General features: G+C 41.2%; 2 protein-coding genes and 2 long non-coding RNA genes across 5 annotated transcripts; 2 read left to right on the forward strand and 2 right to left on the reverse strand.

The window, feature by feature from the left end:
• Positions 1-2,008: 2,008 nt before the first annotated feature.
• On the reverse strand, positions 2,009-5,349 carry LOC120038212. Its single transcript, XR_005474989.1, has 3 exons — positions 5,309-5,349; positions 3,912-3,985; positions 2,009-2,456 (listed from the first exon to the last, which is right to left on the reverse strand). It is a non-coding gene; the product is annotated as an uncharacterized LOC120038212 (long non-coding RNA).
• Positions 5,350-26,955: 21,606 nt separating this feature from the next.
• Positions 26,956-31,122, reverse strand: LOC120038209. 2 transcript variants are annotated; one of them, XR_005474987.1, is made up of 3 exons: positions 31,014-31,122; positions 29,933-30,006; positions 26,956-27,793 (listed from the first exon to the last, which is right to left on the reverse strand). It is a non-coding gene; the product is annotated as an uncharacterized LOC120038209 (long non-coding RNA). The 2 variants fall into 2 exon arrangements; XR_005474988.1 differs by lacking the exon at positions 31,014-31,122 and adding an exon at positions 30,548-30,707.
• A 5,368-nt stretch (positions 31,123-36,490) lies between these two features.
• LOC120038206 (ankyrin repeat and protein kinase domain-containing protein 1-like) lies at positions 36,491-47,431 on the forward strand. Its single transcript, XM_038984065.1, has 7 exons — positions 36,491-36,638; positions 38,207-38,370; positions 42,908-43,238; positions 43,429-43,577; positions 46,191-46,252; positions 46,863-47,018; positions 47,229-47,431. Exons 1-7 carry the CDS (start codon positions 36,633-36,635, stop codon positions 47,330-47,332), a joined length of 972 nt encoding a protein of 323 aa, XP_038839993.1. The 5' UTR covers positions 36,491-36,632; the 3' UTR covers positions 47,333-47,431.
• A 102-nt stretch (positions 47,432-47,533) lies between these two features.
• LOC120038210 (GTPase IMAP family member 7-like) lies at positions 47,534-49,708 on the forward strand. Its single transcript, XM_038984068.1, has 2 exons — positions 47,534-47,642; positions 47,772-49,708. Exons 1-2 carry the CDS (start codon positions 47,534-47,536, stop codon positions 48,758-48,760), a joined length of 1,098 nt encoding a protein of 365 aa, XP_038839996.1. The 3' UTR covers positions 48,761-49,708.
• The last annotated feature ends 5,298 nt before the right edge of the window (positions 49,709-55,006 follow it).

Genomic DNA, 55,006 nt, shown 5'->3' on the forward strand with positions numbered 1-55,006 from the left:
AGTAAAACGGGTCCGGATAGGTGGTTGTAGCCCGGGAGTGGCTGATGGAACTCTTCAGCTGGCTAGCTCCGGGATAATTGGTGTTTGCTCCGGAAATGATGTTAGCCAATAGTCACTCGGATAGCAGCTAGTTAGCTGCAAGATCCCGGTGTAAATGTCCAGAGCTTGCGGTAAAAATCCGGGGATATGGAGAGAAAATAGGTCTGGTATGCTCTGGTCTGAGTCGCGTTGTACAAAACTGGCAATAGTTTTCCGAGCTAAAGGATAGCTGATGAGCGCTAGCTGTGGTTAGCTGAACTACTCACGTTAGCTTGTGAGCTGGCTAACTTCTGGCTAGCTTCTGTTGTAGATTTCGGATACGAGGTGAATAATACCTTTGAGGAAAAAAACAGATCCGCACCACATTTGGTGAGGTGGGTTGCCGGAGAGTGTTTTGAAGTTGAGTTTTTAAGAAGAAAAAATATATATATAAAAAGAAATGCGAAGAAAAATATATAAAATATATATACACGGGACAGGACGAGGACAAAGGACATCTGACTGCTACGCCATCTTGGACAATACGCCATGATGACATCACAATACCCCATGATGACATCACAATACCCCATAATGACAAAGCGAAAACAGGTCTTAAATGGAAAAAGTTTGGAAACACCAAGACTCTTCCTAGAGCTGGCAGCCAGACCAAAATGAGCAATCAGGGGAAAAGGGCCTTGGTCAAGGAGGTGACCAAGAATCCAATGGTCACTCTGACAGAGCTCTAGAGCTCTTCTGTAGAGATGGGAGAACCTTCCAGAAGGACAACCATCTCTATAGTACTCCACCAATCAGGCCTTTATGGTAGAGTGACCAATTGGAGTTTACCAAAAGACCCCTTAAGACTCTCAGACCATGAGAAACAAGATTCTCTGGCCTGATTGCCAAGCCTCACTTCTGGAGGAAACCTGGCACCATCCCTACGGTGAAGCAGAGAAAAATGGGGATCTGCAGAGAAAAATGGGATAAACTCCCCAAATACAGGTGTGCCAAGCTTGTAGTGTCACATTATAGAAGACTCAAGGCTGTAATTGGTGAATTCTTATGTAAAGGTGATATTTCAGTTTTTTATTATCAATAAATTAGCAAAAAATAATTGTGTGTAGATTCATGAGATTAGATTCATGAGGGATGTGTAGATTCATGAGGGAAAAAACAATTCAATCAATTTTAGAATAAGTCTGTAACGTAACAAAATGTGGAAAAAGTCAAGGGGTCTGAATCCTTTCCCAAGGCATTGTATATGATGCCATCTGCTGTAGTTGATGGGACTGGATCACCTTTCAAACCAGTCCTCAACCTTCCTTGTATGTTTATTTTCTTTGTTTCATTTACAACTTTTCAAGAATATTTCTGTTTCCTGAAACAAATAATGTAGTGTGTGTGCTAACAAATCATCAACTATGAGTTTGTCTTGTCAGAATAATGCAACGTGTGTTTATTGTGTTTAAACTATGATACACACTCTACATGATACTGTTATACTTGTGTTTGTGTTTTTAGAATTGAAATGCTTTTTTTTACTACATCTCTTTAGTCACTGGGTCGAAGTTTAAAGGTCAATATCTAAAATAATAGACCACGTTAGTTAAAATCTGCTTTTTTTGTTTTAATGAGCCCTGGAGATACTGACATGTTGATGACCAGAAACAAATGAGTTGAAGAGACACATCCATTCAACTGATTGGTTAGAAAACATATTAAGTCTATGTCCAACTGATCTAGAAGGCACTTACAACTATAAATCACACATATTGACAAAGTACAAGAAAAGTACGAGTACACAGAGATGGCCAGAGATGGAAAGGGATCTTCTTCACATTAAAATGGGATGACAAATACATCTAGCCAACTATGAATCACTTTTTCCAAATGTTGTTTACAGTTCAGTCATTTAGCAGATGTTCTTATCCAGAGCGACTTGCAGGAGGAATTAGGTGCCTTGCTCAAGGGCACATCGGCAGATTTTTCACCTAGTCTGCTTGCGGATTCAAACCAGTGACCTTTCAGTTACTGGCCCAACAATCTCAACAGCTAGGTTACCTGCCGCCACCTTTTCATCAACAATGGACACATGCATTTTTGGAAAAAGTATTTTACTGCTATGTATAACAAATGTACATAACAACGTACAAATCAGTCATTCATTCAATAGTTTTGTGTGACTGACTGAGAAGTGTTGGCTAATTGTAGGAGCCATGCTTCAGTATCCCTCTATACTTCCTGTTTCTTCAAGTTCAGAACCACCATGATAGAAACAACAATAAAAACAGTGACAAAGGCAATGAGCTTCCATTTATGTTGCTGAATGAACTGGACTGTGGCCTCCTTCAGTTTCACTCCAACAGCGATTCCAATGATCAACGTCAACAATCCAACAGTAACCACCATCGGCCCACAATCTGTCTTATCAGGAGCTGTGACCCACATACACACCGAGTATTAATCATTTAGAATCTGCTGCATTTTACAGTATTCAGCAGATCTGTCATTTAATGATACTTGAAAGAATAAAAACAGAACAAGTGGTTATCTTTTCCTTTGGCATCTCTGTCAGTTCTATGTTCCCCATTCTGTTACACTACAATAGTACAGCATCACTACTGAACTGTCCTCTCCTATATGATAGGGAAGCTGTTACACTGCAATAGTACAGCATCACTACAGAACTGTCCTCTCCTATAGGATAGGGAAGCTGTTAAACTGCAATAGTACAGCATCACTACTGAACTGTCCTCTCCTCTATGATAGGGAAGGTGTTACACTACAATAGTACAGCATCACTACTGAACTGTCCTCTCCTATAGGATGGGGAAGCTGTTACACTACAATAGTACAGCATCACTACTGAACTGTCCTCTCCTATAGGATAGGGAAGCTGTTACACTACAATAGTACAGCATCACTACTGAACTGTCCTCTCCTCTATGATAGGGAAGCTGTTACACTACAATAGTACAGCATCACTACTGAACTGTCCTCTCCTATATGATAGGGAAGCTGTTACACTACAATAGTACAGCATCACTACTGAACTGTCCTCTCCTATATGATAGGGAAGCTGTTACACTGCAATAGTACAGCATCACTACTGAACTGTCCTCTCCTATAGGATAGGGAAGCTGTTACACTGCAATAGTACAGCATCACTACTGAACTGTCCTCTCCTATAGGATAGGGAAGCTGTTACACTGCAATAGTACAGCATCACTACTGAACTGTCCTCTCCTATAGGATAGGGAAGCTGTTACACTGCAATAGTACAGCATCACTACTGAACTGTCCTCTCCTATAGGATAGGGAAGGTGTTACACTACAATAGTACAGCATCACTACTGAACTGTCCTCTCCTATATGACAGGGAAGCTGTTACACTACAATAGTACAGCATTACTACTGAACTGTCCTCTCCTATAGGATAGGGAAGCTGTTACACTACAATAGTACAGCATCACTACTGAACTGTCCTCTCCTATAGGATAGGGAAGCTGTTACACTACAATAGTACAGCATCACTACTGAACTGTCCTCTCCTATTAGATAGGGAAGCTGTTACACTGCAATAGTACAGCATCACTACTGAACTGTCCTCTCCTATTGGACAGGGAAGCTGTTACACTACAATAGTACAGCATCACTACTGAACTGTACTCTCCTATAGGATAGGGAAGCTGTTACACTACAATGGTACAGCATCACTACTGAACTGTCCTCTCCTATATGATAGGGAAGCTGTTACACTACAATAGTACAGCATCACTACTGAACTGTCCTCTCCTATAGGATAGGGAAGCTGTTACACTACAATAGTACAGCATCACTACTGAACTGTCCTCTCCTATAGGATAGGGACGTTTGGGTAAAGCACTCACCTGAAGTCGTCATGTTGTTGTACTTTTCCTCTGTTGTTGATCCTGAACTCAATTCAACTCAATGAAGAGGGTGTCTACAATAAAGAAATTAGACAACGAAGTGAGGTTGTTTTGTGGTTAAACAATGAACATCGAACAGAATATACATAGAAAATAGTATAAACATAGAACATAAAATAGAATTAACACAGAACAAAATAAACTTACTGGCGTCAGGTAGCCTAGTGGTTAGAGTGTTGGACTAGTAACCGAAAGGTTGCAAGATTGAATCCCCGAGCTGACAAGGTACAAATCTGTCGTTCTTCCCCTGAACAAGGCAGTTAACCCACTGTTCCTAAGCTGTCATTGAAAATAAGAATTTGTTCTTAACTTAAATAAAGGTAAAATAAAATAACAGAATAAAATTAGAACTGAATAAACAGAACACACTGTTTTACGGTAAATTATAAGAGTCTATTGATGCACCCGTGCATCAATCTAAGTAAAATAATTACAAATCCCCATCCATCAGTTTAATCTAAAGATACAATATCTGTTTTGTTGCATGGGCTGCGTCTCAATCCACCACATCTGCCGATATCGGCCTTCCACATCTGGTGTTTGTCAGACAAATAGGCAATTAGTCTTCTCACTAAAACGTTGGTTTGGGCTACAAACTAATAATACCCCACTATGGAAAGGGGAGATTCTCACAAACACAATGGTATTTTGCTCTACGACCCCCACAAGTGTTATGAGACTCGTCTGAAGTCAGTAGTGACCCCACTATGGAAAGGGGAGATTCTCACAAACACAATGGTATTTTGCTCTACGACCCCCACAAGTGTTATGAGACTCGTCTGAAGTCAGTAGTGACCCCACTATGGAAAGGGGAGATTCTCACAAACACAATGGTGTTTTGCTCTACGACCCCCACAAGTGTTAAGGGACTCATCTGAAGTAACTGGTACCATTTTTAATAAATGTAAGGAAGTATGGAGGTAGTTTTGTTGTTAAATATCTTTCCATATCTCCTAGATACAGGAAAGACACTTCAAAACCTTATTTCTTATGATACATTTTTGACTGTCTGTTTTGCCATTGATGAATGTGTTTCTATGGTCTATAGTAGTAAAGCCCCCTCTACATGTTTGCCTCATTTACAAAGCAGTACTGGGGACGTTAGCGTGTATCCTTTCATACACATTGAAGAATGTAGCAGTACTGGGGACGTTAGCGTGTATCCTTTCATACACATTGAAGAATGTAGCAGTACTGGGGACGTTAGCGTGTATCCTTTCATACACATTGAAGAATGTAGCAGTACTGGGGACGTTAGCGTGTATCCTTTCATACACATTGTTCAGGTATCCTTGATTCAAATAGAGTTTCATCAAACGAAACCATTCAACACCTACCTGTTACTTTGTCCCGTCTGTCTCTGCTGCCTCAGTTGATGTTGTAGTTGATATTGTGATGGTGAGGATTTAAGTTTCATTTTCCCTGACCTGAAACCAAGATGAGCACCACCCCCATTTATAGTTCACTACTGCTTAGTGACAGATACAACCCATTACTAACACAGGATAATCACACAAACAGTACAGCTATGACTACACCCTCAACAATCTGGAAGTGCCTTTCAGACAAGGTGCCTATTCATGAAGGGACGACAAATATAACGTTATATCCTGTTAGACTAGTTTGTTGCTTTTCTCATGCTCGCTTTCTCGTCTTGTGTTTGTTTGAGAGATCTGTAGTCGCATGGTATATTAATATCACTCTGGAGCATTAGAGGGGCGTGTCCTTACAGGTGTTTATCTGGTGTTGTCTCGACAACTGGCACAGGTAATTTGAGATAATACAAGGTTTAGATTCTTTGAGGTAAGAGACCCAGGAGGGAGGGAGGGTGACCTCACATACTTACTACGGCACCAGTCTAGAATGTGTGTAACCTACAAGTGTTGGTTCACCTGAGAGAGAGAAGGACTGGAGCACACAGCAATAGGAATATTAGGTGAGTGTTTAGATGACTTGCTGCACGGCTTGCTGATTTACACACACACACACACACACACACACACACACACACACACACACACACACACACACACACACACACACACACACACACACACACACACACACACACACACACACACACACACACACACACACACACCCACACACACACACACACACACACACACACAAACCCTGAAACACCACAGTTTGTGATTTCCTCATTCAGTAATAGTGTTTTCCATAACTTCCTCAGTGTGGTGTGATAACATCACATGTTGTGAGAGTCTCCTTTTCCCCGGCTGAGCTGAGATGGAAGTGCGTCAGAGTAAGTTCTGAACTATTCTTGACTTCCTTATTTCCTAATATTAAACAATACTAAAGATTGAGAAATCACTAAATATCCTGTTGTAGTGCCTTGCTCAGGTCAAACTCCGACGTGGAGAATGTTACAGAACAGAACCAATGTCCAATAACTACATTTCCCACCTCATCAGCCAGTTCCACTGTGGCAGAACCCAGAGGAGTATCAGCAAAGGATCATGGAAGATAGAGTCCAGAGACAACTGCTGACTTCCTACAAAGAGGAGCTGGTCAGAGCTGCACAGAGTACTCCTGTGTTTCAGAGACCTACAGTGGGTGAGTGACTCATCATAAAGCAACATACTACATTCCATATTGGCCCCTATATATCTGATGTGATTGAGCTCTTTAATGGTGTGGTTATTATTTAGTCAGGGTAATCTGATCCTAGGACAGCCATTAGGACCTGTATTAAAGCTATACTGTAGTTCCACCTTACTCTTTAATGGTGGGGTTATTATTTAGTCAGGGTAATCTGATCCTAGGACAGCCATTAGGACCTGTATGAAAGCTGTACTGTAGTTCCACCTTACTCTTTAATGGTGTGGTTAGTATTTAGTCAGGGTAATCTGATCCTAGGACAGCCATTAGGACCTGTATTAAAGCTGTACTGTAGTTCCACCTTACTCTTTAATGGTGTGGTTAGTATTTAGTCGGGGTAATCTGATCCTAGGACAGCCATTAGGACCTGTATTAAAGCTGTACTGTAGTTCCACCTTACTCTTTAATGGTGTGGTTAGTATTTAGTCAGGGTAATCTGATCCTAGGACAGCCATTAGGACCTGTATTAAAGCTGTACTGTAGTTCCACCTTACTCTTTAATGGTGTGGTTAGTATTTAGTCAGGGTAATCTGATCCTAGGACAGCCATTAGGACCTGTATTAAAGCTGTACTGTAGTTCCACCTTACTCTTTAATGGTTTGGTTAGTATTTAGTCAGCGTAATCTGATCCTAGGACAGCCATTAGGACCTGTATTAAAGCTATACTGTAGTTCCACCTTACTCTTTAATGGTTTGGTTAGTATTTAGTCAGGGTAATCTGATCCTAGGACAGCCATTAGGACCTGTATTAAAGCTGTACTGTAGTTCCACCTTACTCTTTAATGGTTTGGTTAGTATTTAGTCAGGGTAATCTGATCCTAGGACAGCCATTAGGACCTGTATTAAAGCTGTACTGTAGTTCAACCTTACTCTTTAATGGTTAGTTTATTATTTAGTTACACAGTACATTTCTGAGTAAATTTTACTCAAATTGAATACAATTATACTCTAAAGATAACATTTGGTCCCAGTCTAAATAGAGTAAAAAGTACTCTTGTTGCAGAGTTCAATTTTCAGAGTTATTTCTACTCTATTCAGTGTTAATATTTAACTCTACAAACTGTAATTTACTCTATTTAGTTCAACATGGAAACAACTCTACTGACAATTTACTCAGTATAGAATTTAATATTATCAGTCAAGAGTAGCATTTGTACAACTAAACGTCAATAAATCAGAAGTAAAAGCATTTTATTCTTAAATGTAAGACATTTGCAATACATACATCAAAATACTGATAAATAAAATAAAATTGTGGACTGAAATGAAATGTTGGCCTCTGTTCACTTGAATACATGTACATAAAAAAGCTCAATATTGCAATTCAATACATCTAACAATGACATGGAGGATTTTGTGAAACTGGCATCTCACATATCAAAAACACTGATGATAAAATAGTGTCCTCTAAAATGACATTTTGGCATCTGTCCCCCCTTTATTAAAAGTTTTAAAAAATCTTCACCTTCTCCAAAAAAGCCAATATTGCAAAACAATACATCTTGGTTTAAAAAAGCTTACTCTGCAGTTTTTAGAGTCACAGGAAACAGTATGGGACAATAAACAAACTTGAACCATCACAACTGTAAGACATCTGTATATCAAATGCTTTGTGACAGAAAAGCTCTTTATCATCAACTACTTTAAGGTCCCTCTGCTGTACACCCAACTCTATCTGCATTAAAATGCTCATCAAGACATATTGTCTGTAGGGCAAAAGTAACCAACAGTAACCTCTCATCTTTAACATGGTGGATTTTCTGAAAAACTGGCATCTCACAATGGACTTTAAGACAAACAACTAAACCTGAACGATACATATTTCCATGGTGTTTGGCCCATTTAACATTTAAACCCCTGGTGTCAATTGGTACCTGAAGATTCTCAGCCATCTTACAGCCCCAGTCCACCACATTTAAAGATAACATTTTACCTGGACCGACCATCAAATTCAGTCTGAAAGTCCTCTTTCTCAGCAAGACAACAGCGGCAACAATATCTGGCACAGAATGATTCAACAAAGCCAAATAAACAGTGAAGACCAAGGTTGTCACCTGTAACTTGGACAATAGTTCCATACACTGGTTGATCATACAAGGGGACCATAATTCCATCCCTCTCAAGTACTTTAATATCCTGCACAACTGGATCAAGTATTTTAGAAAAGCCGTATGTTTTAACGTCTTGGGCATGAGATAAAGCAACCAAATGAATATTAAGCAGAAATGAGTTGAACTTTGGAGGAAAATTCCATAAGGTGAAATAGATTGCTCCTAATTTATGTATTCCCCGTTTTGATCCAAGAGGATTTGCAGTTTCAAAATCTGTCACGTCTGCTCCCGCTCTTCCCTTCCCCTGGCGCTTGAGGGCGCCAGATTACCCTGCATCACACGCTCCTGCCATCATCACTCACACCTGCCTTCCCTCGTCACTCGCATCAGCGTTATTGGACTCACCTGAACTCACTTACCTCATGTTTATTACCTCCCCTATATTTGTTAGTTCCCCAGCTCTGTTCCCCACCGCTGCATTGATTGTTTTTGTCTTTAGTTTTAGTCTTTGACGCTGTTCCTGTCTCGTCTCTGTCCGTTATAATTAAATGTTTTACTCCCCGAACCTGCTTCGTCTCTCCAGCGTCATTCCGCGTGGCAGAATGCAGCAGAGATAAGAGATACAAAACAAGGCTCAGAAACTCTGTTAGGATGGCCATGCATACAGTCATGTCACCAGATGAAAAGTAGGATTTATTTGACTCAGAAACTCTGTTAGGATGGCCATGCATGCAGTCATGTCACCAGATGAAAAGTAGGATGTATTTGACTCAGAAACTCTGTTAGGATGGCCATGCATGCAGTCATGTCACCAGATGAAAAGTAGGATGTATTTGACTCAGAAACTCTGTAAGGATGGCCATGCATGCAGTTATGTCACCAGATGAAAAGTAGGATTTATTTAACTCAGAAACAGAATTAATACTAAGAAATACTAAATGAGTAAGAGACTAAGAAACACTTGCTTATACAGATGTTCACATACAATTATTCTCTGGTCATGTGTCATGAATGAGAAAATCACTTTACACGTCAATGACTGACGCATGGTCGTCTGTCGTCCCTCTGATGTGTCACGACTTCCGCCGTTCGGGCGGCGTTCGGCGGTCGACTTCACCGGCTTTCTAGCCATCGCCGCTCCATTTTTCCATTGATCCATTTGTTTTGTCTTGTTCCCTGCACCCCTGGTTTTCATTCCCTAATCACACTGCATGTATTTATTCCTCTGTTCCCCTCCATGTCTTTGTGTGAAATTGTTTTTGTTACATGTTCGTGTGTACGCGCCAGGCTGGGTTTTCCCCGTCATTCCGTGGCTTTTCACGAGGGATGTTTATTGTACAACATTTGCTACATTTTTGTGACTGTTTCGCGCATAGCACTTTTACCTTTGGCTGGAGGTTTTGACGCAGTGGCGTCTGTCTGTTTTATTGGCCTCTGCCTTAATAAAGTGTGCGCCTGTTCACAACTCTCTGCTCTCCTGCACCTGACTTCTCCACCAGTAGCGCACACCGTGACATGATGCTTCCCTTTGAACAAATGTCAGTCTCCATGCTAGATATCCACTCCCATCTTCTGCATTGTAATAGTGCTGCTAAAGCAAAGTATAAAAACATTACCCAACAGTAAAACAATTTAAATATTGACATTCTGGAAAACAATGTAAGGTGTAAGAGTCCCAGAGAGTTAAAAAGGTTAGACTTCGTTTTTAATGTACTTACATAACCAAACTTGCTCCTAGGACCGGCCAGGTATGGGAAAAGGCAATGATGCCCTTTGCAAAGTCCTCTTTAACACGCCTTGAAGGACTTGTCCTAGACACACACACACTTTACTGTTTGAGATCCAAACAAAAGTATTGATGTGTAAATCACAACTTCTGCTAAACATTGTGTTAGGTGGTAAGGTATGTAATAAGTATATGACATATACCCATGTTCACTTGTCATTTGTGCAACCAATATCTTGACCATATCGCGTATTCTGCTATCTGTTAGGCTTTTTGTCCGAGCATACTCATTCATGATCCTCTCTCCGCCAGGTTTGTTCTTCAGAATGTCTTCAATCATCTACGTCAGAGTAACTTAAAAGAGGAACACACTAACACTTTTAAAACAGCAATGAAATAGCAAGTATAATAAAACACACCATGATCACCCTTCACAACTTTCACTGATGTCATTTATCACTCAGTCTTCAAGTTTGGCATTTGTTTAAACTGGAAATGTCCAGTACTTACATGACATAGACAATTATCCTCAGCTGTTTTTCTTGTAGCAGGACTCTGCTGCAATATAATGGTGTCAACGGAGTCCCCCTCATTGTCTCCACTGTATTTTGATAAGGAGCTGCTTGCAGAGGAGCTCAACGAATCTAGCAACATTTAACTGGTGTGATTAACACTGTAGTTATAATGCAATTTAGGTGGAAACATCCATTATTATGATTAGAGCACTTTTGTTAATGACAAGCGGAATGCAGAAATGTAACATTTTGAATTGAATTATACTTATAATTGAATTAGACCCACTACTGTTCTAAAAGGGGTGGGAGAGGTGAGCACAGAAACAAAGATCATTTTAAAACATCAAAATGAGAAAAGAAATCAGCAGATATATCTGCTTGTCTCACATATTCAGAACATGTGTTAGGCTAGCCAGGACTGTATGGATGAATGTGAAGCTCTACGCTAATAAGCAACTCACCATCAGGATTTGGGTCTTGGGGTAAACAAATCTCCAGCACTTTAGAAGAAACTCTTTAGAAGATACTCAAACACCTCCTCATCAACTTCAGTCTTCAATTCATCATAGACTTTTAGGTGTAAGGTTGGAATGTTAAATTTATTGGCAACTGTGAAGACAAAATAAGATTGCACAACCTTATTGATTAAATATGTTGTGTGTTTTTTTAGAGAAAAACCAGAACAGATACAGATATCAAGAGGTCATCTTTACGTGAACATCGTAACCCCAAAACTGACTCAGTGCTCCTTTCCACGTCAATTCCATATATATGCAGTCTACAGCCTGTCAACTACTGCCACGTACTGAATTATTAGAACAGCAGTCTGAGTATTATAGCAATACACCACAGATAGCTATCAACACTGAGATTGTAATGGCATACAAATGTTAGTATCACTTATTCTTTAAAACTATTAATGACCGGCAAAGACAATGAGCGCACCTGCAGATGACCATAATTAGACTACTCCCTAAAACATAAACTAATCTTTGACTGATCTGGGATTTGGGGAGCCGCAAGTTTGCTTTGTATTCATTATCAGCAAGGAAATCAACAATCAGTTTGACAGTAAATATAAAGTAAGTCTATTTAAAGTGTGTCAGTATAAGTGTGTTGTTCCATAGGATATTGTGTGAAATGTGGAACTTTTCACTCACCACAATCCAAAAAGGAATAGAAGGTAAGTTGCCCCTCATAACAAATGTACTTCTGACAATCCCTGTACTTCATGCGTACAGTACAGTACAGCCTGCATCCTTGATGACAAGAAAAAGTTCATTTAAATCGCATTAACACAAATATGCACAAATTACAAGAGAGCAGTGCTCTGTTTAGAGTAAAACACGTGTAGCATCGACCTGCCTGCCGCTAAAAATGATCAAATATTTCTAAACTTGAGTGAAACACACATGTAGCACAGACCAACTGCCGCTAACTGTCTGCTAGCAGCTCACTTTTCAGAGTAAAACACATGTTGCCCTGACTAACCTGCTGGCAGTAGTCAGTACAGTCCGCTAGCAATTGATAACAGCTAATACTGCTCTGTTGAAAATGTAAAACAGGTGATGCACCGATCCACTGAGCGAACAGGAAACACTGTCACCACTCCGATAAATCCACTATAAATGAGAATTTCATTAAGCTTTATTCTACGGCTGGCCATGCTTTCCACCTGGCTACCCCTACCCCGGTCAACAGCCCTGCACTCCCCACAGCAACTCGCCCAAGCCTCCCCCATTTCTCCTTCACCCAAATCCAGGTAGCCGATGTTCTGAAAGAGCTGCAAAATCTGGACCCATACAAATCAGCCGGGCTAGACACTCTAGACCCAAACTGCTACAGACCTATATCTATCCTACCCTGCCTTTCTAAGGTCTTCGAATCCCACCGTACCTTCTCCGCTATGCAATCTGGTTTCAGAGCTGGTCATGGGTGCACCTCAGCCACGCTCAAGGTCCTAAATGATATCATAACCGCCATTGATAAGAGACATTACTGTGCAGCCGTATTCATCGACCTGGCCAAGGCTTTCGAACTCTGTCAATCACCACATTCTTATTGGCAGACTCAACAGCCTTGGTTTCACAAATGATTGCCTCGCCTGGTTCACCAACTACTTCTCTGATAGAGTTCAGTGTGTCAAATCGGAGGGCCTGTTGTCCGGACCTCTGGCAGTCTCTATGGGGGTGGCACAGGGTTCAATTCTCGGGCCGACTCTCTTCTCTGTTTACTTCAATGATGTCGCTCTTGCTGCTGGTGATTCTCTGAACCACCTCTATGCAGACGACACCATTCTGTATACTTCTGGCCCTTCTTTGGACACTGTGTTATCTAACCTCATACAACTCTCCTTCCGTGACCTCCAACTGCTCTTAAATTCAAGTAAAACTCAATGCATGCTCTTCAACCGATCACTGCATGCACCTGCCCGCCCGCCCGTCCAGCATCACTACTCTGGACGGTTCTGACTTAGAATATGTGGACAACTACAAATACCTAAGTGTCTGGTTAGACTGTAAACTCTCCTTCCAGACTCATATTAAGCATCTCCAATCCAAAATTAAATCTAGAATCGGCTTCCTATTTCGCAAAAAAGCATCCTTCACTCATGCTGCCAAACATATCCTCGTAAAACTGATCCTACCGATCCTCGACTTCGGAGATGTCATTTATAAAATAGATTCCAAGACTCTACTCAACAAATTGGATGCAGTCTATCACAGTGCCATCTGTTTTGTCACCAAAGCCCCATATACTACCCACCACTGTGATCTGTATGCTCTCGTTGGCTGGCCCTCGCGTCATACTCGTTGCCAAACCCACTGGCTCCAGGTCATCTACAAGTCTCTGCTAGGTAAAGCCCTGCCTTATCTCAGCTCACTGGTCACCATAGCAGCACCCATCCGTAGCACGCGCTCCAGCAGGTATATCTCACTGATCACCCCCAAAGCCAATTCTTCCTTTGGCCGCCTTTACTTCTAGTTCTCTGCTGCCAATGACTGTAACGAACTGCAAAAATCACTGAAGCTGGAGACTCATATCTCCCTCACTAGCTTTAAGCACCAGCTGTCAGAGCAGCTCACAGATCACTGCACCTGTACATAGCCCATCTGTAAACAACCCATCCAACTACCTCATCCCCATACTGTATTTATTTATCTTGCTCCTTTGCACCCCAGTATCTCTACTTGCACATTCATCTTCTGCACATCTACCATTCCAGTGTTTAATTGCTATATTGTAATTACTTCGCCACTATGGCCTATTTATTACCTTACCTCCCTTATCTTACCTCATTTGCACTCACTGTATATAGACTTTTTTCATTTTTTTCTACAGTATTATTGACTGTATGTTTGTTGATTCCATGTGTAACTCTGTGTTGTTGTTTGTGTCGAACTGCCGTGCTTTATCTTGGTCAGGTCGCAGTTGAAAATGAGAACTTGTTCTCAACTAGCCTACCTGGTTAAATAAAGGTGAAATAAATAAAATTGTAAAAGTACATACTGTTCATAAAACACTAAAAGTGGTATAACGTAATGTTACTGTAGCTAGCTAATTAGCTCTAGCTAGATGCTCACATTAGCATCTGACTATGCAAATCGTGCAGTAACAGTAAGCCTACACTACAATGCTAGCTAGCTGTAATGTTGCTCAACAGTAATGTTGCTTTAATTTGTAATGTAATTTGTAACCTGTAATGTTGCTTTAATTTGCACACAAAGTTAACCAATAACAGTGAATTTACCTGGAATTCTAATTAAGTTTAGAAATGAAGAAATTCTGTGGTTCTGTGAATGACTTCTGATGTTCGGCAGATCCACGGTCTCGATCTGTCCACTCTTTCCATTCACGAGACACTTGCAAATGGACAATGGCGGAAAAATCTAAATTTAACCAACATTAGTGGGCGTGGTCATGCTGACTTACTCCAATAGAATTTAGAATAGAATCAGTATTTTTGCTCCCCCTCTAGTGGCTGCTGGTAATAATTACACTCTAAAATGAGTTAATTTCACTACTTGAGAGGAAAATAATTTTAAGTCCAGAAAAAACACTCTCCAGTTTTTACTGTGTAGGGTAATCTGATCCTAGGATAACAATTAGGAACAGTATTAAAGCTGTACTGTACATCCACCTTACTCTTTGAAAGGCTATGTGAACATTTCTACACCTTGATTGCACTTATCCAATCCTGTCAGGGCCTACTTATAGGCCCAAAACACAAAACTGACCTCAGATCAGTGTATAGGGCTACTTCATCTTTCTCCAACCTATCCAATCCTGTTAGGGCCTACTTACAGGCCCAAAACACAAAACTGACCTCAGATCAGTGTATAGGCAACTTCATCTTTCTCCATAAATAGAAATATCTCCTTTTCAGTCTTTTAGTGAAAGCTCTCCACCTAGCAGTGATTTGTGAAATACGTTGAATTAATAATCTGTGCCATTTACTTAATTATACTTATTCACCATAGTTATAATGCAGTAAAATACAGTACAGTACAATTAGGAATTTATGAGGTTCTTTTCATTAACTTCCCTCAAAGAACATAGATCTCTTCCACCTTGGTGACTGTTTTCCCCTGTGAGTAAAGAGGGGTGTGTCTTTCTCTTGGCAGTGCGGTCCAATGAGGTGGAGGAGAGGGAGCGCTACAGATACCAGTGGAGGAAGGAGGACAGGCAGAGAATCTTCAGTGACAGATTGGAGCTCTTCGTCGCCATAGTGACGGGGATGTTGATGGGAGTTCTGACAGGTGGTTTTGGGGGTGTTGTCATAGGAGGGTTGACAGGGGCGGTGATATGGTTTACAACAGGACTGATCAGGAACTGGTGGAGCCCCTGACTTACTGGGAGGCACCATGTGTAGTGCATGGATCTACTTTTATAAAGACATTTGGAGGATAAAACATTTTGAACATGTATAGATGGAAGGGCTTTGGTGATGGATCATGTTTCTTGATGCAATTATCAAACTTTAATTATGAATCATTTGGAAGTGAATAAAATCCCAATAAAGAGAGAAATTAAACAGAGAATATATTGATTATTTTTAAAGAGAGATGAAACTCTCATATTCATCACCAGTGCTAACCTACTTCTGTGAAGTCAGTCCTGATATGGTTCTGAACCTGTTAGTCATGAAGGGATTAAAACAGAGATTCATCCAGAAATATCTTTCCCTGATTTCAGCTGACCAAGTATTCAGATATTGTGTGACAGTAGTTATGGCCAGGCCAATGAAAGACCTTCATCCTACCCTGTAAAATCCTTACAAATAACAGCAACAAGAACTAATGACTAGATCACCATATATACATTATCAAATCATTGTTTATGTAAACAAACATAGTGATCCTACTAGAACCCCAATCCAGTGACTGTCAACCCAACACATTCTGGCTAAGATAACATCCCGTATCCAGAAAGCATCTCAGAGTAGGAGTCCTGATCTAGGATCTGTCCATATATTCATTATGATCTAAAGTCCAATCTGATGCTAGATCAGCATTCCTACGGGCCCTGGTCACTACTAATCTCAACTATGTTGTTATTGCTGTCGGCTCAATCTGTCATGGAATCAGTAAACCGTACTCTCATATCTGTCATGGAATCAGTAAACCTTGCTCTCATATCTGTCATGAAATCAGTAAACCCTGCTCTCATATCTGTCATGGAATCAGTAAACCCTGCTCTCATATCTGTCATGGAATCAGTAAACCGTACTCTCATATCTGTCATGGAATCAGTAAACCTTGCTCTCATATCTGTCATGGAATCAGTAAACCCTGCTCTCATATCTGTCATGGAATCAGTAAACCCTGCTCTCATATCTGTCATGGAATCAGTAAACCCTGCTCTCATATCTGTCATGGAATCAGTAAACCCTGCTCTCATATCTGTCATGGAATCAGTAAACCCTGCTCTCATATCTGTCATGGAATCAGTAAACCCTGCTCTCTTATCTGTCATGGAATCAGTAAACCCTGCTCTCATATCTGTCATGGAATCAGTAAACCCTGCTCTCATATCTGTTATGGAATCAGTAAACCCTGCTCTCATATCTGTTATGGAATCAGTAAACCCTGCTCTCATATCTGTCATGGAATCAGTAAACCCTGCTCTCATATCTGTTATGGAATCAGTAAACCCTGCTCTCATATCTGTTATTGAATCAGTAAACCTTGCTCTCATATCTGTCATGGAATCAGTAAACCCTGCTCTCATATCTGTCATGGAATCAGTAAACCCTGCTCTCATATCTGTCATGGAATCAGTAAACCGTGCTCTCATATCTGTTATGGAATCAGTAAACCCTGCTCTCATATCTGTTATGGAATCAGTAAACCCTGCTCTCATATCTGTTATGGAATCAGTAAACCGTGCTCTCATATCTGTCATGGAATCAGTAAACCCTGCTCTCATATCTGTCATGGAATCAGTAAACCCTGCTCTCATATCTGTCATGGAATCAGTAAACCCTGCTCTCATATCTGTCATGGAATCAGTAAACCTTGCTCTCATATCTGTCATGGAATCAGTAAACCCTGCTCTCATATCTGTCATGGAATCAGTAAACCCTGCTCTCATATCTGTCATGGAATCAGTAAACCCTGCTCTCTTATCTGTCATGGAATCAGTAAACCCTGCTCTCATATCTGTCATGGAATCAGTAAACCCTGCTCTCATATCTGTCATGGAATCAGTAAACCCTGCACTAATATCTGTCATGGAATCAGTAAACCCTGCTCTCATATCTGTCATGGAATTAGTAAACCCTGCTCTCTTATCTGTCATGGAATCAGTAAACCCTGCTCTCATATCTGTCATGGAATCAGTAAACCCTGCTCTCATATCTGTCATGGAATCAGTAAACCGTACTCTCATATCTGTCATGGAATCATAAACCCTGCTCTCATATCTGTCATAGAATCAGTAAACCTTGCACTCAAATTAACAAAAATATGTTGCCTAGATTTGGTCATTTAATCCATGATTGGTCTTCTGCTGTTCTCCTTTTTTTAAGATGTAAAATGTAAACTAGGGTAAATGAGTAGGTTCTAATCTGTTTGGAGAAGGGGATTGTAAATGCAAACAGATTGTTTTAGATGAATTTTCCTTCTGTTTGCTGGAGACAAATGTGAAACCAGTCATGGAACAAAACTGAAAATTCAAGGCTACCAACAAGTGCCCCTTTCCCACAGTAAAGTATGGAATGCTGTGACCTTATGGAATGCTGTGACCTTAGAGAATGCTGTGACCTTATGGAATGCTGTGACCTTATGGAATGCTGTGACTTCAGAGAATGCTGTGACGTTATGGAATGCTGTGACCTTATGGAATGCTGTGACCTTATGGAATGCTGTGACCTTATGGAATGCTGTGACCTTATGAAATGATGTGACCTTAGAGAATGCTGTGACCTTATGGAATGCTGTGACCTTATGGAATGCTATGACCTTATGGAATGCTGTGACCTTATTGAATGCTGTGACCTTATGGAATGCTGTGACCTTAGAGAATGCTGTGACCTTATGGAATGCTGTGACCTTATGGAATGCTGTGACCTAATGGAATGCTGTGACCTTATGGAATGCTGTGACCTAATGGAATGCTGGACCTTATGGAATGCTGTGACCTAATGGAATGCTGGACCTTATGGAATGCTGTGACCTTATTGAATGCTGTGACCTTACGCATCATTTTAACTGTATGTACTTTTAACTCGCAGTGATGAAACTTGATCATTCAAGCTATATAGGTAGTCTACTGCAGCCTGGAGCATGTGACCACTGTGTGACATTAATGCTACTACGAACTCGGACCCAGGCGCAGAGAAACACAGCAGGCAGAGGTAAGGGTAAATCCAGAACATTTACTAAGGTCTTCACAGAAAAAAAAACAAAGGAAAACCACACGCGCACAGTAATGAAAACATGAGACCTAAGCAAAGAGATCTGCTCACAGAGGAACCTAATTAGCCAGTCAACAGGTGAACCGAGAGGGCAATCAACACACCGGTGAAACCAATGATAACAGTCAGGTTAACCTGGCCACTAGAAACAAAGTAAGGGTGCCCTCCAGCGGTAACCTCAGGGAGAACATTCAAAAATGAAACAGAAACTATGACACACTGGTTGAATCAACGTTGTTTCCACGTCATTTCAAGCAAACAAATCAATTTAATGACATTTAATCAACGTGGATAACCGATTGGATTTGCAACACGTTTCGTTGTTTTTTTTCAACCAACTTTTAACTTAAATCCAATGACATGATGGCATTTGTTGTTGATTTCACGTCAAATCCACGGCTAGTTGACAACTCGATCAAACGTAAATCAAAGCAAGACATTGAACTGACGTACGACTGTGCCTAGTGGGGAATGACTCACAAAATGTTTTAACCCTACTATTTCCACAATACACTAATCTTCCAACGGGTTGAAGAACGTGTGTCAGTTGTTTTGATGGCTACCTTTCATTGGTCTCCATTCTGAAGACATTCTCCATAGCCTACATTCTAATATTGTATTGATGGCTACATTCTAATATTGTGTTAATGACTACCTTCTAATATTGTGTTAATGACTACCTTCTAATATTGTGTTAATGACTACCTTCTAATATTGTGTTAATGACTGTAACGGTGCTCTAGCTCTTCCTCCTCCTCGGACGAGGAGAGGAGAGAGGGATCGGAAGACCAATGTGCAGCGAGGTATGATGACATAATGATTTATTGTACAAGACGAAGTCGAAACGAAATACACTTGGAAAATTACAAAACAAATAAACGACGTAGACTGACCTGAACGTAAGAACTTACATGAAACACGAAGAATGCACGAACAGGGAAAAAACAGACTACACAAAAACCGAACGAACAAACAAACCGAAAACAGTCCCGTGTGGCGTAACATACAGACACTGACAAAGGAGACAACCACCCACAAACAAACAATGTGAAAACACCTACATTAATATGACTCTCAATCAGAGGAAATGAAAACCACCTGCCTCTAATTGAGAGCCATATTAGGTCACCCTTAAACAAACATAGAAACAGAAAACATAGACTGCCCACCCAAACTCACGTCCTGACCAACTAACACATACAAAAACTAACAGAAACAGGTCAGGAACGTGACATAACCCCCCCCTTAAGATGCGAACTCCGGGCGCACCAGCACAAAGTTTAGGGGAGGGTCTGGGTGGGCATCTGACCACGGTGGTGGCTCAGGCTCTGGGCGAGGTCCCCACCCCACCATAGTCAATCCCAGCTTACGTTTCCCCCTACGACTGACCACCCTCCTATTCCACCCACTTAATTTTTTGGGTAACATCGATACAAGGGGCAGCACCAGGATAGAGAGGTAGCTCAGGACAGAGGGATAGCTCAGGATAGAGAGGTAGCTCAGGATATAGAGGTAGCTCAGGATAGAGGGGCAACTCCGGACTGAAGGGCAGCTCCGGACAGAGAGACAGCTCTGGACTGAGGGGCAGTTCTGGATAAATAGCCGCTCTGGGCTGAGGGACAGCTCATGACTGGCTGACGGCTCTGGACGCTCATGGCTGGCTGACGGCTCTGGATGCTCATGGCTGGCTGACGGCTCTGGACGCTCATGGCTGGCTGACGGCTCTGGACGCTCATGGCTGGCTGACGGCTCTGGACGCTCATGGCTGGCTGACGGCTCTGGACGCTCATGGCTGGCTGACGGCTCTGGACGCTCATGGCTGGCTGGCGGCTCTGGACGCTCATGGCTGGCTGGCGGCTCTGGCAGATCCTGTCTGGCTGGCGGCTCTGGCAGATCCTGTCTGGTTGGCGGCTCTGGCAGATCCTGTCTGGTTGGCGGCTCTGGCAGATCCTGTCTGGTTGGCGGCTCTGGCAGATCCTGTCTGGTTGGCGGCTCTGGCAGATCCTGTCTGGTTGGCGGCTCTGGCAGATCCTGTCTGGTTGGCGGCTCTGGCAGATCCTGTCTGGTTGGCGGCTCTGGCAGATTCTGTCTGGTTGGCGGCTCAGAGCTGACCAACTAACACATACAAAAACTAACAGAAACAGGTCAGGAACGTGACAATGACTACCTTCTAATATTGTGTTAATGACTACCTTCTAATATTGTGTTAATGACTACCTTCTAATATTGTGTTAATGACTACCTTCTAATATTGTGTTAATGACTACCTTCTAATATTGTGTTAATGACTACCTTCTAATATTGTGTTAATGACTACCTTCTAATATTGTGTTAATGACTACCTTCTAATATTGTTTTGATGGCTACCTTTCATTAGTCTCCATTCAGAACACATTCTCCATAGGCTACATTCTAATATATTTTTTATCTTTTTAACTTGGCAAGTCAGTTAAGAAAAAATTCTTATTTTCAACGACGGCCTAGGAACAGTGGGTTAACTGCCTTGTTCAGGGGCAGAACGACAGATTTGTACCTTGTCAGCTCAGGGATTCGATATTGCAATCTTGCAACCTTTCGGTTACAAGTCCAACGCTGAATTAAATATATTTAGGCTACCTTACCTGCCGCCCCTTGATAACTACATTCTAATATTGTGTTGTTTTGATGGCTACATTCTAATATTGTGATGTTTTGATGGCTACATTCTAATATTGTGTTGTTTTGATGGCTACATTCTAATATTGTGTTGTTTTGATGGCTACATTCTAATATTGTGTTGTTTTGATGGCTACATTCTAATATTGTGTTGTTTTGATGGCTACATTCTAATATTGTGTTGTTTTGATGGCTACATTCTAATATTGTGTTGTTTTGATGGCTACATTCTAATATTGTGTTGTTTTGATGGCTACATTCTAATATTGTGTTGTTTTGATGGCTACATTCTAATATTGTGTTGTTTTGATGGCTACATTCTAATATTGTGTTGTTTTGTTGGCTACATTCTAATATTGTGTTGTTTTGATGGCTACATTCTAATATTGTGTTGTTTTGATGGCTACATTCTAATATTGTGTTGTTTTGATGGCTACATTCTAATATTGTGTTGTTTTGATGGCTACATTCTAATATTGTGTTGTTTTGATGGCTACATTCTAATATTGTGTTGTTTTGATGGCTACATTCTAATATTGTGTTGTTTTGATGGCTACATTCTAATATTGTGTTGTTTTGATGGCTACATTCTAATATTTGTGCCAATCAAATTCTAACTAAATGTACACAGTATCTAAGGGGATTGCTTTAGATAAGTAAACAGAACAATTAATATAAGAAAAATGCCCTAATCAAGTTGGTAGTCCACCCAGTGGGTGTGTTTTCTGGGAATTAATTAAATGTATTTAGAGTGCGCATGGGAGCCACACCTGTAAACCTTGTTATGCACCTGCAGTAGATTAGTCTGAACACCAAACACTGAGAAGTGCTGAATTAATCAAAACGTGTAAAATAAGTCTGAATCGGCCTCATGATGCAGTTATGAGTTGGAATCTTCAATAACGAATGGCTGTATCACTAATAAAATAAAATACATGTACCAACCCTAGATTGCGCCTTTATCCCTAGTTTAACACTAAAGTCAAAACATCAGATTTTAAACCTAACCATAACCCTATACACATTGCTAACCCTAATGCCTAACCCTTAAATTAAGACCAAAAAGCAAGTTTTCTATTTCAATAATTTTTTACGATAGAGCCAATTTAGACTTTGCAGCTGACCCATCTAGCGGAAATCTCTCAGTTCTGCCTCCAGGTCAAGATGAATGAAAATAAATGTCAACCTGCATTTCATTGACACCCTAACATGTTCTGACCTTTGATTGCTTCTTGGAAGTTACTTATCAGATCACCTGACACAGGTGGGTGGGCAATCTTTAAACATTTCAATATGATTGTTTAACTGATTTTGAGTTCATATTCAATGCAATAGTACTTGCAGGGGAAACCTGACACAAAAAAGGATGGCATCTTCCTCAGTGAAGTCAGTAACCCACTAGAGTCCTGGCGTTGTCCCTATGACAACTACTACCTTAACTGAGTCCTGGTGTTGTCCCTATGACAACTACTACCTTAACTGAGTCCTGGTGTTGTCCCTATGACAACTACTACCTTAACTGAGTCCTGGTGTTGTCCCTATGACAACTACTACCTTAAAACATATCCTAACATAACTGAGTTCTGGTGTTGTCCCTATGACAACTACTACCTTAAAACATATCCTAACATAACTGAGTTTTGGTGTTGTCCCTATGACAACTACTACCTTAACACATATCCTAACATAACTGAGTTTTGGTGTTGTCCCTATGACAACTACTACCTTAACACATATCCTAACATAACTGAGTTTTGGTGTTGTCCCTATGACAACTACTATCTTAACACATATCCTAACATAACTGAGTTTTGATGTTGTCCCTATGACAACTACTACCCTAACACCCAGGGCTGGTTATGCTGTTGTTGACATTGGTATTGTTATTGGTATTGTTATTGGTATTGTTGTTGGTATTGTTGTTGGTATTTTTATTGGTATTGTTGTTGGTATTGTTGTTGGTATTGTTACTGGTATTGTTGTTGGTATTGTTGTTGGTATTGTTATTGGTATTATTATTGTTGGTATTGTTGTTGGTATTGTTGTTGGTATTGTTATTGTTGTTGATATTGTTATTGGTATTGTTGTTGGTATTGTTATTGGTATTGTTGTTGGTATTGTTGTTGGTATTGGTATTGTTATTGGTATTGGTATTGTTGTTGGTATTGTTGTTGGTATTGGTATTGTTATTGGTATTGTTGTTGGTTTTGTTATTGGTATTGTTGTTGGTATTGTTGTTGGTATTGTTATTGGTATTGTTGTTGGTATTGTTGTTGGTATTGGTATTGTTATTGGTATTGGTATTGTTGTTGGTATTGTTGTTGGTATTGGTATTGTTATTGGTATTGGTATTGTTATTGGTATTGTTGTTGGTATTGTTGGTATTGTTATTGGTATTGTTGTTGGTATTGTTGTTGGTATTGGTATTGGTATTGTTGTTGGTATTGTTGTTGGTATTGGTATTGGTATTGGTATTGTTATTGGTATTGTTGTTGGTATTGGTATTGGTATTGTTGTTGGTATTGTTATTGGTATTGTTATTGGTATTGTTGTTGGTATTGTTGTTGGTATTTTTATTGGTATTGTTGTTGGTATTGTTGTTGGTATTGTTACTGGTATTGTTGTTGGTATTGTTGTTGGTATTGTTATTGGTATTATTATTGTTGGTATTGTTGTTGGTATTGTTGTTGGTATTGTTATTGTTGTTGATATTGTTATTGGTATTGTTGTTGATATTGTTGTTGGTATTGTTATTGGTATTGTTGTTGGTATTGTTGTTGGTATTGGTATTGTTATTGGTATTGGTATTGTTATTGGTATTGTTGTTGGTATTGTTGTTGGTATTGTTATTGGTATTGGTATTGTTGTTGGTATTGTTGTTGGTATTGGTATTGTTATTGGTATTGTTGTTGGTATTGTTATTGGTATTGTTGTTGGTATTGTTGTTGGTATTGTTATTGGTATTGTTGTTGGTATTGTTGTTGGTATTGGTATTGTTATTGGTATTGGTATTGTTGTTGGTATTGTTGTTGGTATTGGTATTGTTATTGGTATTGGTATTGTTGTTGGTATTGTTGTTGGTATTGGTATTGTTATTGGTATTGGTATTGTTATTGGTATTGTTGTTGGTATTGTTGGTATTGTTATTGGTATTGTTGTTGGTATTGTTGTTGGTATTGGTATTGGTATTGTTGTTGGTATTGTTGTTGGTATTGGTATTGGTATTGTTATTGGTATTGTTGTTGGTATTGTTGTTGGTATTGTTGTTGGTATTTTTGTTGGTATTGTTGTTGGTATTGTTATTGTTGGTATTGGTATTGTTATTGGTCTTGTTGTTGGTTTTGCATTTTGTACTGGTGCTCTTATTTGGTGCTTTAGATAGTTGTCGGCGACATTCATTCACATAGTCACATTTGTTTTGTATACAAATTCCTCCTTTGTCACATTTATTTTATGATAATCGAAGGATCTGACTTAAGAGCCATTCTCTTGTCTCTACTCAGGTTATCAGAGGATTTGTGTTTCTGTTGGTCTTTCAGTAGGTCACCTACATAATATTCAACAATCCTACCGAAGGTTTCTATGGACGCATTGCATTTGGGGGAAGGTACAAACAAACTTTTTGCTCTAAATGTTGTTCTCTCGGAGTTCTCAGGTACCTCAGCTGGGTTAAAGGCTCCATCTTCTCCTTGACTCAAGGTAGGACAGGTACGTCTATTGAATAGTATGGTAGACCTATGTATACATCTCACTGAGGATGACATTTCAAGTGGAGTCATGTAGTTTCACTCTTATCAAAGAACTCACGCAATCTCAAACTAAGGAAAAACTTGAATAGATCTATCTGTCAGGACCCGGTGCGAGAAACAGTCACTAATAATCAGCAGAACCCAGAAGATGAGGCAGACACAGCAGTACTAAAGATGGTGGTTTAATAAAAGAACAAGATCTTCAGGCAAAGAATATATATCCACAATGTCCAAAATAAAGCCAAAAGGCAAAAAATGGATATCTTCCAAAATACAAAGAAAATCCACAAAGTGGTAAGAACAGCAAGGGAAAAAAACAAACCTCAAAAGACTAATCCAAAAAAACACAAGAACAAAACCAGAGAACCTCTGGAAAATCCAACAAGAGAAAATATATGTTAACAACAAGGCTTGGGCTGGGGCTGGGTGCTAACATACAAACAATGAGCAAAGAACTGAGGAACACACAGGGTTTAAATACTAACAAGGGAACGACATACAGGTGCAAACAATAATTAGAGCAAGGAAAAAACAAAAGGTTCAAAAAAGGTGCAATGGGGACATCTACTGACCAAAACTAGAACAGTCCTGGCCAAAACCTGACACTATCTGGACGTCAAATTCATTAATGTGTGCAGTGGGTACAAATTATAACCCCTTATTGAGAACACTGAGGTGAGCTGATGTCAGGGTCATAACCCCTTATTGAGAACACTGAGGTGAACTGATGTCAGGGTCATAACCCCTTATTGAGAACACTGAGGTGAGAGGATGTCAGGGTCATAACCCCTTATTGAGAACACTGAGGTGAGCTGATGTCAGGGTCATAACCCCTTATTGAGAACACTGAGGGTGAGCTGATGTCAGGGTCATAACCCCTTATTGAGAACACTGAGGTGAGCTGATGTCAGGGTCTTACTTGATAAGTTGAAGACATTTAGCTCCTGTTGGACTGGGGCCCGTCCTGGGTCTCAATTGGGGGAGGAGGGGGGGGGGGGGGTGTTAGTGGATTTCTTCTTCCCCCGACGTATGCGGCGAACCCTCTTACGTGCTGGGGGTGTTGGCCCCACATTGGTGCCCTGCTGGAGGCCAATAGGTACCGAGATGAGATCCTCAGACCCCTTGTGAGACCATATGCTGGCACATGCACATTTGTGGCCTGCTGGAGGTCATTTTGCAGGGCTCTGGCAGTGCACCTCCTTGCACAAAGGCGGAGGTAGCGGTCCTGCTGCTGGGTTGTTGCCCTCCTACGGCCTCCTCCACGTCTCCTGATGTACTGGCCTGTCTCCTGGTAGCGCCTCCATGCTCTGGACACTACACTGACAGACACAGCAAACCTTTTTGCCACAGCTCGCATTGATGTGCCATCCTGGATGAACTGCACTACCTGAGCCACTTGTGTGGGTTGTAGACTCCGTCTCATGCTACCACTAGAGTGAAAGCACCGCCAGCATTCAAAAGTGACCAAAACATCAGCCAGGAAGCATAGGAGCTGAGAAGTAGTCTGTGGTCACCACCTGCAGAACCATTCCTTTATTGGGGGTGTCTTGCTAATTGCCTATAATTTCCACCTTTTGTCTATTCCATTTTCACAACAGCATGTGAAATTTATTGTCAATCAGTTGCTTCCTAAGTCAATTGCTTCCTAAGTGGACATTTTGATTTCACAGAAGTGTGATTGACTTGGAGTTACATTGTGTAGTTTAAGTGTTCCCTTTATTTTTTTGAGCAGTGTAATAGACCACGTTAGTTAAAATTTGATTTTCTATTTGGTTTAATCAGCCCAGAAGATACTGACATGCTGATGAGCACAAACAAATGAGTTGAAGTGACACATGCAACTGGTTACGAAAACATATGATTAAGTCAATGTTCACCTGATCAATAACGGCTCTTACAATAACAATTCACACACATTGACAACGTACGAGTACACAGAGATGGCCAGAGATGGCAAGGGATCTTGGTCACATTAAAATAGGATGACAAATGCAATCTTAGACAAATACATCTAGCCTACTATAAATCACTTTTTCCAACTGTTGTTTACAGTTCAGTAATTTAGCAGACACTCTTAATCCAGAGCGATTTACAGGAGCAATTAGGTGCCTTGCTCAAGGGCACATCGGCAGATTTTTCACCAAGTCTGCTTGCGGATTCAAACCAGCAACCTTTCAGTTACTGGCCCAACAATCTCAACAGCTAGGATATCTGCAGCCCCTTTTTCATCAACAATGGACACATGCATTTTGGAAAATGGATTTTATTGCTACGTATAACAAATGTACATAATGTACAAATCAGTCATTCATTCAATAGTTGTGTGTGTGACTGACTGAGAAGTGTTTGCTAATTGTATGAGTCATTCTTTAATATCCCTCTATACTTCCTGTTTCTTCAAGATCAGAAGCACCATGATAGAAACAACAATAAAAACAGTGACAAAGGCAATGAGCTTCCATTTATGTTGCTGAATGAACTGGTCTGTGGCCTCCTTCAGTTTCACTCCAACAACGATTCCAATGACCAACGTCAACAATCCAACAGTAATCACCATCGGCCCACAATCTGGCTTATCAGGAGCTGTGACACACATACACACCGAGAATTAATCATTTAGAATCTGCTGCATTTTACAGTATACAGCAGATCTGTCATTTAATGATACTTGAAAGAATAAAAACAGAACAAGTGGTGATCTTTTCCTTTGGCATCTCTGTCAGTTCTATGTTCCCCATTCTGTTACACTGCACTAGTACAGCATCACTACTGAACTGTCCTCTCCTATAGGATAGGGAAGTTGTTACACTACAATAGTACAGCATCACTACTGAACTGTCCTCTCCTATAGGATAGGGAAGCTGTTACACTACAATAGTACAGCATCACTACTGAACTGTCCTCTCCTATAGGATAGGGAAGCTGTTACACTACAATAGTACAGCATCACTACTGAACTGTCCTCTCCTATAGGATAGGGAAGCTGTTACACTACAATAGTACAGCATCACTACTGAACTGTCCTCTCCTATAGGATAGGGAAGCTGATACACTACAATAGTACAGCATCACTACTGAACTGTCCTGTCCTATAGGATAGGGAAGCTGTTACACTACAATAGTACAGCATCACTACTGAACTGTCCTCTCCTATATGATAGGGAAGCTGTTACACTACAATAGTACAGCATCACTACTGAACTGTCCTCTCCTATAGGATAGGGAAGCTGTTACACTACAATAGTACAGCATCACTACTGAGACTGTCCTCTCCTATATGATAGGGAAGCTGTTACACTACAATAGTACAGCATCACTACTGAACTGTCCTCTCCTATAGGATAGGGAAGCTGTTACACTGCACTAGTACAGCATCACTACTGAACTGTCCTCTCCTATATGATAGGGAAGCTGTTACACTACAATAGTACAGCATCACTACTGAACTGTCCTCTTCTATAGGATAGGGAAGCTGTTACACTGCAATAGTACAGCATCACTACTGAACTGTCCTCTCCTATAGGATAGGGAAGCTTTTACACTACAATAGTACAGCATCACTACTGAACTGTCCTCTCCTATGGGATAGGGAAGCTGTTACACTGCAATAGTACAGCATCACTACTGCACTGTCCTCTCCTATGGGATAGGGAAGCTGTTACACTGCACTAGTACAGCATCACTACTGAACTGTCCTCTCCTATAGGATAGGGAAGCTGTTACACTGCACTAGTACAGCATCACTACTGAACTGTCCTCTCCTATAGGATAGGGAAGCTGTTACACTGCACTAGTACAGCATCACTACTGAACTGTCCTCTCCTATAGGATAGGGAAGCTGTTACACTGCACTAGTACAGCATCACTACTGAACTGTCCTCTCCTATAGGATAGGGAAGCTGTTACACTGCAATAGTACAGCATCACTACTGAACTGTCCTCTCCTATAGGATAGGGAAGCTGTTACACTGCACTAGTACAGCATCACTACTGAACTGTCCTCTCCTATAGGATAGGGAAGCTGTTACACTGCACTAGTACAGCATCACTACTGAACTGTCCTCTCCTATAGGATAGGGAAGCTGTTACACTGCACTAGTACAGCATCACTACTGAACTGTCCTCTCCTATAGGATAGGGAAGCTGTTACACTACAATAGTACAGCATCACTACTGAACTGTCCTCTCCTATAGGATAGGGAAGCTGTTACACTGCACTAGTACAGCATCACTACTGAACTGTCCTCTCCTATAGGATAGGGAAGCTGTTACACTGCAATAGTACAGCGTCACTACTGAACTGTCCTCTCCTATAGAATAGGGAAGCTGTTACACTGCACTAGTACAGCATCACTACTGAACTGTCCTCTTCTATAGGATAGGGAAGCTGTTACACTACAATAGTACAGCATCACTACTGAACTGTCCTCTCCTATAGGATAGGGAAGCTGTTACACTGCAATAGTACAGCATCACTACTGAACTGTCCTCTCCTATAGGATAGGGAAGCTGTTACACTGCACTAGTACAGCATCACTACTGAACTGTCCTCTCCTATAGGATAGGGAAGCTGTTACACTGCAATAGTACAGCGTCACTACTGAACTGTCCTCTCCTATAGGATAGGGAAGCTGTTACACTGCAATAGTACAGCATCACTACTGAACTGTCCTCTCCTATAGGATATGGACGTTTGGGTTTTAATCACGGTAAAGCACTCACCTGAAGTCGTCATGTTGTTGTACTTTTCCTCTGTTGTTGATCCTGAACTCAATTCAACTCAATGAAGAGGGTGTCTACAATAAAGCACAGAAATTAGACAACAAAGTGAGGTTGTTTACTAGTTAAACAATGAACATAGAACAGAGTAAACATAGAAAATAGAACAGAATAAACATAAAACATAGAACAAAATAAACATAGATCACAGAGAAGAATACACATAGAACATAGAACATAATAAACACAGAAAATAGAACAGAATAAGCATAGATCACAGAGAAGAATACACATAGAACATAATAAACACAGAACATAATTAACATAGAACATAAGAAACACAGAACATAATTAACATAGAACAGAATAAACACAGGACAGAAGATAATAAATATAGAACAGAATAAACATAGAACACAATAACAGATTTAAACAGAGCAGACTGTTTCACAATAAACAACGAGTCTATTGATTCATCCCTGCTTCAATCTAAGTAAAATAATTAAAAAATCCCCATTAAAATCCTTCAGTTTAAGTTAAAGATACTGTGTGTGTTGTTTTGCATGGGCTGCTTCTCAAACTCAAAACGGAAGAACATACGCACGCCCAGGCACTTACCGCAGGCGCTGGAGTTGTAGGCAAACTCATGGAAAAGTGTGCAGCATTTTCCTTTCTGTTTTCCACTGCTTCTCAATCTACCAAATCCGGCTATATCGGATTTCTGCATCTGCGGTGGAGGAAGGTGGCCGAGATACAGCGATGTTTGTCAGACCAGACCATGAGGCATCGCGAAAATCGGTCTTCTCACTAAAACGGCTGTAGCGTCCGAACGGTTTGGCTTACAAACGATGTTCATCGTTTTGCTCTACGACCCCCACAAGTGTTACCAGACTCGCCTGAAGTCTGTACCGCCGATGTGCCAACTTCTGTCTGTAGCGTCTGAATGGTTTGGACTACAAACTAATATGACTCCACTATGGCAAGGGGAGATTCTCACAAGCACGATGGTATGTGACGGGACTCATCTAAAGTAACTGGTACCATTTTAAAAAAAATGAATCATACTAAACCATTCAACACCTACCCGTTACTTTGTCTCGTTTGTCTCTGCTGCCTCAGTTGATGATATTGTGATGGTGAAGATTTAAGTTTCATTTTCCCTGACCTGAAACCAAGATGAGAGGCACCACCCCCATTCATAGTTCACTACTGCTTAGTGACAGATACAAACCATTATTAACACAGGACAATAACACAAACAGTACAGTTATCACTACACCAACCTACTGCTTAGTGACAGATACAAACCATTATTAACACAGGACAATAACACAAATAGTACAGTTATCACTACACCAACCTACTGCTAAGTGACAGATACAACCCATTACTAACACAGGATAAAAACACAAACAGTACAGTTATGACTCCACCAACCTGGAAGTCCCCTTCAGTCACAGTTTTTGTTCTAAAATTAAGGGATGTCCAATAGAACGTTATTTTCACTTTGTTGCTTTTCTCATGTACTCACTATCTCCTCTTGTATTTGTTAGAGAGATCTGTAGTCACATGATATATTAATACCATTCTGTTAGAGAGATCTGTAGTGACATGGTCTATTAATATAATTCTGTTAGAGATCTGTAGTCACATGGTATATTAATATCATTCCGTTAGAGAGACCTGTAGTGACATGGTATATTAATGTCATTCTGTTAGAGAGATCTGTAGTCACATGGTATATTAATATCATTCTGTTAGGGAGACCTGTAGTCACATGGTGAGTTAATATCATTCTGTTAGAGAGACCTGTAGTCAAATGGTATATTAATATCATTCTGTTAGAGAGATCTGTAGTCACATGGTATATTAACTCACTCTGGAGCATTAGAGGGGTGTGTCCTTACAGGTGTTTATCTGGTGTTGTCTTGACAACTGGCACAGGTAATTTGAGATAATACAACGTTTAGATTCTTTGAGGTAAGAGACCCAGGAGGGAGGGAGGGTGACCTCACATACTTACTACGGCACCAGTCTAGAATGTGTGTAGCCTACAAGTGTTGGTTCACCTGAGAGAGAGAAGGACTGGAGCACACAGCAATAGGAATATTAGGTGAGTGTTTAGTTGACTTGCTGCACGGCTTGCTGATTTACACACACACACACACACACACACACACACACACACACACACACACACACACACACACACACACACACACACACACACACACACACACACACACACACACACACACACACACACACACACACACACACACTCACACACAAACCCTGAAACACCACTGTTTGTGATTTCCTCATTCAGTAATAGTGTTTTCCATAACTTCCTCAGTGTGGTGTGATAACATTACTTGTTGTGAGAGTCTCCTTTTCCCCGGCTGAGCTGAGATGGACGTGCACCAGAGTAAGTTCTGAACTTTCCTTGACTTGCTTATTTCCTTATATTAAACAATACTAAAGAGCACTAAATATCCTGTTGTAGTGCCTTGCTCAGGCCAAACTCCAATGTGGAGAATGTTACATAGCAGAACAAAACTCCAATGACTACATTTCCCACCTCACCAGCCAGTTTCACTGGGGGAGAACCCAGAGGAGTATCAGCAAAGGATCATGGGAGAAAGAGTCCAGAGACAACTGCTGACTTACTACAAAGAGAAGCTGGCCAGAGCTGCACAGAGTACTCCTGTGATTCAGAGACCTACAGTGTGTGAGTGACTCATCATAAAGCAACATACTACATTTCATATTGGCCCCTATATATCTGCTAAGATTTAGTTCTTTAACGGTGTGGTTAGTATTTAGTCAGGGTAATCTGATCCTAGGACAGCCATTAGGACCTGTATTAAAGCTGTACTGTAGTTCCACCTTACTCTTGAATGGTTTGGTTAGTATTTAGTCAGGGTAATCTGATCCTAGGACAACCATTATGACCTGTATTAAAGTTGTACTGTAGTTTCACCTTACTCTTTTAAAGGATACAGTATGTGGACATTCCCACACCTTGATTTCCCCTATCCATTTCTATCAGGCCCCCTTCATAGGTCAAAAACACAAAACGGACCTATTCTGATGTATATACATGGAAGGATTTTGGTGATGGATCATGTTTCTTGATGCAATTATGAAACTTTAATTATGAATAATTTGGAAGAGAATAAAATCCAAATAAAGAGAGAAAAGAAACAGAGAATATATTGATTATTTTTTTAAAGAGAGATGGATCTCTCATATTCATCACCAGTGCTAACCCACTTCTGTGAAGTCAGTCCTGATATGGGTCTGACCCTGTTAGTCATGAAGGGATTAAAACAGAGATTCATCCAGAAATATCTTTCCCTGATTTTCATCTGACCAAGTATTCAGATATTGTGTGACGAGAGTTACAGGCCAGGCCACTGAATTAAAGGCCTTTATCCTACCCTGTAAAATCCTTAAAAATAACATTAACCAGAATTGATGACTAGTTCACCAAAAACACATGATCAGATAATCCTGATTCAACCCACTGGTTGCATCAACGTTGTTTCCACGTCATTTCAAGCAAACAACGATTGGTTTTGTAAAAAGTGGATGACGTGAAAGGCATTTCGGTGTGTTTTCACCCGACCTTTAACTTAAATTAAATTATTCAAAGTATTCAGATATTGTGTGACAGGAGTTATGGCCAGGCCAATGATACGCCTCTATCCTGTAAAACCATCACTTGTACAGTAACAACAACAATAACAACAACATGACCGGTGTTTAAGTTGTACATCGGGTGGTGCCAGAACAGAACATGACCGGTGTTTAAGTTGTACATCGGGTGGTGCCAGAACAGAACATGACCAGTGTTTAAGTTGTACATCGGGTGGTGCCAGAACAGAACATGACCAGTGTTTAAGTTGGACATCGGGTGGTGCCAGAACAGAACATGACCAGTGTTTAAGTTGTACATCGGGTGGTGCCAGAACAGAACATGACCAGTGTTTAAGTTGTACATCGGGTGGTGCCAGAACAGAACATGACCAGTGTTTAAGTTGTACATCGGGTGGTGCCAGAACAGAACATGACCGGTGTTTAAGTTGTACATCGGGTGGTGCCAGAACAGAACATGACCAGTGTTTAAGTTGTACATCGGGTGGTGCCAGAACAGAACATGACCAGTGTTTAAGTTGTACATTGGGTGGTGCCAGAACAGAACATGACCAGTGTTTAAGTTGTACATCGGGTGGTGCCAGAACAGAACATGACCAGTGTTTAAGTTGTACATCGGGTGGTGCCAGAACAGAACATGACCAGTGTTTAAGTTGTACATCGGGTGGTGCCAGAACAGAACATGACCAGTGTTTAAGTTGTACATCGGGTGGTGCCAGAACAGAACATGACCAGTGTTTAAGTTGTACATCGGGTGGTGCCAGAACAGAACATGACCTGTGTTTAAGTTGTACATCGGGTGGTGCCAGAACAGAACATGACCAGTGTTTAAGTTGTACATCGGGTGGTGCCAGAACAGAACATGACCTGTGTTTAAGTTGTACATCGGGTGGTGCCAGAACAGAACATGACCAGTGTTTAAGTTGTACATCGGGTGGTGCCAGAACAGAACATGACCAGTGTTTAAGTTGTACATCGGGTGGTGCCAGAACAGAACATGACCAGTGTTTAAGTTGTACATCGGGTGGTGCCAGAACAGAACATGACCAGTGTTTAAGTTGTACATCGGGTGGTGCCAGAACAGAACATGACCAGTGTTTAAGTTGTACATCGGGTGGTGCCAGAACAGAACATGACCAGTGTTTAAGTTGTACATCGGGTGGTGCCAGAACAGAACATGACCTGAGGGGCTCTGAGGTAACGGAACAGATGAAAAACATTATTTCCTTTATAATAAAGCATTGCACATCATAGAATTTGCATCGTAAAGTAGAGATACACTTACAGAAGTTGCACTCATGGCGTTTTTAAATTTTTACTTGGGTCCGGGAAGAAATGCCTTTTATGAACACATTTCATGCAATTCTAACTCATTTTATATGGCTGGAGACGAGCAGAATAATTTTTTATTCCGCACAAATGATCTAAATGACAGGCTACTTTGACACTGGCAAACTGAGATCAATAAAGTAAACTTGTCTTGACTATATCAATAACCTAGGCCTAGGTGTGACATACTGTACAATATGAGGAGGAAATGATAGTCCTAGAAAACAGTGGAGGCTGCTGAGGGGAGGACGGCTCATAATAATGTCTGGAACGGAGCAAATGGAATGGCAACAAACACCTGGAAACCATGGAAACCATATGTTTGATGTATTTGATACCATTCCACTGATTCCGCTCCAGTCATTAAAACAAACCCGTCCTCCCTAATTTTAGGTGCCACCAACCTCCTGAGCTAGAAAAGCTTTCCACTTTCACTGACTCACCCAATGATGCACAGCTCACTCATTGGCGATGGCCAAGAGTCTCTTTCCAAAAGCCTCTCTCTTTTGTATTACTTTGTAAAACAATGTTTGCTCATTAGGCCTACTTGGAAGTTTAAACAGTATTTTGTTAGCCTACAGTCAGAGTAGAGTCTTCTGTTTTAAGCAGGAGACATTTGCTTTCCAACCTGTGTTTTCCTGCGATTGTAGCCTATTTGAAATACTGGGAAAGGTTTGTTCTGGCTGCATGCTGTTCACTGACAGATTTGCCGCGCGTTCCTAGGTTAGGTCTATATGCCTTATGATTGGGCTACACAAACACAATCCACAGCTAGTCTATTGTTTAAAGAAGCTATTGTTCCTCTGTGGCTAAATTATAGACCTACTCCTGGTGTAGTATTCAGAATAATTGAATTTCTTTCTGAACAGACAGCAGTAATTTTATAACTTCGGCAAATGTATTTCAATGAATCAGGGGTGCTGCAGCTCCTCCAGCACCTTGCCGCGGTATGATTCTATAAGTGTGTAAATGATGAAGTGCAACCGTTAAGAGATGAGAGTTGCGTGTCTATTAGAGCAGAAAGAGGGAGCGAGATCATAGATCTCTCTCTCACCGCAGCAACGGCCACGCGTTAGTCTCAAAAACATAGTCTATAATATTACGCAAACCGTAAGACCGGGCCGGCCCAACACGAATGAATTGTAAGAATATCAGGAGCGGGCTGAACATCTACGTTTTACAATTACGTTTTTTAGGGGGCAGGATAATTAGGTAATGAGGGGACAACTCAAATGAACTCTGGTTGCTTTTATTATAATCTTTTACATTACAAACAGTGATTTTCTTTCTCATGTAGATGTACCGGATCCGGCTCAAATTAAGCACTGTGCATGTCTAGATCAACCAAATATACACGATCAAAGAATAATTTATGAACACAAAAATTGTGAGCCCCAACTGGGGAACGAACCCAGGGACTGTCCTCCCAACAGCTAAAGGCTAATATCAGGTCACTACAAATCTCAAAAATGTTGTTATTGTTGTTGCCTTTATGTGTAACAGAATCAGTAAATCCTACAAGAATTATATTTCACCAGAAATGACGTGATAGAAAATGGCATAAGAGTGGAAATCCCCCCTACTCCCAGACACAGAGCAGCCAGACTCTTTTCCAATAAACTATCAGCGAGTAATTCACGCTTCGCTAAACTGAACAAAGAAGCCGACATCGACTTGCCCACGATTGACCATCAGTTTCAACAAATCACACCAAATGCAGGTACGTGGTTGTTTCATAATGATCGCTAATAACATTTTCTATTGAATAACATTTACATTATTTACGTCGAAGAAACTGTCAGATCCTGAAATGTAACTTCCGTATTTTTATTTTGTACGCTAAAAATTAGTCTAAAAGTTTGCATTGTCAAAGACATGAAAACGCGATCATATTAAGATAAATATTAAAACGTGTAAGTGTTTCCGGGTGAATTGACTTTTATTTGCCGGTTTTCAAAGTATTTGACAACGACCGTACAGTATGAAGCTATTCAAACTGATGACGTCATCTAGTCTAACGCAAACTGCGCATGTGCGGACCGTCAAATCAAAGGCACTACTTCAATAGAACGTTTTTTCGAAAATGAAAACGTGTCCGTTTTTACTTTCAGAGGTTGGAGTAATGTGTTCATTACTATTCAACTATTTAAGACATTGGCTCCAATCTAGGTTGTGCCTTTAGATTTCGAGAAAGTTAACAACTTCGGAAGAATCTTTCACTTCTCTAGTTGACTTCTGAAACCCCAAACCCCGGGCTGGTCTGTTTGGTGTGTATCGCAATCTTTCCCGGAAGTCTAGTCTTGCACCTCTGGGTTTCGAAACTCTGTATTTGACTCCCAAGAAGAAGCGAGAAGCCGAAAAGTTACATTCGTTTATTTAGAACTACAAACATGACCTACAACTCCCACCAGCTGTATAATGTCTCTCTTTCGACAGTTTGCCGGTCTAAAACAACTTTATTTTTGCATTTTCTAAATTTACATTAATTCAGAACCACCCCACCCAATATTAATGTAATTGTATATATATATATATATATATGTATATATATATATATATATATATATGTATATATATATATATATATATATATATATATATATATATATATATATATATATATATATATATATATTAAATGACTGCATTTTAAATAAATTATGGTCATGTTCCATTGGTCAGACTTTACTGACACGTGCCAGATCTTACAACGGCTGGATAGCTATTTTATATATCAGCTAACCACATCATATGTTATAGCAATCTGGTGACAGTTGATGATCTGCTACTCAACCATTGGTTGATGAATGCAACCGCTGAGCAGGTTAACACGACCTTTAGGACATGATACTGAAGTGAAGCGAAAGGTTCATTTCACAGGTTATTGGCATGCGAATCCCAACACAGAGTCTAAACAATTAAACTGTCAATTAAACTATATATATATATATATATAAACAAACTAATTAGCCCAAATAACTGTTGCAATAGTCTGTTATCTACTTTTTGTATCAACTCCATATCTATATATATATATATATATATATATATATATATATATATATATATATATAGCACTAAACAACTAAACTCTCAATTAAACTATATATATATATATACATATATATATATAAACAAACTAATTTGGCCAAATAACTGTTGTGAAAGGCTGTTATCTAATTATTGTATCAACTCCATATCTTGACTGTAAATGTTTTCATGCTATTTTGATAAGTCTGAGTTAAAGTATTTAACATCAGTGTTTTTTAATATTTTTTTTTATGAAAGATGGCGCTGCCGCTGCCCAGCAGCCCGGCACTGGACTTGATGGGGAATGACAGCCTGCAGGACTGGGAAGTGATTGGTGGAGGGGGATTTGGACAGATCCACAAGGCCAGGCATATAAAGTGGAGGTTTGATGTGGCCATCAAGTTGCTGCATTATGATGATGGGTAAATATGACCATCCCACAGCCGTGCATAAGACAATATGTTCATTCTGTTTGCTCCGGTGCATTCACAATCTCTAAATAAGGGCCCTGGCCAATATGAAAGAAAACTAATTGAACTGTATTACATTAAAAAAATTATATATACTACCGTTCCGTTCAAAAGTTTGGGGTCACTTAGAAATGTCCTTATTTTTACAGCACATTTTTTTGTCCATTAAAATAACATCAAATTGATCAGAAATACAGTGTAGACATTATTAATGTTGTAAATGACTATTGTAGCTGGAAACAGCTGATTTTTAATGGAATATCTACATAGGCGTACAGAGGCCCATTATCAGCAACCATCACTCCTGTGTTCAAATAGCACGTTGTGTTAGCTAATCCAAGTTTATAATTTTAAAGGCTAATTGATAATTAGAAAAACCCTTTTGCAATTATGTTAGCACAGCTGAAAACTGTTGTCATGATTAAAGAAGCAATAAAACTGGCCTTCTTTAGATTAGCTGAGTATCTGGAGCATCAGCATTTATGGGTTGGATTAGGCATTTACAACATTAACAATGTCTGCACTGTATTTCTAATCAATTTGATGTTATTTTAACTGACAAAAAATGTGCTTTTCTTTCAAAAACAAGGACATTTCTAAGTGACCCCAAACTTTTGAACGATAGTGTATATGTTTTAATGATGTCAACCATTTTGATTAAAGGTGCAATCTGTAATTTATTTCTGGTTTAAAGTGCTGCCCCTACAGTCTTTGTTAAATCTTTTTGTTGTTGTTGTTGCTCTTAGGTCAAATGTATTTACGTCAAGGTACCACTAGGGGAAGTAAAGGATTCGTTAAGGCTCTAGTCCACGTGTCAAACTCATTCCACAGAGGGCCGAGTGTCTGTAGGTTTTCACTCCTCCCTTGTACGTAATTTATGAATTAAGGTCACTAATTAGTAAGGAACTCCCCACACCTGGTTGTCTAGGTCTTCATTGAAAGGACAAAAACCTGCAGACACTAGGCCCTCCATGGAATGCGTTTGACACCCCTGCTCTAGTTCATGAGCCAGGGGGGTCGGACCGGCTCACTTGGGGTGACGATGTCTCATAGAGATTTTTGTTGAAGGTCTAATTCCCTCAAGTTTGAAAATGTGTGATAGCAGTGTAGGAGCTTTTCTCTGTGTTATCACTCTTTTATTCATCCATCCCATCCATTTTTCCCGTAGGGATTTTACCCTATGACAAACAATGCCAGTATACAAGAAGTTACTGATCACGTATTCCCTCATCATTGGAAAGCTAAGATTCACAGCTATCCGTCAGACACATTTTCGGAATGTTCAGGTCAACAGAAATGTTACCTTTGACCTCTAGGGTACACATCAGAATTACCTGTATAAATTGCTTTAACCAAGAAAAACCCTCATACAAGTAGTTCTAAAAGATCATGAAATTACCTTTCAACTTATATGTAATATAACCTACTTTGAAAATACCAGCTACAACTATTAAAACATTGCGAAAATTGTACCATTGACATTCCACGAAGAGAGGAAGCTATGTTTTTGTATTGTAACTTTGGTGATAGAGGCACCACATTTCACACACACACAGCTAGAACAGGGTTTAAAAAGCATCTGTAGACGCAGGGCTGAAGGGTCAGTCTAGAATATGTGGAAGGGGTGGATCTACACTCTTAGAAATTAGGTTACGGTTAGGGTGCAGTATTTTCTCCTGGGGTACAGAAAGATATCAGGGACTCTGTTTTACGTAATCATGGCTCTCTCCGCATATACTGTCCCCGTCCATTCAGCCAGCGGGGTTCTCCGTCCATCACACGGACAGGAAGAAAGAACCCTCTGGGGAAAAATAATAGGAGGTGTTTGTTTCATGATTAAGTCACCGTAGTAACGTACAAGAAGTCAAGTCCTTTTGTTCTCTCGATCTGAAATACCTCACCATCAAACGGCACCTGTATTACCTCCCAACCTTCTTCGGTCATCGTCACTGCTGTGTACCCCCCCCCCCCCCACACCCCACTGCGATGGCTCTCAATGAACTACACTGGACTTTGTGCAAACTGGAAACCGCATATCCTGAGGCCTTATTTATTGTATCTGGGGACTTTAATAAAGGAAATCTGACAAATGCTGCCAACGTTTTATAAACACCTCCTCTGCCACTCTTGGATCTTGACTATTACTACTCCCCCTTCCAGGAAGGCTACAAGGCCCTTCCATGCCCTCCCTTCAGCAAATCCCATTTTGCTCCTCCCTTCCTATAGGCAGAAACTTAAACCGTAAGTACCCGTGGTAAGGACTGTTCAATGATGGTCTGACCAATCGGAATCTATGCTAAGAATGTTGTCCATCGACTACAGCTCAGCCTTCAACACCATAGTGCCCTCCAAGCTCATCACTAAACTCAGGACTCTGGGTCCAAACCCCGTCCTGTGAAACTGGGTCCTGGAAGGAAGTAACAACACCTCTGCCACACTGATCCTCAACATGGGGGCCCCACAAGGGTGCATGCTCAGCCCCTTCCTGTACTCCCTGTTCACCCATGACTGTGTGGCCACGTATGACTCCAACTCAATCATCAAGTTTGCTGACATCACAACAGTGGTAGGCCTGATAACCACCAATGAGGACAGCCTACAGGGAAGAGGTGAGTGTCCTGGCAGAGAGGTGCCAGGAAAATAACCTTTCCCTAAACTTCAACAAAACGAAGGAGCTGATCGTAGACTTCAGGAGACAACAGAGATCATCCACATCGACAGGGCCACAGTAGAGAGGATGAAAAGCTTAAAATCCCTCGGCGTGCCCATCGCTGACACCCTGCTGTGTGACTTAAAATCTCAGTGTGGTTTTATTTGATCACCCACATGAAATACTGGGGTAAACTGGTCCCGTGTAGCTCAGTGAAATACTGGGGTAAACTGGTCCCGTGTAGCTCAGTGAAATACTGGGGTAAACTGGTCCCGTGTAGCTCAGTGAAATACTGGGGTAAACTGGTCCCGTGTAGCTCAGTGAAATACTGGGGTAAACTGGTCCCGTGTAGCTCAGTGAAATACTGGGGTAAACTGGTCCCGTGTAGCTCAGTGAAATACTAGGGTAAACTGGTCCCGTGTAGCTCAGTGAAATACTGGGGTAAACTGGTCCTGTGTAGCTCAGTGAAATACTAGGGTAAACTGGTCCCGTGTAGCTCAGTCGGTAGAGCACCATTTTAGTGTTCTAGATAGCACCTTTTTTTCTAAGAGTATAAACACTGTAGTGAAAGAAAATATAGTATATACCATAGTAATTAATGTGGTGTTTTTGCTAATTGTAGTATACTGTAGTATTTAATATTTTTTGTTGTTGCGGACATTACCGTAGCTTTTACTAAAGTGTTTTAGTTGTTGTTGGGTTTTACATAGAAGTGCAGGCTTTCTACTTGAGGAAACCGACTGGTGAAATATTAAAGCAGCACATTTTTCATAACCTGTAGGTCGGTAGAACTGGAGTCTGAACGGATAATTCAGAGCTTCTGCTCTTTTCTTTAACCTTTTATGAAAACAGTTGATAGGATAACATTGTATGTCATTTGAATAAGCTCACATCCATGACTATTCACTTGTACATATCCATTTAAAAATGTTTGAAGGTAAAATATTCAGAAATTATCAATTCGTACAGCTTTTAAGACACCTTGTTACCACAATTCTGTGGATAATGTGACATCATAATGTGACATCATAATGTGACATCATAATGTGACGTCATAATGTGACGTCATAATGTGACGTCATAGCGTGACATCATAAAGTGACATCTTAATGTGACATCTTAATGTGACAGCATAATGTGACGTCATAATATGACATCTTTATATATCTGGGTCATGTGGTTGTGTGTTCTACATCACTATGGACATTTTAAGACATTATTGGGCGTACTACAATTATATTTCATACAGGTATGGTCATTCAAAATGAATCCAATAAGACCCCATTGAGTTGTTTGGCGGCCATATCGGAATGAGTCTTCTGTCGGGTTATTGTGTAAATCCTGTGATGGCCCTGTATCTACAAATCTTTTTTTAAACCCTGTTCTAGCCGTGTGTGTGAAATGCGGTGCCTCTATCAACAAAGTGTACAATCCAAAAACATAGCTTCCCCTCTTCGTGGAATTCTATGGCAAAGCTTCCAACATTCTAATGTCAATGGCACAATATGGCTGATTTTTAAACAATAGTTGTAGCTGGTCCTTTCAAAGTGGGTTATGTTATATATCATTTGAAAGGTAATTTCATGACCTTTCAGTACTACTTGTCAAACAAAGTTAAAATGTATGTTTCTTTTTTAAAGCAATTTATACAGGTTATTCTAATATGTAACCTAAAGTTATGTTGCCCTGAACTTTTCCCGAAAATGAGTCTGATGGATAGCTGTGACTCTAATCTTTCTTAAAGGGTGTGCAGTATATGATCAATAACTTGTTGGTCTGGCTCATGGACTATAATCCCTGTCTTTATCCCCCCCTCCCCACACACACACCTCATTCCAGCTCTAGCACTTCCCTGCTTAAGGAGGTAAACAATATGCAGAAGGGAGGGAGCCCCCATGTGGTGAGGATTCTGGGGGTGTACCAGGGGTGCCCTCCATCTCCAGGTAGAGGCCTCTCCACCCAGCTGGGTATTGTGATGGAGTTAATGAAGATAGGTTCACTGGCCACCCTCCAGGCCAGCCTCTCTGGCCCCCCACCCTGGCCCCTGGCCTTCCGCCTGGCCCACCAGATCGCTCTGGGAATTAACTTCCTTCACAACCTCCCTCAGCCACTTCTGCATCGCGACCTGAAGCCCAATAACGTCCTACTGGATGACAACCTTAATGCAAAGGCAAGTCCCAAGATCCTGAGTCTCTACTAGTGGTGAGATATGTCTGAACTATGTGCAGTCATCACTACCAACTGGCAGTATACATATTTACTGAACATGACTATTTCGGTTTAGTCTATGTGAAGCCCATCTCTCTCTCTCTCACTCTCTCTCTCTTTCTCACACGCTCACTCTCTTTCTCTCTCTCTAGCTTACAGATTTTGGCCTTGCTGAAGTCTCCCACAGTGCTTTGAAGACACACAGAGAGGAGCCTGGGACAGAAGGAGGCACTCTAAGCTACATGCCCCCTGAGGCTTTTGAATCATCATATGAACCAACTCGAGCCACTGACATCTACAGGTACAACACACAGAGAGACAGCACTCAGAAAGCACCACTGACATCGACAGGTACAACACACAGAGAGACAGCACTCAGAAAGCACCACTGACATCGACAGGTACAACACAGAGAGAGACAGCACTCAGAAAGCACCACTGACATCTACAGGTACAACACAGAGAGAGACAGCACTCAGAAAGCACCACTGACATCTACAGGTACAACACACAGAGAGAGACAGCACTCAGAAAGCACCACTGACATCTACAGGTACAACACAGAGAGAGACAGCACTCAGAAAGCACCACTGACATCGACAGGTACAACACACAGAGAGACAGCACTCAGAAAGCACCACTGACATCGACAGGTACAACACAGAGAGAGACAGCACTCAGAAAGCACCACTGACATCTACAGGTACAACACAGAGAGAGACAGCACTCAGAAAGCACCACTGACATCTACAGGTACAACACACAGAGAGAGACAGCACTCAGAAAGCACCACTGACATCTACAGGTACAACACAGAGAGAGACAGCACTCAGAAAGCACCACTGACATCGACAGGTACAACACACAGAGAGACAGCACTCAGAAATCACCACTGACATCGACAGGTACAACACACAGAGAGACAGCACTCAGAAAGCACCACTGACATCTACAGGTACAACACAGAGAGAGACAGCACTCAGAAAGCACCACTGACATCTACAGGTACAACACAGAGAGAGACAGCACTCAGAAAGCACCACTGACATCTACAGGTACAACACAGAGAGAGACAGCACTCAGCAAGCACCACTGACATCTACAGGTACAACACACAGAGAGAGACAGCACTCAGAAAGCACCACTGACATCTACAGGTACAACACAGAGAGAGACAGCACTCAGAAAGCACCACTGACATCTACAACACAGAGAGAGACAGCACTCAGAAAGCACCACTGACATCTACAGGTACAACACAGAGAGAGACAGCACTCAGAAAGCACCACTGACATCTACAGGTACAACACACAGAGAGACAGCACTCAGAAAGCACCACTGACATCTACAGGTACAACACAGAAAGAGACAGCACTCAGAAAGCACCACTGACATCTACAGGTACAACACACAGAGAAACAGCACTCAGAAAGGACCACTGACATCTACAGGTACAACACAGAGAGAGACAGCACTCAGAAAGCACCACTGACATCTACAGGTACAACACAGAGAGAGACAGCACTCAGAAAGCACCACTGACATCTACAGGTACAACACAGAGAGACAGCACTCAGAAAGCACCACTGACATCTACAGGTACAACACAGAGAGAGACAGCACTCAGAAAGCACCACTGACATCTACAGGTACAACACAGAGAGACAGGACTCAGAAAGCACCACTGACATCTACAGGTACAACACAGAGAGACAGCACTCAGAAAGCACCACTGACATCTACAGGTACAACACACAGAGAGACAGCACTCAGAAAGCACCACTGACATCTACAGGTACAACACAGAAAGAGACAGCACTCAGAAAGCACCACTGACATCTACAGGTACAACACAGAGAGAGACAGCACTCAGAAAGCACCACTGACATCTACAGGTACAACACAGAGAGACAGCACTCAGAATGCACCACTGACATCTACAGGTACAACACAGAGAGAGACAGCACTCAGAAAGCACCACTGACATCTACAGGTACAACACAGAGAGAGACAGCACTCAGAAAGCACCACTGACATCTACAGGTACACCACAGAGAGACAGCACTCAGAATTCACCACTGACATCTACAGGTACAACACACAGAGAGAGACAGCACTCAGAAAGCACCACTGACATCTACAGGTACAACACAGAGAGAGACAGCACTCAGAAAGCACCACTGACATCGACAGGTACAACACACAGAGAGACAGCACTCAGAAAGCACCACTGACATCGACAGGTACAACACACAGAGAGACAGCACTCAGAAAGCACCACTGCCATCTACAGGTACAACACAGAGAGAGACAGCACTCAGAAAGCACCACTGACATCTACAGGTACAACACAGAGAGACAGCACTCAGAAAGCACCACTGACATCTACAGGTACAACACAGAGAGAGACAGCACTCAGAAAGCACCACTGACATCTACAGGTACAACACACAGAGAGACAGCACTCAGAAAGCACCACTGACATCTACAGGTACAACACAGAGAGAGACAGCACTCAGAAAGCACCACTGACATCTACAGGTACAACACACAGAGAGACAGCACTCAGAAAGCACCACTGACATCTACAGGTACAACACAGAGAGAGACAGCACTCAGAAAGCACCACTGACATCTACAGGTACAACACAGAGAGAGACAGCACTCAGAAAGCACCACTGACATCTACAGGTACAACACAGAGAGAGACAGCACTCAGAAAGCACCACTGACATCTACAGGTACAACACACAGAGAGACAGCACTCAGAATGCACCACTGACATCTACAGGTACAACACAGAAAGAGACAGCACTCAGAAAGCACCACTGACATCTACAGGTACAGCACAGAGAGACAGCACTCAGAAAGCACCGTGGACATTCGATAACTCTCTCTATTTCCTCTGTCTCAGTTACGGCATACTGCTGTGGTCCATCTTCACTGGAAAAGAGCCCTATTATGCAGATAACCCTCGTAAGTGGTAGTGTCACTGTTAAGCACACACACATTAACACACACCTAAACACACACCTAAACACACACGTTAACACACACATTAACACACACATTAACACACACATTAACACACACCTAAACACACACGTTAACACACACGTTAACACACACATTAACACACACATTAACACACACCTAAACACACACGTTAACACACACATTAACACACACATTAACACACACATTAACACACACCTAAACACACACGTTAACACACACGTTAACACACACATTAACACACACATTAACACACACGTTAACACACACCTAAACACACACCTAAACACACACACATTAACACACACCTAAACACACACCTAAACACACACATTAACACACACCTAAACACACACGTTAACACACACCTAAACACACACGTTAACACACACCTAAACACACACTTTAACACACGTTAACACACACCTAAACACACACCTAAACACACGTTAACACACACATTAACACACACATTAACACACACGTCTTCCTCTCCGTCTCTCCTCCATCTCACCCCTCACTTCTCACTATTATTTAGACTTTCTTGTTCTCTTATTTCATTCTCCTGTAGATCTCCAGTCCAGTATGTTGAGGTTCCGGGTCCCCTTGGGCGACAGGCCCCCTCTGGAGGCAGTGGACAGGGACCAGGCTAGTGGGCTGGGGGAGATGGTGGACCTCATGGTGAATTGCTGGGACCAACAGCCTTCTAATAGACCCCATTTCCTGGGTGAGACTACAGGAAGGTTGTTTATACTTTGCCCTGTCACTTGATGAGGAACGGGTGTCATTAATCATGATCATTAACCTTTTTGTATACCTTGGTATGTCGTTTGGTTGTTCGTATTGGATCCCAGGACCAATTACTGATTGGACATTTATGTCAGCGGTCTGTCACAGGAGACTATTTGGTTGTTAACTCTTTTTGCTTATTATTCAGATTGCCTCACTGTGACAGAGAGAACATATGAGAGGCACAGGCAATCAATAAACGACGTTGTCCTTCAAGTGCTCCTTAAACTGGTACTTTACAAGACACTCTGATTCAAAGCCTCCCGTTCTATATGTGTAACATTCACTTATAGCAACATAACTGAACAACTCCTCATTTTAGTGCTACCTTTTCCCTCCCTCCCTCCCTCCCTCCCTCCCTCCCTCCCTCCCTCCCTCCCTCCCTCCCTCCCTCCGTCTCTCTCTCTCTCTCTCTCTCTTTACTCTCTCTCTCTCTCTCAGGAGGAGGAGAGGATGAGGAGACAGGAGGAGGAGAGGATGAGGAGACAGGAGGAAGAGGAGAGAGAGAGACAGGAGGATGAGAGTATGAGGAGACAGGAGGAAGAGGAGAGAGAGAGACAGAGTAAGTACATTTTTTGTTGTTATAATCATCAACATTACTATGTACTGTAAATTACATTATTTGAATAATTTACTTGATAATTTGTTCAGCATATAATGGTGCCTCTATGTTCTTTTTTTTAATTCACAGAAACTGGTCTAGCTCATCTGAGGATAGTTCTGGTGGGGAAGACTGGAGCAGGGAAGAGCGCAACAGGAAATACCATCCTGGGTGGGGAGGGGTTTAAAGAAGACTCCTCCCCTGAGTCTGTGACTGCTCAGTGTGAGAAACAGAGTGGAGAGGTGGATGGAAGGAAGATTGATGTGATTGACACGCCAGGACTCTTTGACACATCAGTGACTATAGAGAAAATGAAATGTGAACTAGAAAGGTGCTTCTATATGTCAGTCCCAGGACCCCATGTGTTCCTGTTGGTGATCAGACTGGGGAGGTTCACACCCGAAGAGAAGAACACTGTGAAGTGGATCCAGGAGAACTTTGGAGAAGAAGCCTGCAAGTACACCATGGTGCTGTTCACTGGAGGAGACCAGCTGAGAAAAAAATCTGTTGAGCAGTTTGTAAGAGAAAGTGTTAACCTCCAGGATCTCATCAGCAAATGTGGAGGTGGATATCACTCTGTCATCAATGACAGTGACAGTAGCGCCAACCCTGACCAAGTCCCAGAGCTGCTGAAGAAGATAGATGAGATGGTGACGAGGAATGGAGGACAACACTACACCAACGAGACGTACCAGGAGGTCCAGAGGAAGATCGAAGAGGAGGAGGAAAGGAAGAGAGAGGAGGAGAGGAAGAAAAAAGAGGAAGAAATGAAGAAACAAGAGGAGGCGATCAGGAAACGGGAAGAGGAGGTGAGGAGAGAGGAGGAAATGAAGAGAGAGGAGGAGTTGAGGAAGATAGAAGAGGAGAGACAGGAGGAGAGAAGGAAGATGGAAGAGGAGAGACAGGAGGAGAGGAGGGAGACGGAAGAGGAGACGAGGAAGATGGAAGAGGAGAGACAGGAGGAGAGGAGGAAGATAGAAGAGGAGAGGAGGAAGATGGAAGAGGAGCGGGGGAAGATGGAAGAGGAGAGGAGGAAGAGGAGCAGGAGAAATTGGTTCGAGCGGGTTTTAAACCTTTAACCTTGTTGTGGCCAGCACCATGCTCTAACCCAATGAGCGGAACTGTGTGTACTTTCATCTTTATACAAACATTAACCAGACTTTTACCGTCATAACATTCCATAATCATACCAATCTCCAACCTACCTTTCACATTAAATCCCTGTTATTCAATAAATACAAAAACATGCTGACTATTACTTAACTGGATCGTTGATTGTAGACTTTACTCTCTGTAGGAAGGTAATTGACTCTGGATAAAAAAAATATGCTGTCTGTTTCTATGACTGTATATGGCTCAGCTAATGATAAATGTACCGTAACCCTCCTTTGAGCTTCAGTCACCTGCACCATCTCCCACCTAAACGAATGTTTTTTTCTGGTCATTACTGTCCACTGTCCACCAATGTTATTTAAGCAATAACACACAAGGGGGTGTGGTAGCCTAGTGGATAGAGCGTTGGGCCATTAACCGAAAGGTTGCTAGATTGAATCCCCGATCTGACAATGTAAACATCTGCCGTTCTGCCCCTAAACAAGGCAGTTAACCCACTGTACACTATCCAGAGCCACTGAGGAAGTTACAACCACAAAAGACATTGTGACTTCTGGGGAAGTTAACCAGAGACTCTGATGAACTGACTCTCCAGCAGACGGACCGGATTCCAACAGAGAAGACAACAACGACATATGGGCGTAAATATATACATTGCAATTATTCTCGAAGGAGCGGCGGTTCATGTGCAAACGATTAGCATTTTAATTCATTAATTATCAACTGTGTAGTGAATCCATTTTGTCTTTCCCACTCTTTTATCTGTCCCTACCCCTTTCCATTGTCTACCAAGCCGTCATACCGGTTTAGCCCACTAGGGACTTATCAATGCATTGTGTTAGTAACCAATATCTACTGTTTGTTATGTATTTCTGTGCGTATTTAGTTAGTCGGTAAATAAATAATTAAGCCAATTTGTATATCGCTGATTCATAATTTATGCTAGGGTTCGTGCAGACATCCATGGGTTTGCGATGTTCAATAATGACAAGTGATGAGGTAATAATAATACATTAATACAAGACTGTACTCGATAAGATATGAAAATATCTGAAGAGTCGATTCGGGAAATAGAGACTCTATAAACATTTCCCGTGGTGCCCCGACTTCCTAGTTAATTAAAGTGTGCATGATTAGTTTAATCATCAATGTAATAATAATTACACATAGAGAATTTATTTGATAAAAAAGCAGTCTTCACATTTAATGATAGTCACAGACACGACATCTTTTTTATGGCTCAGCTAATGATAAACGTACCCTAACCCTCCTTTGAGCTTCAGTCACCAGCACCATCTCCCACCTAAACGAATGTTTTTCTGTTCATTACTGTCCACTGTCCACCAACGTTATTAAAGAATGGTTCACACCTTCTGGTTGATTTCCTGGTTTCATGGCTACTTGTGCTTGTCTCATCCTGTTTGTTTGCCAACATCAGACTTGTTTTGTTTGTATTTACATATGAGATGTAATTCACTCTCTACTTGCTGACGTAAAAACAAATGAAATCATCCAGAATTCTAGTGAGTTTTCCCCTCTGGTATTTTATTGAGACTCAGAGAACTACAGATGTACTAGAGATTCAGGACAGTTATGCCCTTTTATACAATGGGTGGGTCTAATCCTGAATGATGATTGGTTAAAACCGCATTCCAGTTGGTGTCTATTCCACAAGTAACCAGCTCTGAATACTGTCTGTGATTTAAGGAATGATGATGCAGGAACATCACAGACAGCCTTTGAGTTTGAATTCATCTCACACACAAACTTAAGGTAGGTTTGATTTGATTGATTGTATTATTTAGCGTCTTCAGAATGCCCAGCCCACATTGGTTTATAAGACAATGTATTCATCATTCCTAATTGCATTTACAGTGTTACTAATCTTGAAAATCCAGAGCTAAAATATTGCCTGCTTTTATTTATTTATCCCTTATTTTATCAGGCAAGTTGAATGAGAACACATTCTCATTTACAGCAACAACCTGTGGAATAGTTACAGGGATGAATGAGCTAATTGTAAACTGGGGATTATTAGGTGACCGTGATGGTATGAGGGCCAGATTGGGAATTTAGCCAGGACACCAGGGTTAACACGCCTACTCTTATGATAAGTGCCATGGGATATTTTAGTGAACACAGAGAGTCAGGACACCCGTTTAACATCCCATCCAAAAGACAGCACCCTACACAGGGCAATGTCCCCAATCACTGCCCTGGGGATTGGGATTTTTTTTTAGACCAGAGGAAAGGCTGCCTCCTACTGGCCCTCCAACACCACTTCCAGCAGGAGCTAGTCTCCCATCCAGGGACTGACCAGGACCAACGCTGCTTAGCATCAGATGCAGGGTGGTTTGCTGCTGGCTGAATGGTGTCAGTTCTGGATGGAGAGGTATGAGAAAAGAGAGAATGTATGAGAAAAGAGAGAAGGTATGAGAAAAGAGAGAAGGTATGAGAAAAGAGAGAAGGTATGAGAAAAGAGAGAAGGTATGAGAAAAGAGAGAAGGTATGAGAAAAGAGAGAAGGTATGAGAAAAGAGAGAAGGTATGAGGAAAGAGAGAAGGTATGAGAAAAGACAGAAGGTATGAGAAAAGAGAATAAATAGTCCTGTGAGCTCCAATGGGGTTTCAAATGTACCCCCAAAAAGGATCCACTTTATATGACTGTATAATAGGGAAACAATACGTGATTATACAGATATACTAATCACAATATTTCACATTGTATATTGTGGTAGAAAGGGCAATAGAGGAGAAAATGTATCTCTCCGAGGTGATATACTTCACTTTACTGACTTCACTGTCCCCATGGGGAAACGTTGCAGTATCACCTACACGTTTAACCTGTTGAGGATAGAGGGCGCTATTTTCACTTTGGGGAAAAATCGTGCCCAATTTAAACGGCCTCGTACTCTATTCTTGCTCGTACAATATGCATATTATTATTACTATTGGATAGAAAACACTCTCAAGTTTCTAAAACCGTTTGAATTATATCTGTGAGTAAAACAGAACTCATTTTGCAGCAAACTTCCTGTCAGAAAGTGAAAAATCTCAAATCGAGGCTCTGTTCCCGGCCCTCCCTATCATTTTGCTTGAGATTTATGACTATACATGCACTTCATACGCCTTCCACTAGATGTCAATAGGCTGTGAGAGGTGAAATGGGATCTCTAGCTCTTTCTATGGTGAAAAGAGGCCTCTTGGAATGACAGGACCCCAATTTCCTCTGTTCAGGATGACGCGGGATGGACATCAGCTTTGGCTTCTGAAAAGCTTTCCCTATAGACGTCTAATATCTCCGGCTTTGATTTTATTTGATAAATGTGACAATATCATCGTAAAGTATGTTTTTTCAATATAGTTTAATCAGATTATTGAATTTTTGGGGGGAGTTTTTGCGTGTTCCGTTCACTGCGTTTGTTCATGAAGGAGAGTTTAGCGGCACTTGGCTAGTTTTGCTTGCTAATTCGCGAGGGAAAAAGGCCATTCTAAAACCAAACAACGATTGTTCTGGACAAAGGACCACTTGTACAACATTCTGATGGAAGATCATCAAAAGTAGGACCCATTTATGATGTTATTTCATATATCTGTCGAAAATTGTTTACTATTAGTTTGCGCCCAGATTTTGGGCGCTCTCTCGCCATAACGTAAGCTGGATGTCGTACTGAAGTTATTTTTAGAATTCTAACACGGCGATTGCATTAAGAAGTAGTGTATCTATCATTTCCTATACAACATGTATTTTTTAGTCAAGTTTATGAATTGTTATTTGGTCAGAATAGGTGAGTGTCAGAAATAGATCCGGACATTCTGGGGAAAAGATGCTACATGTTTACAATGTATAACTACGGAATTCAGCTCTAAATATGCACATTTTCGAACAAACCATATATGTATTGTGTAATATGATGTTATAGGACTGTCATCTGATGGAGTTTGAGAAGGTTAGTGAAAAAATAGATATCTTTTGATGGTTTATTCGCTATGCTAACGTGCCTAACGAATCAATGCTGTTGTGTGGTTGGCTATTGTAGTAAGCTAATATAATGCTATATTGTGTTTTCGCTGTAAAACACTTAAAGAATCGGAAATATTGGCTGGATTCACAAGATGTTTGTCTTTAATTTGCTGTACACCATGTATTTTTCATAAATGTTTTATGATGAGTATTTAGGTATTTCAATTTGGTCTCTGTAATTACTCTGGCTGCTTCGGTGCTATTTCTGATTGTAGCTGCAATGTAAAACTATGATTTATACCTCAAATATGCACATTTGTCGAACAAAACATCGATTTATTGAATAACATTTTATAAGACTGTCATCTGATGAAGTTGTTTCTTGGTTAGTTTGGTTGGTTATTGGTTAGTTTGGTTGGTTTTGTGCATGCTACCTGTGCTGTGAAAAATGTCTGTGCTTTTTTGTATTTGGTGGTGAGCTAACATAAATATACGTGGTGTTTTCGCTGTAAAACATTTTAAAAATCGGACATGTTGGCTGGATTCACAAGATGGTTATCTTTCATTAGCTGTATTGGACTTATTAATGTGTGAAAGTTAAATATTAAAAAAGGCGCTCTGCCTTTTCAGTGGAATGTGGGAGGAGTGGCGCTAGAGGAACCCCTGTCCTATTAAAGTGCGGTTTCAATACAACAGACAACAAATTGACAATACAACATTCACAGCAGTTACACAGTTACATCGTCTTTCCTCTTCCATTTCACCACAATACCAACCCGTTTCAATACGCAGAGACAATATCCCTGATCTGACCTGTTTCAATACGCAGAGACAATATCCCTGATCTTACCTGTTTCAATACGCAGGGACAATATCCCTGATCTGACCTGTTTCAATACGCAGAGACAATATCCCTGATCTTACCTGTTTCAATACGCAGGGACAATATCCCGGATCTGAACAGTTTCAATACGCAGAGACAATATCCCTGATCTTACCTGTTTCAATACGCAGGGACAATATCCCTGATCTGACCTGTTTCAATACGCAGAGACAATATCCCTGATCTGACCTGTTTCAATACGCAGAGACAATATCCCTGATCTTACCTGTTTCATTTCGCAGGGACAATATCCCTGATCTTACCTGTTTCAATACGCAGAGACAATATCCCTGATCTTACCTGTTTCAATACGCAGGGACAATATCCCTGATCTGACCTGTTTCAATACGCAGAGACAATATCCCTGATCTTACCTGTTTCAATACGCAGGGACAATATCCCTGATCTGACCTGTTTCAATACGCAGAGACAATATCCCTGATCTGACCTGTTTCAATACGCAGAGACAATATCCCTGATCTTACCTGTTTCAATTCGCAGGGACAATATCCCTGATCTGACCTGTTTCAATACGCAGAGACAATATCCCTGATCTTACCTGTTTCAATACGCAAGGACAATATCCCTGATGTGACCTGTTTCAATACGCAGGGACAATATCCCTGATCTGACCTGTTTCAATACGCAGGGACAATATCCCTGATGTGACCTGCTTTATAGCTTATGTGTTCGTTCCTCCTGCTGTCCTCATAGCGGGCTATATATGTTGTGATATCCATTCATTCCTCCTGCTGTCCTCATAGCAGCCTATATATGTTGTGATATCCATTCATTCCTCCTGCTGTCCTCATAGCAGCCTATATATGTTGTGATATCCATTCATTCCTCCTGCTGTCCTCAGCAGGCTATATATGTTGTGATATCCATTCATTCCTCCTGCTGTCCTCATAGCAGGCTATATATGTTGTGATATCCATTCATTCCTCCTGCTGTCCTCATAGCAGGCTATATATGTTGTGATATCTAATATCCCCTCTCTCCACTGGGATTCTCTGCCTCAAACCCTATTACAGGGGCTGAGTCATTGGCTTACTGGTGCTCTTCCATGCTGTCCCTAGGAGGGGTGCGTCACTTGAGTGGGTTGAGTCACTGACGTGATCTTCCTGTCCGGGTTGGCGCCCCCCCTTGTGTTGTGCCGTGGGGGAGATCTTCGTGGGCTATACTCGGCCTTGTCTCAGGATGGTAAGTTGTTGATTGAAGATATCCCTCTAGTGGTGTGGGGGCTGTGCTTTGGCAAAGTGGGTGGGGTTATATCCTGCCTGTTTGGCCCTGTCTGGGGGTATCGTCGGACGGGGCCACAGTGTCTCCCGACCCCTCCTGTCTCAGCCACCAGTATTTATGCTGC

The sequence above is a fragment of the Salvelinus namaycush genome, unplaced genomic scaffold, assembly GCF_016432855.1.
Source record: "Salvelinus namaycush isolate Seneca unplaced genomic scaffold, SaNama_1.0 Scaffold21, whole genome shotgun sequence".
NCBI classification, from domain to species: domain Eukaryota; kingdom Metazoa; phylum Chordata; class Actinopteri; order Salmoniformes; family Salmonidae; genus Salvelinus; species Salvelinus namaycush.

Excerpts from the sequence above, each read along its gene's own strand:
- LOC120038210 (XM_038984068.1), top strand. The coding sequence starts at position 47,534 with ATGAGGAGACAGGAGGAGGAGAGGATGAGGAGACAGGAGGAAGAGGAG. Across the intron at positions 47,643-47,771 it reads AGAGGAGAGAGAGAGACAGA|AAACTGGTCTAGCTCATCTG; the intron begins GTAAGTACATTT and ends TTTAATTCACAG.
- LOC120038206 (XM_038984065.1), top strand. Across the intron at positions 38,371-42,907 it reads TTGCTGCATTATGATGATGG|CTCTAGCACTTCCCTGCTTA; the intron begins GTAAATATGACC and ends ACCTCATTCCAG. Across the intron at positions 43,239-43,428 it reads ATGACAACCTTAATGCAAAG|CTTACAGATTTTGGCCTTGC; the intron begins GCAAGTCCCAAG and ends CTCTCTCTCTAG.